Here is a 72,089-nt window from a genome sequence, read left to right on the forward strand (position 1 = left end):
CGAGGTCCCAAGCCCGAGAAATGAATTTTTAAAGAAAATTATTTTCTGAAATTATTTATGAAATTTGTGAAATGAATTGTGATTAAGACTTGATGGTATCGGGCCTGTATTTTGGTTTCGGCACCCGGTACAGGTCTTATATGTGATTTAAGATAAGTCTGTGAAATTTGGTAAGAAATGGACTTGAAATGACGTGAATCGGATCATTTTTGAAAAAATTGGAAATTTGAAGTTCTTAGGAAAATTTCATAATTTTGATGCTAAATTCATAGTTGTTGATGTTATTTTAGTGATTTGAATGCACGACCGAGTCCGTATGATGTTTTTAGGTTGGTGTGCATGTTTGGTTTGGAGCTCTGAGGGCTCGGGTGAGTTTTGGATAGGCCATGGGGTGAATTTTGGACTTAAGGAATTGCAGGCTTCAGCTATTTCTGTGCAGGCCTGCAGGCTTCGCATTTGCGAAGCCTGGCTCGCAAATGTGATATCGCAAATGCGAGGGCTTTATCGCAATTGCGAAAGCAGCCCAGGCCAGCTCCTCCTCGCAAATGCGAGATTCCCTTCGCAAATGCGATCCCTTGTTCGCATTTCCCATCTCTCAAATGCGAGAACTCCCTTCACAAATGCAAACCTAGTAAAGGTCGGGGTTTGCAATTGCGAACCCTATTCGCAATTCCCATATCTGCAACCTGCAATTTTTAAACTTAGCTGAAAACCATTTTTCACTTTTTTCAAAACATAAACTCCCTAGGACGATTTTTCAAGAACAACTCTTCTTCCAAATCGATTGTAAGTCAATTTCAACTCGTTTCCTTCAATCATTAACATCTTTTAACATGATTTCAACTCAAAATCCATGATTTTCATGGGAAAAATTGGGTGTTTTGGGTAGAACCTAGGTTTTTCAAAAATTGGGGATTTGGACCTCGATTTGAGGTCCGATTTTACAATAAATTATATATTTGGATTCGTGGGGGAATGGGTAATCGGATTTTGGTTAGAACCTCGGGTTTTGACCATGTGGGCCCGGGGCAATATTTGACTTTTTGGGGTAAGAATTTTGGGAAACTCATTTTCATGCATTGGAGTTGATTCATTTAGCGTTTATTGATGTAATTAAGTAACTTGTGGATCGATACGAACGAATTGGTGGTGGAATCAAGGGGTAAAGCGATAATTGAGACGTGAATTATGTTCGTGGCATCGAGGTAAGTGTTTGGTCTAATCTTAGCTTGAGGGATTAGGAGTCAAGTCCTATTTGCTATGTGGTAATTGTCGAGTACGACATATAGGCATGGTGACGAGTATCTATATGTTGGTGTCAAGCATGCCCATAAGTCTTATATTGTGATTATTATGGTTTCGTTATATTATTCATGCTTTGATGATGATTTCTGTTGTTGGGCAAAGTTTGTGGAAGTAATTATGACATTTGAACATTGAGGAGCGTTGGCTCAAGTTGTACAATGAAATGTGAAAGTATAAGTGGAAATTGAACCTTTTAGAGCATTGGCTCAAAGTTGTGAAGTGAGTTGTGAAGTAAAAGTGAAAAAGAGAAGAGAATCATTATATTATCTCCCTTGCCGGAAATTTATTGTTTTTGATATTATCTCCCTAGTCGGGATGTTGATGCTTCTTTTGATGTTATTCCCCTACCGGTACTTGATTGTTGAACTATTGTTACCTTGCCGGGATTCTTATTGTAATTTCATTTATTCTCTGCCCTATTATTTTTTATTGTTGTTTGGGTGAGGAAGAGTGTTAAAGCACAAAAGGTGATGCTATGTATTGTTTTGGTGAGAGAGTGTTAAAGCACGAAGGGTGATGCCGGGTATGAATTGTAAGGAAATAGTGTAAGAACGAAAGGTGATGTCGTGCCGCAAGATGTACCATTCCATGCCGATTATATTGATTATATGGTGAGGATGAGAGTAAAAGCACGAAGGGTGATGTTGTGCACATTTTCATTACTTAATTGCTTTGGTGAGGACGAGAGTAAAAACATGAAGGGTGATGCCGTGCACTTATTGATTTCTGGTTCTTTATTGATATCCGAGATATGTTGTTTCTTTCGATTACCTGTTGTCTTTCTATTCTGAATTGATATATCTCCCCCGCAGCATGTTACCCCTCCCATATTTGACTGTTTATTTCTGTTCTACTTTTTCGCTGTATATAGTTTAATTGCACAGGTTGTTTGGTAGTCTGGTCCTAGCCTCGTCACTACTTCGCCGAGGTTAGGCTAGGAACTTACCAACACATGGGATTGGTTGTGCTGATACTATACTCTGCACTATGTGCAGACCCCGAGCAGCTTTTGGATCGTAGAATGGGTGGCTACCTTCAGTCCACACGGAGATCCAAGGTAGACCTGCAAGCGTCCGCAGGCCCTGGCGTCTTCCTCTATCCCTTATTCCCTATTTTATTTCTTAATTCAGAAACAGTATATCGTTTATTTTTCGAACTTTGTATGTAGTAAATCTTAGATCGTTTGTGGTACTGTGATACCAGCTTTGGGTAGTTAAGGCTTAAACGGTTGTATTAGATACATGTTCAGATATTTTATTGCTTTTCTTCCGCTTATTTTAAATTTCTGTTGTTTACACATTATTGCTTTATAATTGTTAAAGAGTATAAAAAGGGTAAAAAGGTTATTCGTTCAATAATTGGCTTGCCTAGCTCACATTAGTAGGCGCCATCACGACTCCCGAGGGTGGGAAATTCGAGTCGTGACAGTGCTCAAAACGACCTATTAGATCATTACATCAACAATTGCGCAAGTGATAAATCCATTTTATTTATATTATATTTCAGGTGAAATTTCTTAAAACTATCTAGCAAAGTCTGCAAGATCATCTCAACAAGTATATCCTTATCAATGTTAGCCCCAAGGACCTTTAGTTCATTCAAAAGACGCATCAGCTTCGGAAATGGTCCCCAAAAGATGAACTTTCAACGATTTTTGTGTTCATAAGAGCTTTCATGACAGTTTTGTTTAGCCGCACGATTTTGATCTCCAAACATTTCTGTGAGATTTTTCAGAATATCATAAGCAGAATCCATGAAATGATGCTGATATTGCAGAATATTCGATATAGATCCTAGAATATAACATAGCGCCATCTCATCAATCTTAACATATTTCTGGCAAGTTTTCTGTTCATCACTTTAGCACCTTCGCTCGTTTTTTCAGGAACACACCCCCTTCACGTACAAATTTGTACTTTTCAACAATTAGAATGATATCCAAGTTTCATTTTTAGTCAACATAATTTGAACCCTCAAATTTTTTTTGAGTAAAAATGACACTTAACAGAGTGAACCGAGTCATAGTTAATTTGAGAGACAATAATATAAATAGATCAAATTAGTCAAGCAACATTGAAAATTAAGGTTCGAAGACACTACATACATCTAATTCATGCACCTTGAATAATAAATTTCAATGAAAAAAGAGCTATTCATGCAATATACATATGTAATGACAGATTATCACTCAATAAATTTAAAATGAGCTAACTCAAATAGAGAGTATACTGTTAATTTAAGTCAAGTGAATATCAAAATTAAGAAATTAGTTCCATTGAACCAACATGCGTACTCAGATGGAGCGCTAATATAAGTAATCAACAACTAATAATAAAACCATAGTAATTACCTATAATAAATTTATCCGATATGAAAAAAATATTAATCATGGAGACCATAAGGAGTAATCCTTACCACCATTCGATTAAAACCTATTAAGAATTTTATAAAACAAATTCTAGAAAATAGAAAAACGCCCAAAATATCATCTAAATAATTCTGAAATGCCAAACATCAATGTTAGTCACAGTTTAGCCATGAGTATGGATCACCGGGCCATTTCTGATAGACCCGCTAAATTTTAGGTCGACAGAAATTCGTCAACCTTTTGACCTCCGGAACCATGACCAAATTCAGTAAAAATCGGGTTTCTGTGTTTCCTATGGTTTGATTTTTTTTCAGATTATTCCGATCAATTATCAACAAGTAAAAACTGAAAGTACATTATTTCAAGAATAAGAATAATTTTCAGCACACATTATTCATCAAATGGAAGCATAATTTTTCAAAAAATCTGTAAATATGTTATTCAAAAACGCACATAAAAGAACCTAGTTATCTAGTTATCCAAGCATCTTTTTTTGGTCTGTTCAATATATGCAAAATATACTAGTACAAAAAGTCGAAATTAAACCATTCATATAATCAAGATAAATTATACTTAACCGAGTGCAACAACCACGGCAATTGTCCAAGTCCATTATTAGATTGTGAACATAAACTTATGACTTATAAGAACCAATGATTTAACCTTCCATATATGAGCTAAAACTCTATACACTAAACCATCTACTATATAAGCGAAGGATACGCAAACGAATATATAATCTATTTAAAATAAAATTTTATTAAATTATATAAAAATAAATAAATAATTATTCCATAAAGAATACTATAACAAATGTGTATTTATAGTATATCCTAACAAAGACAACTTCAAGACGTAAAGTCATAAGTCCGAATTGTCTCTGCTTCAAATGAAAATGTATTGTGGCAGCTTTGGTTCTACTACTGTTACTATAGGAACTTTACATGATGCTATAACTAGAAAATTACAAGACAATTGATGCATTAATGCGTTCCTTCATTTCTATTGAATCTAGATACGATGATCAAGTGAATATGGCTCTTATTTGAATGATTATTTTCTGTGTATGACCAAGTAAAGATAAAATCATGTGTTTTTACATGCCATTCTACTTGCACCATTGTTGGAGACTGCAGTATATACGAGTAACATGATGGTGGACAGTATGGAGTATGGCTAAGAAGGGAAAATATCAGAAAGTTTATTTATTTATTTTTTGTGAAAGAGCAATTTTGGAACGATTAGATCAAATTTCAATAATCACCAACAATAGCGTTTGTAGTCCAACGGTTAGGATAATTGCCTTCCAAGCAATAGACCCGGGTTCACTCCGGCAGACGCATGTCTGTTATCTTTTTTCAGAAATTGCATTCTTTTTTCTGCCTGCATGTTAAAAGAAAACTTTTCATTGGTACTAAAAGTTTCAATGTGCAATATTCACAAGTTTAGTATGCTTAAACTTTTTCCAGTTGAGTGCATGGACAAGTGAGCTTGCTTATTATCAGTGGCGGATACAGGATTTTGAGTTCATGGGTGCTTCACTTTTTTTGACGTAAAATTACTACTAATACATCGTATAAGTATGCAACTATTTAAATATGGAGAAAAAAAAATTAATGAGAAAACTATAGTACCTATATGAACGACGCCCCAAATATGTGATGAGTAATACAATTTACGGTTCTGGAGGAATCCTTGGTTTTTAAAAGCTCATATTCTTTTCTTTCTTTGCTATGGTGAATTAGATAAAGTAACAAAAGAAAGTTAAAAAAAAGGTAAAACAAAGTTAGAACCAAAAGAATAAAAGTAGTAGTGTTTGATAAACAAAAATCGCCAGAGAAAACTTAAAGAGCAAAATAGAGACATGATAATTGGAGCAAAAGAAAGTTAGTGCTTGATAAATGGAGGAAAAAGTCTAGCTAGGAGTGTGAGATTCGATCTCTCGACCATAGGCTTTTATAGCCCTTCAACACCCATCATAACCAAAGCACCCACCAAGTCTTTTGTTATCTGGGTGCTTGCTATTTTATTATATTCCTTTTATTAAATTCTCTATATAATTATACGTGTCCGGGGTCGAGGTCAATTTTTATATGTAGATGCATGTCTCGGCAGACGCATGTCTGTTATCTTTTTTCAGAAATTGCATTCTTTTTTCTGCCTGCATGTTAAAAGAAAACTTTTCATTGGTACTAAAAGTTTCAATGTGCAATATTCACAAGTTTAGTATGCTTAAACTTTTTCCAGTTGAGTGCATGGACAAGTGAGCTTGCTTATTATCAGTGGCGGATACAGGATTTTGAGTTCATGAGTGCTTAACTTTTTTTGACGTAAAATTACTACTAATACATCGTATAAGTATGCAACTATTTAAATATGGAGAAAAAAAAATTAATGAGAAAACTATAGTACCTATATGAACGACGCCCCAAATATGTGATGAGTAATACAATTTACGGTTCTGGAGGAATTCTTTGGTTTTTAAAAGCTCATATTCTTTTCTTTCTTTGCTATGGTGAATTAGATAAAGTAACAAAAGAAAGTTAAAAAAAAAGGTAAAACAAAGTTAGAACCAAAAGAATAAAAGTAGTAGTATTTGATAAACAAAAGTCGCCAGAGAAAACTTAAAGAGCAAAATAGAGACCTGATAATTGGAGCAAAAGAAAGTTAGTGCTTGATAAATGGAGGAAAAAGTCTAGCTAGGAGTGTGAGATTCGATCTCTCGACCATAGGCTTTTATAGCCCTTCAACACTCATCATAACCAAAGCACCCACCAAGTCTTTTGTTATCTGGGTGCTTGCTATTTTATTATATCCCTTTTATTAAATTCTCTATATAATTATACGTGTTCGGGGTCGAGGTTAATGGGTGCTCGAGCACCCAATTTTTATATGTAGATCCGCCCCTGCTTATTATATGTCATGGTAGGTTTAAGACAACAAATTCCAACAATAAAAATACAGAGGCGGCTCAATAGCATCGGAAACCTAAAGCAAAACCTTAATAAGAGGAAGGCCTTATATATATATATATATATATATATATATATATAAACATGATTTTATAAAGTATAAAAAATCGGAATGAATTAAACGTTGCAAACTTTGTTTGTTGCATTACTTGTGTATTTGATTGTATCACAATTGAAATGAGAGAACCCAAAATATATTTAATGTATGAGAGTAAAAGTAAATAATAAGTTGGATTATTAGATATAGTTAAGTGATTAACTAATAAATAGAGAAAAGGAATCTAGCAAAAAGCCAAAATAAGATTGGTAAGAAAATTAATAGTTAGGTTATACTAATTAGTGAGAAGAAGAAATTAAGTTATTCAATATTAATATGAAAATAAAATAAAATAAATTTAAATAATTATAAAAATTATTTATTATATATTAGATAGTAATTTGAGGGCCCTTAAATTCTTGGGGCCTAAAGCACTTGTTTTACACTTGCTTTAGGGTCTGACAGGTACTAATAAAATATATCTTTTTTTAAAATAAAGTAACAAGAAAGTAATGCACGTAAAATGGATCATAAAGAATAGTAAGTTGAGGTATTTTTCTTTCTAAAATCTTCAACACGCTTAAAGCTTATTCCAACTAATGAGACTGGATATAGAATTTATGAAAAAGGGAACAATTTTTGAATTTTTTACTCTAAAACAAGTACTACGGCTATAAATCGTAAAAGGAAACTAAAGTAAAATTGTTTTACTATTCTTCCGTTTTAATTTATATGACATACTTTCCGTATTAAATCCTATTTAAAAGAACGATATATTTTTTAATAAAAAATAATTTAATTTTAAATTTTTTATTTTACTCAATTTAATGAGAAACTTTTATTGTCATGTAAAATTCTTTACCCAGTAAAGCTTTTACTCTTTTAGAGTTTTTTGGACCATAAACGGAGGGAGTAACCCGTTTGGTCATTAAAAAGTTTTACTTTTTTAAAAATCATTGTTTGACCATAAAATTTTTAATTTTCACTTGAAGATGAATTTTGAAATTTTTTGAAAATTTAAAAAACTCTGAAAAGCTTTATTTTTTTCAAAATTTTCACTCAGATTACTCACAAAAATTTAAAAACAACCCAAAATAATATTCATGTCCAAACACAGCTCTAATTTTCAAATGCTATTTTAACTTGAATTTTTTTTTTTACTTTTTTCGGAATTTTACAATTGTTATGTCCAAACGTCCACTTATAAATATGAAGAGAGTGTCACCTAACAGTTTGTTTGGATGGTTGTTACCTGTTGTACTGTATCGTATTGTTACTTTAAATACGATATTTATTTTGGTTGTTACTTAAATTTTATTGTAATGTATCGTTAAATTCGTCGTTACGTAACGATGAAATGTGTCACTTTATGTAACGACCAATTTAGTGTGGTTGCGTCGTTATCTTGTCTTTTTCTCTCATCTCACCCTTTATTATTTATTCAAAATAATTTTATTTTCACTCAGATTACTCATAAAAATTCAAAAACAACCCAAAATAATATTCATGTCCAAACACAGCTCTAATTTTCAAATGCTATTTTAACTTGAATTTTTTTTTTTACTTTTTTCGGAATTTTACAATTGTTATGTCCAAACGTCCACTTATAAATATGAAGAGAGTGTCACCTAACAGTTTGTTTGGATGGTTGTTACCTGTTGTACTGTATCGTATTGTTACTTTAAATACGATATTTATTTTGGTTGTTACTTAAATTTTATTGTAATGTATCGTTAAATTCGTCGTTACGTAACGATGAAATGTGTCACTTTATGTAACGACCAATTTAGTGTGGTTGCGTCGTTATCTTGTCTTTTTCTCTCATCTCACCCTTTATTATTTATTCAAAATAATTTTATTTTATCATTTACCCTACCTTTTTATATAATAAATTTACCACGTATCATAATTTTTTTTTATAATATTGTAAGTTTATTCTTCATATTATTGGTGCATGAACATGAAACAACGGCAAAAGATACAATCTATCCAAATATTGTATTCATCAAACGATATAGTACAATATAATACAATACATTATGAAACGATGTGTAACAACCATCCAAACAAACTGTAAATTGAGGAGTTCGGAACCCAATTGTGGTTCTTTTGGACTCAAAATACAGAAATAGGTGGAAAAAAACTTGGTGACCAAAGTATATAAAACGCAGTTAGAAACCGCGCTTTACCTTAACGTCTATTTGGGACGTTAAGGTAAAGCGCCTTTCAAAACCACATTTTATATAAAACGCAGTTTCAAACCACGCTTTACTTGAAGCTGATAAGACGTTTAGGTAAAACGTGGTTTGATAAAGCACTTTATATAAAACGCTTTAGTAATCCACGTTTTACCTATTCAAATACCCGTCCTCTTCCCTTCCCCCACGCCCAAACCAGAAAGCAACCCCCTATTTTTAAAATAGTTCCAGCGGTCCCCCTTTCCCCCCATTAACGATCCAAAAACCTCGAGTGGACCCCACCCGTCCCACAAAAAGTAAAGAGTGTTGGTCCCACATCCTAGCTAAGGCCTTCTCTCGTTGTGGATTGCTCGTTTCGGACTCAAATCTTCAATTTTTCAACTTTCCAAAAACATAAATCGAGGTATTCCGATTTAGTTTTTATCGAAACTCGTATAAAAATTGCATATTAGTTGTTTTACATGTGTTCTATGTTGTGTTGTTTGTTTTTTGCGATTAAACTGGTATGTTATTTTTATTCGGACTTAGGTTTTATTGTGCTAAATAAATATGTAAAAATTGAGAAATCATTATTATTTGTTAAAAAAATATAAATAAGTTTTTTTTACTGTTGTATATGTATTTCGTGAATGTTTTGTGATAAAATATATTTGTTGTTTTTATCTGGTTTATATTATTTATTTGTTTAAATACTAGTAATATAGTGCCTTTTAGGGTAGTAAAATGTATTGCCTTTTAACGTAATAAAATGTAGTGCCTTTTAGCGTAGTATCCCTATAGTTTAAGTATCTCTTATACTCAAAAATATGTCAAAATAATTGATAGATCAAACACAAACTCTGTCTAATTATAGTCAATGATCATAAGATAATAACATGAGAAAAGAACAACATTTTTCGGATATTTTGGTGCTACTGGGCCGCAAATATCGAGCATGGAACCCATATGTGAATATTTAATAATTAAATATTATATAATTATAAAAATTAATTATTTAATTTACAAACAAACATATAAAATAATAAAACTAACACATACAAGAATTAAGGATATCTTGGTGCTACTGGGCCTCAAATATCGAGCCTGAAACCCATATGTGAATATTTAATAATTATCCGTCCACTTTTACTTGTCCAAAGAGTGGCTTCTCTTGGCGCACGTTAAGCAAGGTCTGCTAACTTGCGCTAGTAGGGATGGCGAGACAGAGGAATAAGAACTCCATAGCTAAAGTAACGAGTGCAGACGAGGAAGATAAGGTAGAAGATGAAGATACAAGGTTAGTTACACCAGAAACGGGGATTCCCCAGGCTTTAGACTCGGTGCAACTATTCCATTGGATGAAAGGCATGGGTAGTGCACCAACTTTTCTGCATGGACAAGAGAAGAAGGAATCGAAGGAGCTGGTGGCAATTCAAGCACAGACAGCTCTGATAACAAAGACTCCTGCAGATCCAGCACTAAATGAGACGGACATGGCGACGACAACAAGTAAATTGACCTTCTCGTCTGGCATAGGGACTTCAAAACCAACTCTAGCTGATGTGGTTCAAGGTAATCGATTTATACAGCAGGTTTGAAATTGAACTATTACCCCCTATTGTTAAGGATGGAAGGAAAATTGTTAGATTGAACCATATAGAAGTGGAAGAGCAGAATAGGAGATGGAGGACTAGCTTAATTGGCTATGTTATAGGTGATCTCGTCAATTCAAAGAGATTTTGAAATTTGTGTATGGAGTTTGGTAGTTTGTTTCAACTCCACAGGTAATACTTCATGATGAAAGATACTTTATTTTAGAGATTTGGTTCTTCAAAATGGACCATGCACTTTCAATAATAGACCAATGATTTTGAAAAAAAGGGAATCGAATTTCCAAATATGTAAGGAATCCACAAAATATGTCCCAGTGTGAGTCAACTTCCCTGGACTACCTATATAGTACTGGACAATGGAGAACTTGGGGAGAATTGCAAGCTCGATTGGGAACCCAATTTGTACTGATAAACTAACAGCATAAGAGGCTAGAATATCCTATGCTCGTATGTTGATTGAGATGGATGTGTCCCAAGCATTACCTGAGACAGTGCTGATAGAAACTGCTAAAGAAAAAATAAGGGAGCAAAAATTGAGCTATGACTGGCATCCTTCCTTCTGTCAAGGCTGTCTCACAATAGGTCATGATACAGGGAAATGTAAAGGCCAAACAGAAATGACGAAGTACCCAGGACCTAATGCCAATTGACAGATAGGTGGACAGAAAAAATGGGAAAAAAGAGTAACCACTAAATGGATTGCTAAGCCAAAGACAATTGGGGAAGCACATACTTAAGAGGTTAGAGTTGAGGCCAGCAAAGAAGAACCAATTGCACCGCTAGTCATCAGTACAGAAATAGAGCAGAAGGACAATGATTTTCATATAGCTAAGTCAAAAGAAAACAGGTGCAAAGTTCCAAGGAGAAAAGCTCAATGAGAAAGGGTATGACTGATGAGACTATTGAAGCTATACTGCATAAAAACAAATTCAATGCCCTGAGAATTCAGTAAAGGGAGGATGCTAGCTTGGCATCAAAATATGGAACAGTACCTTTGGTTCACCCCCCATAATTATTAGTTCATGGAATATTAGAGGGCTTAATAAGCCCTATAAGTAGAAAGAACTCAAAGCTTTTCTGCTTAAGAATAAAATTACAGTATTAGGGTGCCTTGAGACCAAAGTGAAAAAATGGAATGAAAAAAGAGTTAGAAGGAAGATTGGGACTGAATGGGAAGTATTCTCAAACTATTCATATGCTCCCAATGGGAGAATATGGATACTGTATAAGGCTCAACAAGTAGATATTAGTATAATTCAAGCTAGAACTCAATTGGTGCACTGTGAAATCAAGGACAAAAATTCAACTTTTAAGTGTTGGATTACTTTTGTATATGGTTATAATACTCTTATAGAGAGATAGGAAATATGGAGTCAACTTAGACAGATAAATAACACTATGGTGGAGGCCTGGTTAATCCTAGGAGACTTCAATACTATGTTATTTGTTAATGACAGAATTAATGGTAATCCAGTTCACCAGAGTGAAGTGGTTGATTTTCAAACTTGTGTTGAGGATACTGGTTTGGGATTGTTGAATAGAAAAGGATGTTTGTGGTCTTGGTGCAACAAAAGAGATGTTACTGATAGAATATATAGTAATATTGATTGGGCATTGGGAAACTCTTACTGGCAAAACGAATGAATAGAGTTTATAATTCAGTAGACAAAAAGGTTGAAATGCTTAAAGATCAGCTACAGGAAATTCAAAAGAGGATAGATAATGATCTATTCAACAATACTTTGATTTTGGAGGAGAAAGAATTACTGATGCAAGTAGAAAAGTGGCAAGGTATACAAGAGAATGTCTACAGGCAAAAGCCTAGGGCAGTGTGGATTGCAGCAGGAGACTCAAACACAAAGTTTTTTCATGGACATTTGAAGGCAAGGCAAGCCAGAAATAGAATCTCTACTATTTGTAATGAGCTTGGACAAAAACTAACTAATCCTTTATTAGTTGAGCAAGAGTTCACATCTTTCTTTGAAGGTCTTCTAGGAACAGGGGCTTCTTAATTGCCCTTCCTTGATGTAAACATAGCTAGGAATGGTCCTTGCTTGAATAGAGAGCAGCAGCTGAACATGATCAAGAGTGTATCTGATACTGAGATCCTACAAGGACTTAAGGAATTACCAAGTAACAAAGCACCAGGCATTGATGGATTTCCAGTAGAATTCTTCAAGAAATATTGGAATATAGTTGGAGAAAAGGTGATAAAGGCAGTCAAGGAGTTCTTTGAATTAGGAAAGCTATTGAAGAGTGTATGCAGTGCAACTATTACATTAGTACCAAAAGTGGCTAGTCCTTCTTTTGTCAAAGAATTCTGACCTATAGCATGTTGTACCCCTATCTATAAACTCATTTCCAGAATTCTCACTTCAAGACTAAAAATAGTGGTAGACTTCATTGTTGGACCAGCTCAGTCAGCATTCATAGAAGGAAGAAGTATTCTAGATAATGTTATCATTGCTCATGAACTGGTGAAAGGGTATAGAAAAAAAGGGATTTCACCTAGATGTATTATCAAAGTGGATATAAGAAAGGCCTATGATTCTGTTGAATGGTCATTCTTACAAATGGTACTGTTGGAGTATGAGATACCTACTAAGATGGTGCAGTGGATTATGGAATGTGTAACTAATGCAAACTATTCTATACGGATCAATGGTGGCCTCACAAAAAGATTTCAAGCAAATAAGGGATTGAGACAAGGAGATCCTATGTCCCCATATTTACTTGTCCTAGTGATGAAGTATTTGAGCAGAACTTTGAAGACTCAAGGACATTCCTGATTTCAATTTTCATTCAAGATGTGCCAAAATAAATCTCACCCATATCTGTTTTGCAGATGATCTGATCATGTGTTGCAGGGCTAACAGGATCTCTATCCAACTTCTACTAGACAAGTTCAACCATTTCTCAAAGGTGACAAGACTCATGGCTAATTTAGATTAAAGCTCTATCTATATAGCTGGAGTTACTCAGGGGTTCAAAGAAATGATATGCTCTGACTATCAATTTAAGCTGGAATCCTTGCCATTCAAGTATTTGGGAGTCCCTTTATCCTCAAGGAAGCTATCTATTCAGCAATGTATGCCATTAGTGGAGAAGATTACAAATAGAATAAAATGCTGGACATCAAAACTCCTATCATACAGTGGCAGACTACAATTGATAAGAAGTGTTTTATTTAAAATGCAGACCTACTAGGGGCATGTGTTTTTGATACCTAAGAAGATTATACAACTAGTAAACTCTGTCGGTAGAACTTTTCTGTGAACTGGAAGTTATAGCCCGTCAAAAAGAGCTTTGATTTCCTGGGACAAAATATGCATGCATGTATCAGCTGGAGGTTTAAATGTTATAAATTTTGAATGGTGGAACAAAATAGTACTGTGTAAGCTAATATGGGAAGTACATTCAAAAAAGAAGGATGCTCTCTGGATCAAATGGATACACTCAATATATATAAAGAAGAAGGATTTTAATATTATGCAGACTCCTACCCACGCTTGCTGGCTGGTAAGGAAGGTACTTGTTGTTAGAGACTGGTACATAAATATTGAATCCTTTGCAAATATTAACATGTTTTGCAGAAAGGGACAGTTCAGTATACAGAAGATGTACACTCTATCAAGACCTCAGTATCCAAAGGTTGGGTGAAAAGCTTTACTACTGGGTACTTGTATTCCTAGACATAATTTTATACTATGGCTAGCTCTAAATCACAGACTTACTACTATGGATAGACTAGTAGCATGGGACATACAGGTTGATCTTGGATGTGTTTTATGTAAGAATGGAAAGAATGAAACTATGGCTCACTTGTACTTTGAATGTCAATACTCAAAGAGCATATGTAATACTCTGCTTAACTAGATAGGAGAGAAGCATCAGATTGGCTCATGGGAAGAAGAAGTTATATGGTTGAGTACAATAAACAAAAAACAATCGAGCTTATGGTAGTATTCTGGCATTTCTGTTTGCAACAATAATATACCATATTTGGATAGAAAGGAACATGCGCAGATTCCAAGGGAAAGAGATTGGTATGAAAATGAAGAAGAAGAAGATACGAGACATTGTCCTTCAATTACATATCAAAGGGCAACAGAAGGCAAAATGGAAGAAGTACTTATAATGAATGAGTAGTTTTCCTCTATGAAGTCTAGTGTAGTAGAGGAACAATTAAGTTTATAAATGTATTTTTATAGTTATTTTGAGTCTAACTCTTTAGTCCAAAGGAGTTAGAGGTGCTGTAAATTTCATTACTAGTTAAATAAAATTTTTGTATTTGATCCAAAAAAAATATTTAATAATTAATTATTGTATAATTATAAAAATTAATTATTTACTTTACAAACAAACATGTAAAATAATAAAACTAACACATACAAGAATTTAGGATATTTTGGTACTACTAGGCCTCAAATATCGAGCCTGGAACCCATATGTGAATATTTAATATTATATAATTATAAAAATTAATTATTTAATTTACAAACAAACATATAAAATTATAAAACAAACATGTAAAATAATAAAACTAACACATACAAGAATTCAGGATATCTTGGTGCTATTGGGCCTCAAATATCGAGCCTGGAACCCATATGTGAATACTTAATAATAAAATATTTCATAATTATAAAAATTAATTATTTAATTTACAAACAATACTCAAAAATACGTCAAAATAACTGATAGATCAAACACAAACTCTGTCCAATTATAGTCAACATATAGTTGGTGCTACTGGGCCTCAAATATCGAGCTTGGAACCTTATGTGAATACATAATAATTAAATATTATATAATTATAAAAATTAATTATTTAATTTACAAACAAACATATAAAATTATAAAACTAACATGTAATTAATGTTGTTTAATTTACAGTAGACGACATGGAGGTGCCGCCTGTTCATCCCGGATCTTCCAGCGATGAGCTACTATCGTTACATGGCGATCATAGGTTTGCCCATATATGGGAGGGAGAGTTACTGGCCCAGACTCTCCGCGTCAGGAGAGTGGATGACATGTGAGACTTTCTGAATGGCAGAGTACTCCATCCCCGTGTAGTCAGACGCCTGCAGGATACGGGCTTCTACATGATTTTGGAGATCAGGCGGCTGCAGCTCGATTGGTCTTTGGTCATGGCCCTGATAGAGCGGTGGCGATCGGAGACGCACACATTCCACCTGCCCATTAGCGAGGCCACCATCACACTGCAAGACGTGGAGGTTTTATATGGGATGCCCGTTGATGGACACCCCGTTGCTCTGTCGCATGGCATGAGAGAGATGACAGGTGTGCAGTACCTAGACATGCTGCAGTGGCTCACTGCTTTCCGGCCACAGGATGAGAATGTACTGGCTGGGACCAGTTGTTTTTCGTTGACGACTATTCGAGAGTATTTGGAGGCATTGCATCCTGACATCGAAGGCAATACACCAGATTATCATGTTCATCGGTATACGAGGTTGCTGCTACTCCTTATATTTGGAGGGGTCTTGTTCCCGAACACTTCGGGGAACCTAGTCAGCTTGAGATTTCTTCATTATCTTGAGCAGCTAGATGATTTACCCCAGTACAGTTGGGGTGCTGCTGTTCTCGCTTACTTATACAGGTAGATGTGTCGGGCGAGCATGAGCACCCAACATGACATTGCTGGATTTTTGCCGCTACTACAGGTGACAACATATTCAAATACTCTATTCATTTTAACATACCTATTAAAAATATATCTTAAATTTTACGTGAACTTTTTATGTTAGGTTTGGGCGCGAGAGCAGTTCCTGCAGTTACAGCCACCTCTACCACCATTAGATCCGAATGTACCACCTCTGTTGCTCCCTCTAGCTATGAGGTGGGTTCTCCGGTGGGGACATACGCGTGAGTACGAGGCTCGGCATAATCTCTCTTTGTGCAGGGATATCTTGGATTTGCTGGAGGGAGCACAAGTAAATGTATATCTATGTTTACTTGTCATAGCTTCACATATGTTGCGTATACTCACGTTTTATGTTGTTACTTAATAGTTCATCTGGACATCATACAACGACGCATTGATAGCTGGCTTGCCCAATTATTGCTTGGTCGGCCGATTATGTGGGGCTCTTCCGTCCCGTTGATCTGCCTTGATATTGTGGAGCATCACACCATCTAGCGGGTACTTCGCCAGTTTGGCCATCCGAAGCTCGTACCGACACCACCCACCTGGAAGACCACACATTATCAACGGGATGATCGTTCCAGGGTGGACAATGCATATTTGGCATGGCTAGAGAAACAGATCAATACTTGGGACCAGCGATTTGACCTGATTCCCCCCTTCACCGAGTCGGCCAGATACTGAGCATGATTATATGGGCTGGTACTGCGGCGTTACCTGAATTTTCGTCGGGAATCCCATTCATCGAGCTGGCGGTCAGTACGCATACGTCGGGAGGCACGAGGCACTGGTATGTTATTTGGTATTCTTACTTATAACTGTGACCTAGCGTTCCATAATTTATATTTTACATGTTGTGCAGGCTATTGGCCTGTATTTATTCCTTCAGTTAGGACTGCAGATGCAGCAGCATGCCGGCGAGGGATCGGCCATTTTGTACGAGTATGGCTGGCAGGTTATAGAGCTGGCTACCCAGACACTATAACGAGCCTGAGAGGACGAACGCTTAGTGCACGTCCCTGCTTATGTGGCGCTAGGGCACTACATCGAGGTAGGCCTATCCCACGAGGTAGGGTAGCACGAGCAAGGGTGCCCCTTGAGGCAAGGCTGTGCCACGGAGTCGTGGCTGCCGGCAAGTAGGTGGTCCCCAGCAAGGGGGCATTGAGGCACCTATTGAGGATGTTGGAGCTGATCTGCCGGGTGACCTCCATTAGCCAGACGAGCATCACAGCAGCCTGCCGTCATTTAGCCTTCAGCTACCGCTCACTCCAGCGACTTTGCAGGTGACGCCGTCAGATCCATTGTTGATCACGAGCACGAGTATTACCGGAGAGGATTGGGAGCAGTACTTTTCAGGCCCATCGACCGCTGCTGAGGATCGACCGACCCGAGATGTGGATGGTGGCGCCGGCTGAGTTATGGATCATCATCGATGGGTGCTTGGGATCTTTCACAGGCACATGTACATTTGTATTATTATTAAATTTAAATTTATTTTTATCTCATTGATTCGCCATAAATAACTTTATAATTTTCTTATTAAGGCTTCATCCCCGCCCGTTACGGAAGCCATTTTGTGTGATGCTGACCAGGATGCAACGAATGCTTATATTTAGGAGCCCGATGAGACCATGGTGAGACAATTTAATTTTTTTTTGACTTAACACATACATTACTAATATATATTTTCATATACTGAGCTGACTTATTCTTCTGTAGGTTGTTGATGGACCGACGACCCCTTCTACCGATCCTGCCAGCACTACTAACAATCATGCTACAACACATCCTGCGATAAAGAGGATACGTGATGAGAATGATCATGATAGCGTATCCAGGCGAGATGGGATGCGCCTCAGGCCAGCAGCTGCATTGAAGCACACAGGCTGTGGGACACATTGATTTTTTTTTTGTATTTTATGTAAATAATAACAATAATTTTTTATGTTTACATTATATGCACAATATGTTTTTATTTCCCCGTTTCTTCTTTATTTTAATACTACAACACAAATACAAACATAGCAACTTAACATAATTTAAATTCAATACAACTAATAAAAACACATGACACGGGAAACATAAAGATAAAGTACTACACTCAACACATACATGTCATTGTTAGGTCACGACCGCCTATAATTCTCTGCTCCAACCACTTAAATTTCTCTTCCAGCTTATTTTTTTCTTCTTCCTGCCTCTTTTAGTTTCTCCTTCAACTCCACAATTTCTCGTTAATACATAATCTCATCATCCCACTATTTTTTGGTCAAATCATGATAATACTGCAAAGACTCTTTGTAGTATTCCTGCTTATAGAGTTCATCAAATCATACCTCAAAATTGCAAAAATTTCCGTTGTTGCCTCCAAATCTGTTCACACACATTCAGTATCTGCGCTCAACTTGACCATCATCCCAACAGTCCACCAACATATAGCGTTTGCCACATTGGCACATTGGCACATAAATGGGTTCAGACATTTGTTAAAGCGGAAAAAATCCTGCTTTTATGGAAAGTTATGCTATTTGTTATGGTTAAGCGCAGAAAATAACTAGAATGCATCTGTTATTTATAGGCAAGGCAATGCACATAACGTAGTATTTAACCGTGCTATGCTCTCACATACCGTATTATTTAACCGCACTATGCTTTGCGTGTTAAAGATTCTTTCAGATACAAAACAACTTTTTCGCAGGCGGGCATCTTTTCAGATCGACAAGATAACACACAAAACGTAGTATTTAACCATGCTATATATGCTCACACATAACGTAGTATTTAACCGCGCTATGCTTCGTGTGTTAAAGATTCTTTCGGATACTAAATAGCTTTTTCGCATGCGGATAACTTTTCAGATCGACAAGACAATACACATAACATAGTATTTAACCGCGCTATATATATTCACATATTTATCAAACATCTTCCTCCTCTGATAATGTAGTTTTCTAATAATTTTAGAGTGAAATTCGAAAGTGAACGTAAAAATTTTCCGTTTTTTAATCCAATACTATTTTTGATTACATGAACGGAAGGGAGAAATTCATTAATTTACTCAACTGAAAAATGTTAAATATCAATAAGATTTAACAACAATGGAAACATAATTTTATTTGATACATCTTGCAACATAAACAAGTACATACACTCTTTGATAAAACCACATTACGAAAACAAAACACTACGTGTATCCTTGATAGTTGGGCACATTAGATGAACTTCCACCAGGAGCTGGATTACCACCGCCACCCAAACCAGCTGAAGGACATTTACGATGATCGTGTCCTGTTTGCGAGTATATGCCACATTTACGAGCATAAACAGTATCACCAACATCCATTTGATTCCGTATACGCATTCCTTTTTGCACTTGTAGCTTACGCAAATAGTCCTTGTTACACATCATTTTAAATGGTTCCGGTGGCCAATAATGATCAACACCCACTGGCTGCAACTGGCCACTATATGTATTTAAGTATGCAACAACATTGTATCGCCTATCAACATAGTTGGTTGTCCCTAAACCTGTATGTTAAAAGCACTTCATGGCATGTGATCACGACATGTGGTAGATGGACCATTTCCCACAAGAACACAACCTGCTGGCTTTATTTATGGTGTGTATATTATTCTCCCGATGTTGATGGATAGTGGTGCGAACTTCAAAAATATTTGGCTTGTTGCAATATTGTAAAAATGAATGCCAATGTGCTCGCCTCCTGTATTTCTCAAATCTTTTTATTGGTATTGACATAAATTCAACACCGCTCTCCATCAATTCCGATGCACCTCTATGCCTTTCAACAAACCTCTCCACCATCTATTTGAATGACATCCGCACCATGCCATTGACAGGCAATCCACGTGCAGACTTTAATAACCCGTTGAAAGATTCCGACACATTTGTAGTCAGGGTTCCCCATTGTCTACTACCATCCGCATGCAATGTCCACTTGTAAATCTCATGTCGCATCAACCAATGATATGCTCTAACTGCCGGATCGATTCCATGCACCCCCTGAATTTGCACTCCTGGTGATATTTCTTCTGGAAATTGGCCTTCACGTGCCTCACACAGTAACAGTGGTATGCATAGGGTTCTTGCCATTCAGGCAAATGCTCTACAGAACTTAATATACCACCATGCCGATCAGATATTAGACAAATGCCTGAACATTGTTTGACAACGTGCTACTTCAAGTGGTTCAAAAATAGCGTCCACGTCTTTTGGCTTTCATTGGCAAAGATGGCAAAAGCTAGTGGAAATATTTGTCCATTGGCATCTACTGTAATAGCAATCAACAGATTAATATCATACTTTCCATAGACATGAGTACCGTCTATGGAAATTACCGGACGGCAATGCACAAAACCATCAATTGCTGGTTTAAATGCTTAGAACACGTATCTGAATATATATTCCCGTATTCCTGCACTCCGCTCAAACTTCCATTCAACAATAGTCTCGGGGTTAAAGTGTTGCAATGCGGCCATGTACCTGGGTAGCGATGCAAATGAGTTATCCCAGTCACCATAAACAATTTCAAATGCACGTTTGCGCCTGAGATATGCCTTTCTTTTGGTAATAGCACACCCATATTCCTGGTGGATGGATATAATACACTCTTTGATCTTGTACCTAATGGACGCTTCAATGTATGGAGTCAGTTGAAGAGAAATCAAGTCAACATCCAGGTTGAAGTGATTCCCATTGAATGTATCCATTTCACAATTGTGGGTACCAATATATTTACCCACTCTCCACAACCCTATTTTATTCTTGCTCACATGTATCATCCAATGAAAACCCATAAACCATCTACGACAAACAACCTTGTATATATCCGGACTTGACTCTCATACCATCATCTACCGGCACTCTTTTACGCTGTACATTTTCGTCGCCCTGCTTAGGCGCGCTTTATCAGGAAAAAGTATGCCCTTTGCCAGCACCGTTAGTCTAGACTCATCCCACATTGCTGTCCGAATTTCATCAAAATCCCTTGTGAGGGCATCCACATCCGGCATACTTGGAAAATGATCAAGGTAGAGAATATGGCTTGAATGAAATGGCACGTGGGACTCGTACACTCTTGTTCTAATGGGAGGTGGAACATTCTCCCCCGTCAAATCAGGTTCGACATTCTCTTCCTCCTCACCATCACCCTCGTCAGGGAAGGGTGTGTCATCTCCAGACTCATCAACATTGTTGTCATAATCACTATTATCTTCCTCACTCTGCGTGTCTGCCAAATCCCGAGTAAATACGTCGTCGAAGGGCAATTGAGTGAGGATAGGACCATCAAGTTACTCGTTTTCACTACACAAACAACAAAATAATAAGCTACTCAAATTGATAAATACTTTACATATAGCTATATGACTTCACTTACAAGTCATAATGTGTTGACATTCCATGATGGACATTATCCTGTTGGTGATGACTCTCGGATGGACCACCGTAATCCAGCACACCAAAACTACGCATATTCCAACTGGGCGTGGGTTCATAACTTGTAAAATTCATATCTGGACGGTACCCCATGTGGAATATATGAGTGTTAACATAAATTCAATACAACAAAAATAAACATCATAACACAAAGGAAAATTGAAGTTTACTAGTCGTTTTGTGAATTATGTAAAGTAGGAGAGAAATTATTTCCTCGCTCCTCATTCGCCCGTGGAGATAAGTTTAGATCCGGCCAAACTCTTTCAGCCGGAACTTGTTCGGCTAAAATTGCTCCAGAATAACCACCCGATGATTGAGGGTTATCCCTGCTTTGCCAACCTCATTAGTGCGAACGTTTTCAACCTTCACGTACATTTCCAACATTTTTATCAAAATAAGTTCCCAGTATTCATCTGGAGTCCCCCAAAAAATCTCTTGGAGTTTCATCATCCTCGATGTTAAACTCAGCGTAACAAGCAACCCCTTGTGGAGTCACAGAATTCAGATATCTTTCGGTTATTTTAAGATTCACCGAATGTTTGCTCAACCTTATTTTATTACAGAACAACGATACCAGTCTATCATACTCTATTATAAGTGGCAACTTAACATGACTCTATGGAGATAAACTATAACTCACTGAGTTATTCGCCACCACAACCTCCCCCCTCCCCCCAATATAATGAAACCCTTACTTTTCGCTCTTTAGACATTATGAAAAAAAGCTTGAGAATTTAACAAGAAGAAAAATTTATCAGGAGTTGAGATTATTTTTAAATGAATTTTTGCAAAATCCTTAACGCTTTTAAATAAGGCAATGCCCAATCTGGGGGGGGGGGGTCGAATTTTTTTTTTGGTAAAACTCCCTTTTAAAATGCGTTTTACATATTTGAATTATTATTTTGTTAGTTAAACGCAGCATTGGTGCGCCCACAAAATAGGTAAAGCGTGGTTTGGAACTGCAACAACAACAACAACAACATCCCAGTATAATCCCACAAGTGGGGTCTAGGGAGGGTAATATGTACGCAGACCTTACCCCTACCCCGAGGGGCAGAGAGACTGTTTCCAGGAGACCCTCGGCTCAAGAGAGCAACAAGAGACAATATATTAGTACTATCAATAGGCTCATAATAAAACATATAATACATAACATAAAATAAAAATAACAACAATATAAGAAATATAGGAAATACGAAAATGATGGAGAAAAAGATGTAAGGTATACTAATATCCAACAGATATAGCGCTGCATCAGTAGCTGATCAGTAGCATCCTAAGACTAACTCCTAAATGGTTAGTCTCACTCTAGTGCACTGCATTAATATTCACAAACTACCCTCTAACCTACGACTTTAATGCTCGACCTCCACAATTCCCTGTCAAGGGTCATATCCTCGGAAATCCTAAGTCGTGCCATGTCCTGCCTGATCACCTCCCCCCAATACTTCTTAGGCCTCCCTCTACCTCTCCTCGTGCCCACCACCACCAGTCGCTCACACCTCCTCACTGGTGCATCAGTGCTCCTCCTCTGAATGTGCCCGAACCATCTGAGTCTTGCTTCCCGCATCTTGTCCTCCATGGGGGCCACGCCCACCTTCTCTCGAATATGACGTTAAGGTAAAGCGCGGTTTCTAACTGCATTTTATATACTTTGGTTACCAATTTTTTTCCACCTATTTTGATGTTTTGAGTCCACAAGAACCACAATTAGGGTTCCGGAGTCGTAAATTGAGAGTAGCAGACTAGGCAATAAAGGAGTCCGGAACCTAAATATTATTTTTTTGGACTCAAATACCTTAATAGGTGTTTTAATAAAAATACATTTCTATATATAGCGTGCAAAAACAAGACGTTATACATTAACTGTAACGTCTGTCGTTAAGGTATAGCGTCTTTTATTCATACGCTATACATATAACGCCCAAAAAAATGCTATACCCTGAATATGGACCCACCAATAAGTGAACTGACAAACACAATAATTTAAATGTGCATAGTATATTTAAAGAACGCTATACGACAAAAAAATTTCATATCCCGTGCTAGCCATTTCCTATATAAAGTGGTTAGGATTTTAGGAAAATTCATTCACATAAAATTCTAACTCCCGTTCAATTTTTTCTTGTTGTTAAATTCTGAAGCATTTTTTCGTAATGTCTGAAGAGCGTAGAATAAGAGTTTCATTATATTGGGGGGGGGGGGGGTGAGGTTGTGATGGAGAATAACTCTGTGAGGTATAGTTTATCTCCACGGGGTCATGTTAAATTACCACTTACAATAGAGTACGATAAATTGATATCGTTGTTATGCAAAAAAATGGGTATGAGGAAACGTTTAGTGATACTTAAAGTAACCGGAAGATATCTGTATTCCATCACTTCGCAAGGGCTGCTTTTTACTCGGAGTTAAACATCTACGATGATGAAACTTTGAGGGATTTTCTGAGGACTCCGGATGAATACCGGAAATATCTTGTAATAAATATGTTGGATATGTACATCAAGGTCGAAGACGTTCCAAACAATGAGATTGCCGGACATGTTCCGGATAACCCCCAGTCATCGGGTGGCTATTCTGGAGGAGTTTTTGTCGGACAAGTTCCGGATGAAAGAGTTTTCCTTGATTTAAACTTATCCCCGCCTTCTTTACATAGTTCACAAGATGAGTGGTAAGCTTCAATTTTTCTTTGTGTTACGATGTACATTTTTGTTGTATTGAATTTGTATTAACGTTCATATATTTAACAGGGGGTACAGGCCGGATATGAACTTTACAAATTTTGAACCCAAGCATAGTTTTAGTGTGTTGGATCATGGTGGTCCATCCGGGAGCCATCACCTAAATGAAAATGTCCATTATGGAAGTTCATCACATTACGACTTGTAAGTGAAGTGATACGGCTATATGGAAAGTATTTATTACATTCAGCATCTTATTATTTTGTTGATTGTGCAGTGAAAACGAGCAAGTTGAACCAAATGTACTCACTCAATTGCCCGAAGACGACGTATTAAATCGGGATCTGGCAGATGCACAGAGTGAGGAAGAGAACAGTGATTACGACAACAATGCTGATGAATCTAGAGACGAGACACCCTTTCTTCGTGAGGATGGTGATGAGGAGGATGAGAAGGAAGGACCTGATTTGACGAGAGAGTATGCTCCACCCCCCCCCCAGACGAAGAGTGTACGAGTCCCAAGTGCCGTTTCATTCAAGGGAGATTCCTTACCTTGATAACTTGCCAAGTATACCGGATGTGAAAGCTCTCACAAGGGATTTTGATGAAATTCAGATAGCAATGTGGGATGAGTCTAGACCAACGGTGCTGGCAAAGGGCATGCTTTTTCTTGGTAAAGCGCGCCTAAGCAGGGCTTGTAAAATACACAACGTAAAAGAGTGTCGTGAGATGACGGTATGGGAGTCAAGTCTGGTTGTATACAAGGTTGTTTGTCGCAGGTGGTTTTGGCCGTGTCATTGGATGTTGCGTGTGAGCAAGGAGAAGACAGGTCTATGAACTAAATTCCTCCAGCTATGGTTTCGAGCGTACTTAATTCTGAGCTAAATTCCTTTTCTTGCTTTATGAACTAAAACTATATCCCACCACCTTTCTTCTTTTGATGCATAAACATTATTCGTCTGAAATTTGGTTTGTTACTTCCTCTTGTGTATATGATGCATAACTGATTAAATATGATTCAAGTTAATGACATTCATCGGTTTACTAATTTGAGTCTTTGGGTGTGTACTTTGTCAAAGTGCTCTTAACAAATTGATTGTTGTTTCTTAGTTTAAACTATTAACTGGTTCTCTTAACTTGCACCCAAAAGTGTAGTCTGGTGGTCAATGAAGTGGGTGAAAACTATGGGAGCAGAGACAAAACATCTTTATATAAGTTACATCGGATATACTCTGACTTTGCATTTGAATTTTAAAAAAATAAAATAAAAGCTAATAGTAAAACAAAGAATAAATGAAGGGATAACTGAACTCCACTAATTGATCCCTTTTTTATTCCATTATCATTGACTTCTGATCATATCTCTAATACTATCTACTCTGGTAATTTCACTGATCCACTCTAGAACTGCTAGCCGTATGTAATGCAATTGTATTACTTCTGTACCTGTTATACTTGTAGAAGTTTAATTCATTAAATAGGGCATTGAGTAGGTATTCTTTTAGATGCATGCTGTCTTACCTTGTATCTGCGCTGCTTCATAAGGGAAAGTCCTATGTAAAGTAAATTTTCTAGTTAAAAAAGAAAAAATGACTGAGGCTTTTCGATTTGTCAGATCTTAAGGCTAATGTTCTTTTAATAAAATGGGGCATTCCGAGAATCGAACTGGGGACCTCTCGCACCCGAAGCGAGAATCATACGACTAGACCAAATGCCCAGTTGTTGAAGAATGTCATTTTGATTCATCATCAATGTGTTGTTCCCTGTGTCAGCACTAACCTGATTATATATCATATCATTCCTTGCAAATATAAAATCCTTAGACTCCTCATTTCTGGCCTTGATCTGCATTTGCTTATTGGAAGATTTTTTGAGGAACTGTTTACTCTCATTAGGATATTATCATTTATCACTAGATAAACAGAGAAATACGAAACTCTTCTGCTTTTTGCAGCCTTTCCTCGATGTTCACTTTCTCTGATTCGTATAGAGCTATCAGCCTGGTGCATTTTATTAGAAATCATATCTTATCATAATGAGTCCTTCGGATATCTGAATTCCGACATGTCACAGAGGACTGTAATTGGTTGATGAAATAAGATTTCTGACATTAAATGGTTTAACGCGTCATATTGAGTTGAAGTCATTAAAGTGTTAAACACTAACTTTGGGAATGATTAAAAGGAAATCATTGGCTTTGCTTTTGGTTTTCTCTGATTCTAGATTATTTCAAATGCCTTCTTGATTAATCTAGTGCGTTCTTGTTTGTGTTTTATTCCGCAGCTCATTATAAGTAAGTTGGCTCAAAAAACAACATGAACCTTGTGATGTTCGTGCTTCATTGCTTAGGTAAAAATGAAAGGAATGATTCATCAAATGGGGTTATTAATCCGCGCAGGAAACTCAGTGAGCTCTTACGTCAAACAGTCAGCATACTAGAGCAATCCTTGAGTTTTGGTAACACTTTTCTGTCATTGATCAATAATTTCGGCTATCATTGTTGACCTCCATGTTCCTTAAAAATGAACCTTGTTTATGAGTCTTTGCTGAAGGACAGGTATATTTGCTGATTATCACTTACTCAATTTTGCCTACTTTCTCTATTTGGAAACAAAGGCAGAACTGGAATGACATACATTTGCTGTTTTATCACCTCTCTCTTTCTTTTATTTCTTTTTTCTTTCGCTCTCTTTCTTTAAAAGAAAAATGCAAAACTGTTTTCTCTCAAGGCTTTAACTTGTAATAATTGAGATGCATCTTGTGCTAATCAGTTCCTCCGTATCTTAGTGGTCACTTGAGAGTTCTATGTTGGAATTTGAACTTTCAAAAAAAAAAAAATGGCAGGTGAGCACAAATTAACTTTCTTGCCGGAATGATGTTTTGTTGTTAAGTTTTTTTATTCTTTTAGATTGTTGAGTTTATCTTTTGTTAAATTTTGTATCTTTTAGATCCAGGTGAATTTGCGTGGTGTTCTTTGAGATGAGGAAGAATCTCATCTTGCTTGTTGAGATATCATAAATGAAATTTGGCTGAAAGCCTTAGTTGAATTACAAAGAGTGCATTTTGAACAGGAAATTTTAAAAAGTTCTGAAAGTTGAGCATTGTATATATACAAAGAAGTGCTCTAGGTTGTATGTCTTGACAGTTTGAATCTATATCTATAATTGAGGGACTTACACCAGCTACGTGGCGCTCTCATTTAGCGGGAAATGAATTTTCTTGCCTTTAGGTTTTTTTATACTTTAAACCTTAAATTAACCATTGAACCGCTTCACAAACGAAACGGTTCCTTCCCGTAACCCTTCTTCTCTTTTAATAAAGCTTCTTTACTCTCTCTTTCGCATACCTATCTCTCTTCCAAAATTCTATCAATTACTTTGCAATTTTCATCTTCCTTTTTCCTACTGTATTTCTCTCATACCTTTAACTGTGTTAATTTCTATGAACTTAACTCTATCTACCTTCTTTAGGGGTTCTATTCCCCTAATCTAATTTTATAGGTGTGGACAATCAGGGATGCCAAAACGCAATCGAAAAATTGAGGTAACGTCCAAACCTTCTTCACTAAGTATTATGCTTTTTTCCACAATTCATATCTGGTGCTGTAAAAATTCTGGAAAACTATAATCTTTTCCCTTATTAATAACTAAGTATCTAAAGATTCTAAAACACTTGCAGAAATCCAAAAATTCTTCATTACTGCATTTTTTTTTTACAATTGATACTACTTGTGTCTCTAATGTTGAGTACAATCATATTGTATTACTGCTAAAAAAATACCCGAATAAAGTTCGACAACAATGTTTTTAAATGTGGATTATATATATAGATTCTTGCTACATTAGTATTGTTATATTTGTCATGCTCAACTTCTGTGTTCTGGTTGAAGAGTGACGTATGTATTTAATACTGCAATAAAAGCTTACTCTTCTTCTTTATCTTCCTACTAAACTCACGCCTTCGACAATAATATCTATAAATGTTTTGCCTTCCACGATTGCACTTGATAACAACTGAAAGAATTCTGTTATCTATAGACAAAATAAGGATAAAATAGACGTCAAGCCTTCAACAACAATATCTAAAGATGAGGTCACGCCTTAAACAACAATATCTATAAATATTGTTTACATATAGTTTAGTGTTATGGAGTTTAGACTATATTAGATTCTTATTATAACCTTGGATTTTGGTATTGCATAGAAGTTCAACTTCCTGGTACTTTTCTTCCTCTAAAACGAGTATTCGACAACAATATCTATAAAGGTTGTTTATATACAATTTAGTGATATGAAGTTTAAACTATATTAGATCTTCATTGTAGCCTCAGAAATTGATATTGGATATATAGTCGTTCAACTTCCTCCCCTGTTAGCATTTCTTTCTCTACACTTTGTTGTTCTGCTTGAAGCAGCATATGCATTAAATATAGCGGCTACATTGTAATGATCAGGAATATTTTTTCCTAGCAAAATTGTCATGCCTTATTATTTTTGTTTGATTAAATATAGATTGTTACTATATTAGCTTTGTTATATTTTTCCTGCTCTACTCTTTTCTGTTCTGCTTGAAAATGTTAACATACATAATGATCAGGAAAAAATACTTTCTTCCCAGCAATATTATAAAAATCATGAAATCTATTTTCCAACTTTCTCATATCTTGATTTTTTGCCGTATCTAAGTGCTTTTTCTCTTCTTTCAAAAGACACCCCTCTTTTTACTCTTTGAAAAGTCATGCCACTCTCTTCATCTTAATTGTAACCAATCGTTGTTTACTCTTCCTCATATTTTATCCTCGCTACAGCAAATCCCATCTTTCTTTCTCATTTTTTGTTTGCTGCATTATGATCTGTTTCTACCTCATATTTTTCTTATATTTAGCTCTTCTTCCTTCAAAAAGTACAGCTCTTTTTACTCATTCAAAAGTTATGCCTCTTACTCTTCTTCTTTCTCTTCCTACTAAACTCATGCCTTCGACAACAATATCTATAAATATTGTCTTCCCACGCTTGCAGTGGATAACAACTGCATGAATTCGGATATCTATAGACAAAATAAGGAAAAGACAGAGTGACGCCTTCAACAATAATATCTAAAAATAAAGTCACGCCTTAACCAACAATACCTATAAATGTTGTTTATATATAATTTAGTGTTATGGAGTTTAGACTATATTAGTTTCTTTTTTATAGCCTTAGATTTGGTATTGCAAAATAATTCAACTTCCTGTTACTTCTCTTCCTCCAAAACTGACACATTCGACAATAATATCTATAAATGTTGTTTATATAAAATTTAGTATTATGAAGTTTAGAGTATATTAGATTTTCATCGTAAAAGCATCATAAAGGAAGAAGGTTTGGAATAGTGACGTGATGTCCTAATTTTCCTCCCACTCGCCAGACCTAAAAATTTTATTCTTTTTTCTTGGATGAGAAGAAGAACACGAAATTCATTAGCGGAGAAATCTGACTACGATTATCCAGAAAGGTCCTATTATCTCAGGGGTAATGCAATATAGATGGAAACATTGATCATACAAGCTCATCAAAGTGAGTTAGCAAAAATCTTACTCTTTTTTCCTTCCAATTACAACTTTTGTTAGTCAATGTGGAAGATTTTGTTTCCAATGTTAACGTGATGATTTAAATGGGGTTCTGTAATACAAGCAGGAAACGTGATGTGTTTAATGTAAATCGATTCGTTAGTTCTAGATTTCTCTACTAAAGGATGCAGATTATTCTGTGTGCATATTAGTAGACATTGATATTTTTTTTATCAGACATCATGTCTTCATATACTAACGAGGGCCTGGATCAGTCATATGAAGATTAGCTTGAGGATTGTTCTAACGATTCTAGGATGCATTTGAGCCCTAAGGATGTGTACGTCTCTATTAGCTTTTTTTCCATTAGATTGTTCATCTTTTTTAGAAAGAATGTTTATCTTCTTTAGAATGAAGGATCATTCTAACCAACTATTTTGTCGAAAAACAGTAAATTGCCTGAGGCCTAACTAATATTTTGAGCTTCTTTATTACGCCAGGTAGCAAACATATATGCAGACTCCTCTGAAGATTGCCTACTTTGTTGTCTATCCATTTGCTTTTATTAAACCATGCAGTACTCATCGAGTTATGACTCTGAAAGATGTTAAAAAACTGATATGCACCCCGCAATCAAAGTCAAGGCAAAATAGTAGATCATTAAAATTTGCACATCCAAATCAGCATTCTCGGGCAAGCTTGGCATTCGATCGGAAGACCAAAGTACAGACTGAAGGAGGAAAGCATTAATGTTATGAAGACCAAAGGTTAATTCGTTTATTGTTGCCTATTCATTTTTGGAGGCTATGCTGCTCCATTTCTTTTGTGTTTGCGACAGGTTACCAGAAGAGACGCAGACAGAGCATAACAGAGATAGAAATGAAGTCTACTCCATTTGAATAGAGAGCTGATTGTTCCATTTAGATTTGGGGATGTAAAGCGTTGTCCCACTTTTTACTCTAAATGATCGTTTACTTCTTCTTGGACTTGTGATGTTGTGGTGATGAATCTTGCTGATATAATATTCATATATTTTACTTTCATTTTCTTTTTTCCTTTTCCAACTTTTTGCAGGCCTCCAAGTATATATAAATTCATATAAGCTTGTGATATTAATTAGTAGGAAAGTGCAGAAAGATTCTTCTATGTTCATATTCTATTTTCTTTTCTCTTTTTTGAGACATGGAATATCTTTTTCTACATTGTATTGTCTTTATAAATGTTCATAGAAGTTTATTTCATTTATTGTTCGTAGAACATTTTACTATGTAGAGCAACAGTACCTTCTGTAGAGGATTTAACCAAATCTCACAACGGTTCTCTTCTCTTGTATCGATGGAATTATATGCTTTGAGCTCATCTAAAGGTTCGTCATATAATAAAGCCGACAATGAATTATAAGAGAGAGAGAAAGAGAAATTAATATTTTCTTGAAAAGTTCTAAGGGAAGAGGGCTATAGAATGTGAAAGCAACAATTTAGTTTTAGAAGGGATGTATTACTACTTTCATACCTTTATGAGCATAAAGCTCTCATGTTTAAGAAATTGACGTAATAATTTTTCTGCTTTAAGGATTTTTGGGAATTAGTTTTGCTTCTTTTTTTTTTTAAAAAGTTTATTTTGTTAAGCGTTTTTCAATTTTGAATGATCTATTTAGAGTTATGAGGTGCGTGAATAAACTTTGAACTGTGATATTGTGAGTTTTGAAGCTCGAAAAATTATTTATATTTGTATATAATGCATGAAAATTATATCTCTTCTATCTTTAACTTTATTTTTTTAAAAATCTCTTCTATCTCAATTAAGTTTATAACAACATTTTATGGTATATTTACTATCTTCTTTTATAACCAACTTAACTAGTTATAAATACTTGATGAGCTTACTGCAGTTTCCAGAACATGAATTTAAAGTTGATTGTCTAGCAAAAAATTTATAAAGGACCCTACCTTCTCCTTGGAATAACTACTGTCAGAATTTCAGGTATAAGGAGTTACAAAAATATTAGGGGGCATTCCGAGAATCGAACTCGGGACCTCTCGCACCCAAAGCGAGAATCATACCACTAGACCAAATGCCCAGCTGTTGATGGTACCACATTGACACTCTTAATGTTAGCTGGAAGTTCCACGTTTTTGTATCTTCTATTATTGAGAGCTGAGGATAGAAATTACAGTAGTTACGAAAGACAAATATAAATCTGAGCTACACACTGCTAAGTATAAATCTGCTACTTATTTGGTTGTCTATATACATGATCGAATGATTTTCATGCTTTTTTGTTTGGGTTTAACCGAATATAGGGTGACTCCTCAGCAACTGGAACCATTTTACTCCTGATTAGAGTGAAAAATTGGAGAGCTCTTGCCCCGAATACACAACCATGTCACCACATAAATGCTCCCTCTTTTGTTCTGGTGTGAACCTTTCTGCCACTAATAAATGATATATCAGTTATCATTGTCGACTTCCTTGACCCCTATATGAACCTTGTAAGAGAACAATGATTTATCTCATCGAATGAAAAACATTTTTACTACTTAATTAGTCAAAATAATGGAAGGCAATACTCCAGCAAGCCTATATTTCTGCTTATGATAGTGGGGATGCTTGCGTTAAATTTGGTTTACTTTCATATCTAGGTCCTCCTGAAACTTCTACATGAATAATCGGATAATCTGGTTAGTGGTAAATATGAGAGCTTGAGCAGAATTTGCAAATTATCTTTGGCACCTCCTTCCAGTTGTCTAAACCTTAGTTGAAAGCATTAGCCCACTATTCGTGCTAGTGGAGGAGATACCTGTTTCCGTTGAAATAGTCGAAATATGCTAAAACTGACTCGGATACCACTATTAATCTTTTAAAAAAAAAAAAAAAAAGAAGAGGCCAAGGTCAGTTAACCAGCTTCATGGGATCCTGCCATTTGGTTTTCTTACTTTGAACAGGAAGAATCTTGGCCTGCAATATGTTGTAGTATTAATAAAGAAGGTATTTGACTGAGTGCTCATTTGATTAAAGATCAGAATGCCTAATTGCATGGGAATGCTAAAGAACTCTAAAAGTAAAGCATTAAGCAAAGGCGAAGCCACACTTAAGTTATTGACCACCCTTTGTCGGAAAATTACACTACGTATATAAGTAAAATATTCGGTTTTAGAGGTACGTAACACATATTGAACACCCTTTGTTGGAATTTTTTTTTTTATTTCAAGTTTGAACACCCTTCAGAAAATTCCTGGCTTCGCCACTGGCATTAAATATGGTATATTACAGTACTTGACAGAGCAAAGTTAAGTCTAAACTATGCTAGATGTTGTCTGCGTAAAATATTCAATGAAGGAAATAAATTAAATTGTCTGCACATGACTCTTTGAGCCCCCAAGATGTACTGTATTACTGTTTGAATGTCAATACCACAAATACAATACTGCAATTTTCAGAACATCAATCTCAGAATGGATTCTCTAGCAAAATAATAAACAAGAATCCTGGCAAAACAAATTATGTTCAGTTTATGTATTTTTTGACAACCTTTTATGCAAATATATTGAATTTCTAACCATATAATTTAAAGTACTTTTTATGTAGTATCTAAATACGTAAATTTTATTTTAAATTCTTTATTTTTATTTTTTTGATTTTAGCTCCAGATGAGTTTACCTAGTGTTCTTTGAGAGTTGGAGGAATCTCATCTTACATGGTAAGATATTAAAAATGACATTTGGCTGAAAAAGTTGGTTAACTTACAATGAGAACACATTCTCAACAGGAAATTACAAAAGCTCTGAAAGTTGAGCAATATGTATATTCAAAGAAGAATTAACTCTAGGTTGTCTGCGTTGATAGTTTGGATTAAAAATATATATTGCAGTTTGCATGTAAAAGTTGACTATTTTTTGGTTATTTCATGAGCCGAAGAAATTTTGTCTCAGTTTCACTGAGTTGTATATACATGACTTTAAGGTGTAATATCCTAATAGCATAAATGCCTGATGAGCTTTCTGCAGTTAACAAAAGATCAATCTCAAAATGGGGATAGCTTTTGATAACCTATTAAATAGAAATCCTACCTTATCCTTTGAATACTTACGCTGTCAGAATTTAAGGATAAGAAAGAGTTATTCAAAACAATAGGGGGCATTCCGAGAATCGAACTCGGCACCTCTCGCACCCAAAGCTAGAATCATACCACTAGACCAAATACCCAGCTTTTCATTGTACGTTATAGACAATTGTAATGTTTGTCGAAGTACGTGTTTTTGTATCTGGTAGAAACAACCATTTTCTTTTGAGGAATTATCACATGCTATTAGTGAGAGCTGAGGATAGAAATTACAGTAGTTACAAAGACATAAACATAAAAATCTGAGCTACACAATGCTAAAAAATTGAAAGAGAACCTATAAAAGTTAATTAAACTGCGCCAGTTCTAGTTGTTTAGATGTTGTGGTTCATCACCACTTCCTTTGACTTGGCAAAAGAGTGAATTGATAAGACTTTTTTCTTTCTAAATGAAGCTTGTATGATAATTCTAACAAGTGGTTTTTCCTTTTAAAATGACCTTCCTAGGATACCTCCTCTTTTATAAGGGCGAGTAGCAGGAAATAAATGTATTGTTAAATGTGTTTTCATTTTTAGTCAATATGGCACAAAATTAGTGGTACATTTCCCATCTTTTCTGAACTATTGTAAACCAGTCAGATATGAAGATGCACTTCAACAACAATAACAACATATCCAGTATTATCCTACGTAATAGGGTTTGGAGAGGGTAGTGTGTATACAGACCTTACCCCTATCTTGTGAGGATAGAAAGACTGTTTCCAATAAACCATCGACTCAGAAAAGCATAAGCACCACATAATGAAAATATCGACAAGAAGGGATAATACCAAAAAACCATATAAAAGCAGAATAAAAACAACAAGATAGCAAGGATCTCTATGTTTCTTTGCAATTCTTTTCTATCATTTTTCGGACAGAGAAACACGCTCCGTTACAGTTTAGAAATTCGGGATGATACTTGGTTTAAGTATCATACTTGGTTTAAGAGGTAGATTTCTGACGCGTGACATGCGCCTACCACACTCCCCCCTCCCCAAGTGTACCCTGCCTTTGTTGTTGAACTAAAGCGTTGAGGTATCTTTGTCATGATCCAACTCCCGTCGGAGCCGCGACAGCGCCTAACACTACTTATTAGCCAACAGTCACATGAAAACAACAAATTTGGTAAAATAAGTTTTAATAACTCAACATCGAAAATGTGATGATTCGATATTGTGCTTTGAAGCCATAAATGACTTATCTTATCCCTCCTCGATTTGCATGCGTAGTCCGGGAGTTTTTTCGGAAAGCTTTTATGCTAAAAAACTGAGAAAATATGAAAATTTTGCCTTAAAATCCATTTGAGTTGAATTCGGTCAACATTTTGAGAAAACGGACCCGGATCCGTATTTTGACGGTCTTGGTGGGTCCGTATCGTGATTTAGAACTTGGGCATATGCCCGAAATCGAATTCAGAGGTCCCTAGCTCGAGTTATCGCATTTTGTTGAAATTTGAAAGTGTAAAAGCTTAATGACTTTGAAAGTTTGACCAATGTTTGACTTTATTGATATTTGGTTCGTATTTTTGTTCCGTAATTCGGTATAGGTCCACTACTATATTTATGACTTGTCTGTCAAATTTGATGAGAAACGAAGTTGGTTTGAAGCGATTCGGACGTCCGGCTGTCAAAATAGAAGTTCATGAGTTTTCTTGAAAATTCCATTTTATTTGGTGTTCAATTCGTAGTTCTAAGTATTATTTTGACGTCGATCGCGTGAGCAAGTTCGTATGATATTTTTTGACTTGTGTGCATATTTGGTTTGGATCCCCGAGGGCTCGGGTGAGCTTCGGATAGGCTATGGAGTTTGGACTTAGGAAAAATATTGGTTTGTTTCAGCTCTAGTGCATACCTTAGACCTCGCAATTGCAAGGTCAGGCTTCACATTTGCGACCTCTGTTAGGTTCACATTTGCGAGCAACTCCTCGCATTTGCGAAGAATAGCTGGGGCACCTCAGGTTCGCATTTGCGAACAATACTTTGCTTTTGCAAAGTGGGGCTAGGGCAGGCTTGGTCATTGGTCGCAAATGCGGAATATCAATGTTCGCATTTGCGAACAAATCATCGCAAATGCGATGACAACATAAATTAGAGGACTTAGCAATTGCGACTATTTCTTCGCATTTGAGGGGTTTGCATTTGCGAACCCAGGTCGCAAATGCGACATCTACGACTAATCAAATAGATAAAAAATGGGATTTCATTCTTCAAATTTTCTAAACAAGAAAACCCTATAGGCGATTTTCCCAAGCACCCTTCTTCCCAAAATCATTGGTAAGTGATTCTAATCTATTTTCTTTCAATCTTTCATTACATTTCCTAAAATTTCAACCTAAAATCTAGTGTTTTCATGGTGGAAATTAGGGGTTTGGGTAGAATTAGGGATTTTTGTAAAATTGGGATTTAGACCTCAAATTGAGGTCAGATTCCAAAACAAATTGCATAACCGGACTCGAGGGTGAACGGTAATCGGATTGTAATCCGAATTTAGGGTTTGGACCAAGTGAGCCCGGGAGTTAACTTTTGTTGACTTTTTCAATAATGACCTAAATTGAATCCTTTGCAATCGTGGGTAGTTTCTAAGGTCTCATTTGAATCGTTTGGTTGATAACTTGCTAGATTCTATTGATTTACAAGGTTGTTTGAAAGGCAAAGATGTGGTTGGGCTTTGAATTGACACTTGGAGCGAGGTAAGTATCGTGGTTAACCTTAACTTGAGGGATTATAATTTGTTTGTCTATTTGCAACATGTTTAGATGTTAGGTATAATGTATATGTGAGGTGATGAGTAAAAATTATTATTGTCGAGTTAAAAAATGCGGGTGAGACTTGTTCCTTGTAATTTCTTTCTTACTTTGATCATGTTATCCATGCTTAGAATAATTAAATTCTAAGGGTTCAAGGTGCACCCTCAGTATGGAATCCAGGTCTTGTGGATCAATGAAGAATTGTGGATCCTCCCGACCATAAAAAAGGAGTTGATAGAGGAAGGAAATCTGCTCTTGAGTCGCAAAACACAATTCCGTATTGAGGAAGTCCCGCACCATGACCTCGTACTCCCTGGGTGAGAGTCCCTGGGTTTGTAGGCGTTATCGTACGAATTCCACCCATTCTGGATCCTTACCGGTTTATTCATATAGTGGGATAGTAGCTGCAGCTCAGATGGGAGAATACCAAATAGGGAATGAAGTAAAATAGCATCAAACAAGTTAGCATAGATCCTATATCCAAAAGTTACCAAGCAATAAAGACATATGAACCATTTCAGAATAGAAAGAGCCCGCTGTAACTTGGGCCTTGTTATATAGTAGAAAAATAGTTTCACTTCTAAATCCAAAGGGAGATAGAACCTAATAAGAATGAGGAAAAGGCATAACCAGAAGAAAAAAGTGAATTGATCCAGTTGAGGCATTCTTGATTGATTGAGACAAAACGATTCCCTCAATACAGCTTAACTCCGCCAAGCCTGTACGAGTAGTGAAGAAGTATAGAGCACTTTGGTTGGTTGTTGACCAACAGACAGCATGGGAGAAAAAAAGAGAGAACTCTTTCTTTTTTATTATGATTGGGCCCTGCGGTGGTAGAACCTCGTGAACCAGGCGTACTACTGAACTTGCTTTTCTTCTCTTATGATATTTCGAGTGCTGCTTTCATTTCAGATACATTCAAATCCATTATTCTTTGTAGCCTGAAGAAGAAATATAGATTTTTAGTAGAGGAAGGACGTAGCTGGCACAATGAGGGAAATGAAGGCACTAGCAGATGTAGTTTTTGGAATAGATCGCTTAGCTCTACTTCTCAGTCAATCCCCTTTGTTCATGGCTTTGAATTTATTGTAATGCTTATATTTTATGTAAAGATCTCGATGACCGCTTAATTCATCTTTCCTTTCCCGCTCCTGAATGAGAAGTGGTCTTTTTTATTCCTGCGGTCTTGGCCTGAGAAAAGTGATCTCTGAAACTGAAATTCGACTGAAAAGTTACCAATAGAATAGGCTTTAGAGTAGCTCTTTCCAAATAGGTCGAGTAGCCATTTATAGAAATTGAATTAATTAAAAGGAGAAAAATTGTTGGGATTCACACGCACAGCCTTATCCTATGAGTCCGCCTATGTCACGCGCCTGCCTTTGAGAGCCTTTCCGCTGGTTCCCTTCGTCGGCGTCATTGAACCTCGTTAGCATTTCGAAAAGAATTGGAGGCTCAAAACGAATGGTCAAAGGAATTGATGATTCGTGTTTTGTCTCCGATCTTCGCCTAGTCTTAGAACCTGCACTGTAGAGAGGGGAACAAGCACCTCTTTCTGCCGCTCTCCTCCCAGATGTAGGTATTCCTGGAAGTGAGAACACTGCTGCCCAACTTATAACCCGGTCACTCCCCGTCTTCATCCTAGACGCCACTGGTACTATTCATCTATACTATATATGGATGACCCCTTCTTTCTCCCCAATGGAATGATCTGGACCCTTGCGAAAGGACCTCAAAATCCGACGACCTTGACTGAAAAGCTCCCAATTAGGTCAGTAGCTGGCCGAGTCGCTGATAGACCAAATAAGCACAGTAGCTGTTTAGAGCCGAAGGAGTGAAAGCCACTTGACTGTAAGGAGAGGAGCTTTATTTGGGATTCTATAGCCTACGCACTTGCCTTTAGGGGATCGAAGTTGGATGAATCTCCAGTGGTTCCTTCCATCGGGGTCATCGAACCACGTTAGCAATCCAGAATAACTGGAAGCTCGAAACGAGCGGTCAAAGGAATTGATCCGTTTAGTTCTGTTCTTCTCCTAGTTTTATAGCACACCCATGTTGAGGGATCTTTCCGACGCTAAGCGCGCTGCATCTCCTGTCCAACCAAGTGAAGAATATCTTGTCCAAGCTTGCATCCTTCTTCTGCCATTGGGAATGGAACATCTCTCCACTTGTAAGTGGTAGAAATTAAGGACTCTGTTGCAGGTTTTGGTTGATTAAAGAATCCTCTCAGAAGCCCATGTTTATTGTCAAAAACGAGACCTTTACGGGTCTGATTCTGATGGCTTGGCTCCTTGTACCGCCGTGCCCTCCAAATGCGTTATATTGGGCTTTTGACCTGATTTGTCAACAACGGGTCTTGACGCCTTGGCTGCTGCTTAAACAGGACATCCTCTCAGAAGCCCGTGTATATTAGTCAAAGATGTGACTTTCACAGGTCCGATGGCTCTTTGACTGGTGTGCCTGAAAATGTGATTGATAAATGGGCTTTTGAAACTCGATTTGTCGCAACAATCTGTCTCCGCCTTTTCAAGTAGGGATCATCTCGGCGGTACAGGCAGTTATGATCCTACATTGCTGCTCGGTAGTGACCTAAGGTTCAATGATTTATCTTCTGTGCTAAGGCTAGCATCTCATCCCATCTTTCATCTTATTGCTTTGAGCTCTCTTCGGGAAAGTGTCAAAGTCTAACCTGCTGCTCCTTGATTTCACATAAAAAACGAAGTGCCTTATGCTCCTTTTGCTCTTCTCTTTCTGTGTCTATTGATTTCCCGCCCACTCACACTTTCTTTATCGAATCTTTCTAGGCAGATAGGACAACTCCTGCTTGCTCTTGGCCTTGGCTGCTTAGAGACATTCCTTTAGTTCGTCTTAGAGAATGGAATTCCTAATTCCATTTTCGTCTTTGTTATTGTAGGTTGGTCATCTGTTTCATTTTGAATTCCATCTCTTGCTTGCTTTCTGGTACCGGTTTCAGTTCCTTTGTTCAAATCAATATCTACTATGTCAGCTTCCCTTCCCGGTTGTCCTGTTCAATCCGTTGTTCTTCTGTTTGAGGCAAAGGCGAATCCCTTTTACTGTATACGGTCGAGCTGGCTTGGCTGGTACATCAAACATATCGGCATATTGCTTGTTCGGTGTGGTACACATATCTTTCAATGTAAATCAAGTAAGAGAATTCATTCCTATTGGCTGAGGAAAACGTGAAGAATTGCCATTTTATGAGCTTGTAAGGCCCGTTGCGTTGAAGTCCCCGAATAAAGAGGCTATACTAAGTCGGTGGGGCATTGGGCAGCCCCTATTGCCCAAGGGCAAGGCCACGCTAGGCCATTCTAGAACCTTCTATAGAATGCTAGCTTCTTGTAGCTTGTATGGCAGCCCCTTTGGCCGACCTAGGCAGCTTCCTAGGACTCTCTAGAGTCCTCTAAGATGCCACCACTCCTTTGTGCTTCCATGGAGCTTCCACCAACTCCTAGATCACTCCGGAACCTTCTAGAACCTTCCATAGCGCAAGATTGTGCTTCCATGGCCTGACGTGTTCTTGGCATTGTCTTGGCCACTCTTCCACATGCACCCTCGTGCTCCCACGATACTCCTAGGCCTTCCATCATGCCAAGATCCTTGTGAACATGTTCCATGCCCGCCCCCGCCGGCTATCTTTGATTGTCTTATAGTAAGGGAGAGTGTTAATGCACGAAGGGTGATGTCGTGCCGTATGTAAGTGTTAATGCATGAAGGGTGATATCGTGCCATATTGTGAGAGTTAATGCACGAAGGGTTATGCCGTGCCATATCTATTGATTTGTGATAAAAGTGAGTGTAAAAGCACGACGGGTGATATCGTGTCGTTATTATTGTTTCACTATGAGGTTGAGAGTAAAAGCACAAAGGGTGATGTCGTGCAATTTTATACATTATATTTACTCATTTTACTGGTTAAAGGCGTATTGACTGTTCTGGTTATCATTTTTGCTGTAATTATCATACTTTGTACCCCTTTCGCATGTCCCTCCCAATAGTACATGTTTAGCTTTTATTTGTTGTTATCTTGTACGTATACTATTATCTGCACAGGTTTATTACATGGATGTCTTGTCATAGTCTCGTCACTACTTCATCGAGGTTAGGCACGACACTTACGGAGTACATAGGGTCGGTTGTACTCATACTACACTCAGCATTTCTTGTGTAGACTTTGGTACTGGCCCCAGCTGTTTGTGAGGCGTAGCAGCTTGGATTTTCTCATTAGAGACTAGAGGTATATCTGCTGATGTCCGTAGACCTTAAAATCCGCTCCTACTTTCCCTATTTTACTATTTCTTTTCGTTCAGAACAATTATATTTATTTCAGACCCTGTTTGTAGAAATTCTAGAAGCTCGTGCGTTGTGACTCCAGATCCGGATTGTATTAGATATTATGGGATTTTATGTTATTCCGCACTCAAATTTAGCTTCTGTTGGGCTTAATTGATCCTGTTATTAAATTTGACTAAAATTGGCTTAAGGAATCCTCTAACGTTGGCTTGCCTAGCAAGAGAAAAGTTATGCGTCATCACGATATCGAAGGTGAGAATTCCAGTTCATGACAGAAAATATCATGAAATAGTTGAGAAAGTAACAACAATACTGCTACAAGCATCCCAAAAATCTGGTGTCATCGAGTACATGAGCATTAATGAGTATCAAAATACAAGGCCAAATTCTCAATACAACTGTCTGAATAGTAGAACAGTAATAATAGAATAATGAAAGAGGATTTCAAGGTTTGCGGACAGTATATCAGCTACCTTGTAGTCTCCAAAAGCTAGTAGCGACAGAACTCTAGAGATCACCTCATCTTGAAGTACTTGGATCTGCACACGAAGTGCAGAGTATAGTATGAGTACAACCGACCCCATGTGCTCAATAAGTAACAAAACTAACCTTGGGTTGAAAGTAATGACGAGCTTAGAACTAACAGCCAGAGACCAATATCAATAACCAGTAACAATACAAAACATAAAAGAAACAGTAGAAGCAGGTAACTCGATGATGTTATATTCACCTTGTTCACATTTCAAGAATTAAGGCATGCTTTCCAAGTATAACAATTTAAGCCCAACACGGATAAGACACTTCATTTACCAGCTAACATAAGGAATGTACATCTCTATGCCTACATGTCAGGTATACATGTCAAATCAATAATATTACAATGAAACCACTAAGAATAACCACACATCAACACTTAGCACTGCTCGGGTGCCTGGCATAATTGCCCATCATCAAGCAAGTATATAAAATATTATGCTTACGCCCACTGCTGGTATGTCAGACTCCGGAGGGGCGGATCCTGGCCAAACGCTAATCATAATCATATAGTCCCATAGTGATGCCTGGTGCACGCGTCGTCTAAATCAATAATACTTAGCTCGATATGCGCCTGGCGTATGTGTCACCTCAAAATCAACACCAAATCGACTCCATGGCCCAAGCTCAATCATTAATTGATCAAGTTTCAGTTAACCACATCTCACAATATTCAATTCAACAATGTTACACATATGAGGCATCAATCAACATGTGAGGAATCTAATAAGAACGTACTGAGACAGATATATCAAACTCGAATGTAGCATCATAACTGTGAACATGCTTACAAATAAGGCAAATATCTTTGAAACAACAAAAATAGCCCTATCGAGTCTCAAACAAATAGCACATAGCGTAGACATGATTTTTAACATAAACCAGAACTTAAATGAACATATAGGTTAAGAAACACGGATATAAAAGGCATTATAATCAATCAATCCCATAATAGTCTAAAAGCCACCTCAAATCATGAACATACTGGTCTACACACACATGCCCGTCACCTGGCGCGTACATCATCTAGATACCTTTCATTAAATGTAGTTCCCAGGGTTAATTTCCCTCAAATACATGTTTAGAAATATTACCTCAAAATGCGAAAATCAATACTCAAAAAATTCCTTGCCACGCGAATCGGCCTCCGAGCGACTCGAATCTAGCCAAAGAAACTTAGTACCATCAATAATAGCCATACAAAATAATTTCAAATAATAAAGTTAAAGTCTTGAATAAAATTTGCAAAGTCAACCTCGGTCCAGTACTCTGGAACCCACAAAATTCAAAATTTTCGAACACCCATTCAATTACAAGTCCAACCATACTAATTTAATCTAATTTCATCCACAAATTGACCCTCAAATCACCAAATCTCACTCTCCAATAACATGGCCTAAAATCCCAAAATTTTACTTCAAATTCACATAAACTAGATGTAATAATAAATGGATAATCAACATCTATCATTGAAAGTGATCAAACTCTACTTAGCTCTTCAATTGTAGCAAAAGTCTACCAAAAATCGCCCTTAGCCGAGCTCCACAAATCCAAAATGAGAAAAATGACCAAACCCTCGTTTTATGTTTTACCCAGCGATTCTACATGTGCGGCTCACTTAATCGCATCTGCGGTTCCTCTTCTGCGGAATGGTGGTCGTATCTGCGACTTCCTCCATAAGTCGACCCTCCACTTTTGTTGAACTTCCACTGTGTCTGCGAGTCTGCTTCTGCGGACTCCTTCCACATCTGCGGTCCCTGACCTTCTAGCAACCTTCCGCTTCTTCGGTCTCCTTTGCGTATTTGCGCATGTGCACCTTTGCCCCAATGTCCACATCTGCAGAATCCCATGCCTCCGTCCAACTTACTTCACGCTCACTTGCCCGCATCTGCGGGCTCGCAGATGTGAAAAATCCCTCGCACCTACGCTCCTCCCCAGCTCCAGCCAATCCCGCTTCTGCGATCACCACGCCGCTTATGCGGCCTTGCACCTGCGGCCAAATCCTTGCAGGTGCGATTGCACTATAACCTACAACCTTCAGAATTTCCCCCAAGTCCAAACATGATCTGCCAACTATCAGAATCACACCCAAGGCCCCCGTGACCCCTGATAACTAGGGATTATAGTTCATTTTACACTCCTTCCTACTTGAGTTTTGATTAAAAATATGTACAAAATACTCCCAAAGGCTTACATGTTGTACTTGTTTGCATGGTTGGGTCAAAAAGGTGACAATCAGTCACAACCAGCTCAAAAAGGAGTGAAACATGCACAAGTACCAAGAACAAGTCCAAGCACAGTGCAACAGATCCACTGCGGCCGCACTCTATTTGGTGCGGTCCGCAATGAGGAGATTCAGAGAGTGCATATTTTGGAAACTCAAGCATTGCGGCCGTAAAGCATTTTGTGTGGACCGCAATGACCTCACCGCGGCCGTAATCAAAATTGTGTGGTCCGCAAAGAAGGAGTTCAGAAAGTTGGGACTTTGAAGAATTAATGCCAATGCAGACTGCGGTCCTTTTGTGCGGACCGCAATTGAAGCGACCGCGGCCGTGGTGCATTTTATGCGGCCCGCGGTGGCCAAGTTCAGAGAGCAGAGATTGAAGCCAAACAGCCTCACCGCGGCCGCACTCCATTTCTTGCGGTCCCCCGTACCCCCGTAGAGGTATTTTTTCCAGAAAATTCGCCCTAGTATAAATACTTTCTTTTCCCATTTTTAGGTCATCAGTTGTAATCTAACTTTGAGTTGCGCTCGTGAACGGTGGTTTTTGACCATTTTGAGTAATTTGTAGCTACTTTAACACTGAAGTTTCGTTATCTTAGTTTGTAATTAAATCTTATGGGTTGTTCTTTATCTATTTCTTTATTTTTTTCCATTATTATGAGTAGCTAGACCCATTAGCTAGGATTGTGGCTCGACCCTAGTGTGGGTATTTGATGGGTCTTGAGTTTTAAGGCTTGAATATCTATCAGTGTTTGATATTTGGAGTAATTTATGTTTTCCATGTTGAATTAGTGGTTGCAAACACTAATTTGTGCCTTTTTGACTTGGGCTCTTCTTGAGAAAGAGAGTTTGAGTCTAGGAAAATTAGTCCAACAAGGAATTGGGGCGTATTCAAGAGATTGATAGCCCCAATTAAAGGGTTAAACCTAGATATAGTAATACCCGACTTGAACCTAAATTGCTTGCATAAATTATCATACCCAATTGGTCTTGAGAAAGTTAATTAGGGAAAAATCACTCAAACTACCGAGAGGTATAGAGTGAGAAGTTCAGTGCATTGGTTATATCGTAATCCCCAACATGACAACCTTGCCTTAGATTCAATTACCCGTCAAGTATTCACCTAGGAGAAAGTCACTTCCCTAGTGCCTCTTTAACCATTTAGACAACCTTTCAAGTATCTTACTCTTAGCTTAATTTAGCATCTTATTAGCATAATATTAGAAGTAATCAAAATACCAACTATGATTGGAAGTGCAATTAAGAGCAATTACGCATCTCTAGTTTAGATAGGAATCCAATTCCCACTTCTAGCTCCCTGTGGATTCGATCTCGACCATCTCGGGTAAAAGCTGCTTCGACTACTCTCACTACTTTGTAGTGGTGCAGGGTTGGCTCCGATCACTTTTTGGTGTTGTTGCTGGGGAGCTAACGGTTTTGGCTATCTATCTAAATAGTTTTGTGTATTGTTCTCCTTTCCTTCTTCGTTACTAAATTGTGTGTGTCGTAACTTCATGTACAACATGGCAGAAAACAACGCACCTCTTGGAGATCTTCCGCCGGGGGAGGAGGTAGATGACAATATTGATAATGAGGTTCCTATAGTACCTCAAGCTCAAAGGAAAGGCCGCCAGACCAATGATAATATTCCAGACCCTCCCCCGCCACCTCCAAGAGTGGCTCCTCAAGTGCTTCCCAACCAAGGATATGCAAGTGCAATTGTCCCACTCCGAATCCGGGCGGGCAATTTTCAAATTACAAATGTGATGCTGACATTGTTGGAGCAGCGAGGGTATTTCACGGGCACTGCCAATCAGAATGCTTACAAACATCTCAAGGGTTTCGTGGATACCTATTAGGGGAGCAAGCAAACTAATGTGTCAGAGGATGCACTTCGGTTGAGACTATTCCCTTTCTCACTTAGAGGGAAGGCATTGGATTGTCTTGAACGACCTCCCAATCATTCCATCACTACTTGGGATAAGTTGGAGGATAAATTCATTGCTAAGTTTTTCTCGTCGGGGCACATGGCAGCATTAAGATATGAGATCTTAACTTTCAAGTAGGAGCCCACTGAACCATTACATGAGATATGGGAGCGATATAGAACCATAGTAAAGGAATGTACCAACAATGATATGACTGAGGCAATGATACAACAGACTTTCTACCGGGGCATTAACACAACAAATCAGTGCATAGTGAACCAATTTTCTAGGGGTAATTTCATGAAGCTGTCTTATGATGAAGCTTGTGACATTCTTGACGAGATGGCTGACACGTCCTCCGCTTGGCAAAGTAGAGCCAATGTGCCACAGGGTGACCCCAAGGTCACTCACTTGCACAGAGAGCTACATGACCATGGGCAGGCTATATCAGAGCTGATAACAACAATGAACCAGCTAGCAAAGGCACAGTTACAACAAGTTCAAAATCCACGCCAAGTAAATGCTATGGAGGGTGTCAACATGCTAGTGAACAAAAGAAGACAAAGAGGTCAACAGAACCAAGGGAGTTGGACCAATATGACAATGATTGTGGTGGATTCCAAGATGATGGTTATGATGGGCAGAATGAAGAAGTGCAATATATGAACAATTATCAGGTCCAAAGGGGAAATTCTTCTAACCAACAACAATGGAGACCCTAAGGCAATTGGGGCAATCAACAACAACAAGGGAATAGTAATTGGGGGAACAACAACCAAAATTTCAATTGGGGTAATCAGAACAATAATCAGAACAATCAAGGTAATTGATATGGTAACAACAATCAGGGTGGTTGGAATAATGACAATCAAGAAAATCGGGGACAAGGCTTTTAAATGACCCCAATGTATCAACAACCGAACAACTCACCCCCATTTCCATCCCAAGGTCCTAGTTCTTCCAACAGTGAAATGGGGAGAATTAAAATGATGTTTGAACAGATGATAAAAAAGAATGCGGATTCTCAGTTGGCTTCCTACAATACTTCAATCAGAAACTTGGAGGTTCAATTAGGCCAAATCTCACAATCCTTGAATGCTCACCCTAAGGGGGATCTACCAAGTGATACGGTAGTTAACCCGAATGGTGGGAATAATCATGTTATGGCGGTAACTACAAGAAGTGGACGAGGCGGTAATGTGAATGCCTCCAAACAAAAAGAAATTTTGAGTGATAAAGTTGAGTTGCAAGAAGATGAGATTCCTTTGGTGGTTGAAAATGTGATTGATGAGAATGTAAATAAGGAAGTGAGGATTGATATTCAAGATGCCGAGGTGGAGACTCAGAATGGCGTGAACCCATCTAGGGAACACGTAATAGACATGCCGAAAACGGTTGTGCCTAAAGCCAAGGTTACCTCCACCTTATCCTCAAAGGCTAGCAAAGCAAAAAAATGAGAATCAATTTAAAAAGTTTATTAACATGATGAAGAGCTTATCCATTAATGTGCCTTTGGTGGAGGCTCTAGAATAAATACCGGGCTATGCCAAATTCATGAAGGACTTGGTGACAAAGAAAATATCCATGAATTGTGAAACCATCAAGATAACCCACCAAGTTAGTGCAATAGTGCACTCAATGGCCCCGAAGCTAGAAGATCCTGGCGCTTTCACCATTCCTTGCACTATTGGGAGTGCGGACTTTGAAAAAGCTCTATGTGATTTGAGGGCAAGTATCAACTTGATGCCCTACTCAATTTTCAAGACTTTGTGTATTGGAAAACTGAGGCTGACTTCCATGAGATTACAAATGGCGGATAGAACTATGAAGAGACCATTGTGTATTATTGATGATGTTCTTGTCCGGGTGGACAAATTTATCTTGCTAGCTAATTTTGTGATCTTGGACTATGAGGTTCCAATCATATTGGAAAGACCTTTTCTTTCTACTGGAAAGGCCTTAATTGATGTGGAAGCAGGGGAACTCACCTTCCGGGTGGGTGATGAGAAAGTCGTCTTTCATGTGTGCAAGTCAATGAAGCAGCCCAACAGTTCTGAGGTGTGCTCCTTTGTGGACCTTGTCACGGCAGGGATAGTTGATGATACTAGTGCAATGATCAATGTGGAGGGCCCTCTAGAGGCAGTATTGTTGATTCTTGATGTAAATGAGGATGAAGGCCGAGTGGAGTGCGTGAATGCTTTACATGGAATGGGCTCTTACTCTTATGAGCCTAGGAAACTCTATTTGGATCTTGAGAATAGGAAGACTCCACCAACAAAACCTTCAATCGAGGAACCTCCGGTATTGGAGTTGAAGCCATTGCCTCCACACCTCAGGTATGAGTTCTTAGGCCCTAGTTCAACTTCGCCAGTTATTCTTTCTTCTTGTCTTACTAACATGTAGGTTGATGCCATATTGGCGGTGCTTCAAAAGCGGAAGAAGGCAATTGGATAGACCTTAGCTGTTATTCGGGGGATAAGCCCCTCCTTATGTATGCACAATATTATTCTAGAAAATGATGCAAAGCCCTCCTTGGAACATCAAAGGAGGTTGAACGAGGCAATACAAGAAGTTGTGAAAAATGAGGTGATCAAGTGGTTGGATGCCAAGGTTGTGTACCCCATCTCTGATAGCTCTTGGACTTCGCCGGTGCAATGTGTGCCGAAGAAGGGTGGCATGACCGTGGTTGCAAATTTGCAAAATGAGTTGATTCCCACCAGGACCGTCACCGGGTGGAGGGTGTGTATGGACTATCGCAAGTTGAATAAAGTGACCCGCACGGTCATTTTCCATTGCCTTTTCTTGATCAGATGTTAGATCGACTTGCTGGGCGTGCCTTCTACTGTTTCTTGGATGGGTATTCTGGGTACAACCAAATCTTGATTGCTCTGGAAGATCAGAAAAGACGACCTTCACTTATCCATATGGTACTTTTGCCTTTTCTAGGATGCCTTTTGGGTTGTGTAATGCACCGGCTACATTTCAGCGGTGTATGATGGCTATTTTCACCGATATGGTGGAAGATATTTTGGAGGTGTTCATCGACGACTTTAGTGTTGTGGGTGATTCATTTGATGAATGTTTGAAAAATCTTGATAGAGTGTTGGCCCGTTGTGAAGAAACCAATCTTGTTCTTAATTGAGAGAAATGCCACTTCATGGTGGAAGGGGGCATAGTTCTTGGGCATAAAATTTCAAAGCATGGTATAGAGGTGGACAAAGCAAAAATTGGTGTGATTTCAAGGCTCCCTCCCCCTACTTCTGTCAAGGGAGTTAGAAGTTTTCTTGGGCATGCGGGGTTCTACCGGAGATTTATCAAAGATTTTTTAAAGGTAGTGAATCCTTTATGCAAGTTATTAGAAAAAGAGGCCAAGTTCGTGTTCGATGAGAGATGTATGCAAGCCTTTGAACTTCTCATGCACAAGTTGACCACCACTCCTATTATTACCGTACCTAATTGGAGCTTGCCTTTTGAGCTCATGTGTGACGCGAGCGATGTTGCGGTTGGGGTGGTCTTGGGTCAAAGAGTGAACAAAATGTTTCATCTGGTGTACTATGCGAGCAAGACCATGAATGATGCTCAAGTGAACTACACGGTGATTGAGAAAGAGCTTTTGGCTATTGTGTTTGCAATGGAGAAATTTTGGCCATATCTCATGGGTGCCAAGGTCATAGTTCATACCGATCATGCCGCACTCCGGTACTTGATGACGAAGAAGAATTCCAAAGCTAGACTGATGCAATGGGTCCTGTTACTTCAAGAGTTTGATTTAGAGATTGTGGACCGGAAGGATAGTGAAAACCAAGTGGCGAACCACTTGTCTCCCTTGGAGGAGGAGGGGAGGCCTCGTGATGGCCTAGAGATCAATAATTTATTTCCCTATGAACAACTCCTTTCTGTGTCGGTGAATGGTATGCCATGGTTTGCGGATGTTGCTAATTTTCTTGTGACTGGTATAATCCCGTGTAAGCTCTCTTCTAACCAAAAGAAGAAGCTCAAACGGGATAGTTTGGATTTCTATTGGGATGAGCCGTACTTGTTTAAGATTTGCACAGATGGTGTGATCTGAAGGTGTGTCCCGGAGGAGGAGCAATTGAGTATCTTAGAGGCTTGTCATTCCTCTCCCTATGATGGACATCATGGCAGGGCGAGGACGACTTCAAAAGTTCTTAGTTGTGGGTTTAATTAGCCAACTTTATACAAAGATGCAAGTGAACTTGTGAAGAGATGCGATGAATGTCAAAGAGTGGGTGGAATTTCGAAGAAAGATGAGATGCCTCTCAATATCATTCTTGACGTTGATATTTTTGATGTATGTGGCATTGATTTTATGGTCCCGTTTGTTAGCTCGTGTGGGAACACATACATTCTTGTGGCTGTTGACTATATTTCAAAGTGGGTTGAAGCCGTGGCTTTACCCAACAATGAGTCCCGCAGTGTTGTTGGGTTTCTCAATAAGAGCATTTTTACAAGGCTTGGCACTCCTCGTGCAATCATAAGTGATGGGGGGTCTCATTTTTGTAATAGAGTTTTTGACACTTTGCTTGCAAAGTATGGTGTCAATCACAAAGTTTCTACTCCTTATCATCCTCAAGCGAGTGGCCAAGTTGAAGTCTCAAACAGGGAAATCAAGAGTATATTGTCAAAGATGGTCAATGCAAATAGGACCGATTGGTCAAAGAAGTTGGATGATGCTCTATGGGCTTATAGAACAGCTTACAAGACTCCGATTGGTATGTCTTTGTATCGGTTGGTGTTTGGGAAAGCTTGCCATCTACCGGTTGAGTTAGAGCACAAGGCCATGTGGGCTTTGAGGAAGCTGAATCTTGAATGGGATGTGGCAGCAAATCTTCGTGTGGAGCAGCTTTGTGAATTTGATGAATTCTGATTCCATGCCTACTCCAGTTCGTCCTTGTACAAGGACAAAATGAAGTACATTCATGATAAATATGCTCGTGGCAAGGAGTTCAAAGTGGGTGATTTGGTTCTCTTGTTCAATCTCGGTTACGTCTATTTCTGGGAAAGCTTAAGTCGAAATGGAGTGGATCTTTTGAAGTGGTGTTTGTGATTCCGTTTGGTGCACTTGACTTGAAGAACAAAAATGGGGAGATTTTCAGAGTTAATGGACACAGGGTCAAGCACTACCTGGGCAAGATTGATGACAACCACGTGGTGACATTGCTCCATCTAAAGTGATTTGATGGTAACCTGCGTCATGCCGCGGCGTTAAATCAGGCACTTCTTGGGAGGCAACCCATGTGTCTTTCTTTTTGTTTTTATTTGATTTTCTTTGTAGTATAGGATTTGCTTTTGTACTAACTGGTTGTGAGATGTTGTAGGATTGTTTTGATGTAGTGCAAGACCAAGTTGGGAAAAATGCACACTCTCTGAAGTTTGCACTGCGGCCGCATTGCATTTTGTGCAGCCGCAAAGGCCTTAGTGTGGGGGCAACAATTCAATGCAGACCGCAGAGTTAATTGGTCAAAAATGAGGAGTCTTTGAAGTTTGCCACCGCGGCCGCAATGAATTTTGTGCGGTCCGCGGTGGACCACTGCGGCCACATTCCATTTCTTGTAGACCGCAGTGGACATCTCCAAGTGCCTCTTGATTCTGAGTACCGCGGACCGCAGTGCCATTTTGTGCTGTCCGCGGTGGGTAGGTGAAGCGGGCCCCAGGTCCTTTTTCTATAAATAGGACTTGAGGCCCTCATTTCAAACTTTTTGATCCTTTGCTCTCAAATAGTAAAAAATTACTGTTCATCACTCTTACCTACTCGAATTCAACTGCTCAGTCTCATTAATCTACATTGCATCTCATTTCTGGTAATTTTAATTTTTTCTTTGTTTTTAACTTTGTTATTTTCTTTTAATTAGCTAGTTTTTCTTCTTTTTCTTCCATGTTCTTTAAATTGTTGCGTAGGTTTTGCTTAATAATGTTTAAATTAGGACTAATTAGTTAAAAACACTTATTGAACACCTAGGGGATCAATGATAGGTGAAAATTAGACTAAAAATGTGAAAAAATTGAAACCCTAGGTTGGTATTACTGTTCCTGCCTTACTGCGGTCCGTGATGGTATTTTGTATGGTCTGCGGTGCTTCTCCGTGGTCCACAATACCATTTTGTGCGGACCGCAATAGTATAACTTCAGAAAGTGGAGAGTTGAGGACCGCAGTGCATTTTGTGCAGTCCGCGGTAGCTTCTTTGCGTCCGCACTTCATTTTGTGCGGTCCACGATCTGCAATTCTGCTTTTCATTTTCAACTGCCTGCAATCTTATTCTGCACTGCCTCATCTAATACTGGGATACTAACAAGAACAAAATGCATTCTACTTGCAGATAATGGTGAAATCACAAGGAAGAGGCGATAAACAGACAGGGAAAGGAGAGTCCTCCCGGGGTAGGGGACGAGGCATGATTAGATTGACCCCACAAGCCACCAAGCTATCAAGGACACCAGGAGAATCATAAGGGTTGCTGATAGAGTTGCTTCCTAGTTGGGAAGTGAGTATATGCCCTCCCTGGAGGCATCCGACTCCAACTCCATGCCAGAATATGTTCCTGATTAGCCGGAGAGGCCCAAATTGAGGGATACATCTTCGGGCACCCCTACTGCCCAAGCATCAGTGCACATTTCTTCTGAGTTGTTTGAGGGCTTAGCTGCGGGCAGTGACAATGCATATTCTACCTCACCTACAACTTCACTATCTGGTGAGGATCCCGTAGAAGAAGAAGGAGGGGGTGACCCCCAAGTAGGAGGGGTGGAGAGAACCAGGAACCCAGAAGCATAGCAAGACAAGTTTGTAAGTGAAGTGGCCTACCACAAGTTTAGAGAATGGTGGCCCGAGAGGAAGTTAATACCTGAGTGGAAATTCATCACAAAGGACCTTTTGCCTTATAACCCCAATATGCTGAGGCAGTTCAGAGAAAGAGCAGGATACGACTATTTCATAGGCCATGTGGAGGATGCAAATGATCACTTGGTGAAGGAGTTTTACATGAATGTTGCCCACATCAAAAAGGCACCACAGTGACCAAGGTGCGAAATTTGATGGAAAAACGATCAATGACTACCTGGGCTTCCCGGAGGAGGATGAGGCATTGTACTTAAAAAAGGTGGCATTGGGTGAGGCTACTCATACTTGGTTAGCAAAGTACTTGGCAATCCTAGGTACCATCCCAGCTTGGTTGACCGCGGGAGTGAAAATTCTGAGGAGGACCCTGAACTTCGAAGCAAAAGGGTGGGAGACATTTGTTTGTAGCAGGATAGACCCCACCACCACGACAACTCTCTTCCTATCTCCCGGTCCATATTGGTGGCATCTATCATGGCTGGGTACCCGATCAACATCGGGAATGTGATGTCTAGTGTCATTACGCGGTTGGTGAACGAAGGTGATAGATCCTACCCCTTCCAAAATTTCCTGACCATGTATTTTGAGGATCTAGATGTGGACAAGAGAAGATTTGATGTGAAAGTGAAAGCCAAGGCACCTTTCTCCTAGTACAGCACCAAGGGTCCTGACAACTCTAAGGACCCTAAAGGCAAAGCCACTACTTCAACTGGTTAGTCTGAAGAGCCAGTAGTAGTAGTGGCTCCTACTCAGCCTTCTTCAGCCACACCAGACATAGCCCCAGGACAATCAACTTCTACAGTTCCAGATATCCCCTCATCCATAGCATATCCTTTGATTGCCCACCGCCTGAGCCAGATCCTTGCCAGTATCAACAACTGGATGTAGACAACCACTTCTAAGCTGTCTGTACTTTCTACTTCGGTGGCAGCCCAATCTGTACCTCCTCAGCCACAGGTCCCACAGTACGTGGAGGTCACTCTCAAGGAGCTTCTAGAGAACCAAAATAAGCTCCTGGAGAACCAGCAATTAATATTGGACGTTGTGGGTTCACACGGAAAAGCATTGAAGGATTTGGCCAAAGAAGCAAAGAAACTAAGGAAGACTCGGGCATCAAAGGAGTCGGTGAAAGAGTTGAGAGTGGAGATGGAGAGGTTGAAGGCAGATCACTTGACTTTAGACCTTCTATTGCATGACCCGGCTCCAGCAGCCCGTCCTGAGCCGGAGCAGGAGATAGAGAGGCCACCCAAGAGGAAGAGGGTGATTCCCCGTACGGATGATGCTGTTATAGAGTTGGAGGACCCGCATGGAGGCTCCTCTAGCCACCCCCAGATTCTAGTACAGGCCCAGGACTCAGTATAGGCCCAGGTCCCAGTGGAGACACAGGTTTCAGGGAGCCAGTCACAGGTTCCTGAGCAGTCTGAGGACCCAGGGACCCAGACTCAGGATCCTATGTAGACGGAGGGCCAATAGGGAGTTTTTTTTCCTCTCTATCTTTTCTTGTGCTTATTTTGGTTAGTTAGCATTGAGGACAATGCTAGCTTTCATTTGAGGGGGTAGCCCTATTTGGATGACTATATATATGACATTATCCTTTTTTTATGCTTTCCTTTTACTTTAGGTATGTACATAATTTTATTATTTTATTGCACTTTTCTTACTTTTTACTTTTGGTTTGTATATAAAGTTAAGTACTAATGTATATATTTATTCTCCCGTATGTATATTCGACTAAATTCCCTCTTGTATATATTCATTTTACATTATGCATTTTTCCTTTCATAGCTTCTTATTTTATTTTTTTAGCTTCTTGTTTTGAATTTTTGCGTGCAATAAGCCTTTGGTTTTCTTAATGCCACGGTTCTTTCCAAAGGTGGAATTTGTGTGAACCGGGTGGCTCTTCCCGATGATGGATGGCATGAAAACCTTCTTAAGGGTTTGAGTCTGTTTTCTTTTTGCTTTTTATGTAAATAGTAGCTAGTGAGTAATGGTGCCTCAAGCAAAGCTTCACTTGGGCCTAACACATTTGCCTTTGATCCTATGGTCAAAAACAAATTGTTGTGTATAGGATGGTGAAAGTTGTGACCTTGAGACTCTTGTGTTGGCCGATAATCATCAAGTGGTTTTTCGGGACCATTGTGTTGCTCAAATCTTAGCTAAGGTTGTTGTGGGCCCCTGACTCTGTCTCTTTAGCAATCTCATAGCTTGTGTGGTGAGAATTTGAATTGCAAGTCCAAGTCCCGAGCCATTAGTCTAGAACTTGCCCTGAATGTTTGTCTAGGCGAAATTCCAAGTGTAATTTGACTTGAGATGTGATTATAGGCTCTCCTTGATCCGAATGATATCTTGAACACTTCCATAGCCTACCAATGATAATATCCCTAGTCAACCCTTTTGAGCCATGGACCTTTTTCTTTAAAAAAACCATGATACAAGCTTTTTCCTGTTTTAAAAAGACCCTCTCTTGGCACCCTATCTTTCCTTAGCACAAGGCAAAAACATAAGTTTGGGGGAGAGACGAGGAATGCAACAAAGTGGTAAAAGGTATAAAATGAAGAAAACGAAAGGCAACGAAAAAGAAAGAAAATCAAAAAGTCAAAAAGAATGAACAATCTAGAAGAAATGAAGGGACTCAATAAAAGAAAAGATATGAAAGGTGTGGAAAGTTGAAAAAGGAGAAAAAGGTTTGAAATGAACAAGAAATAGTGACTGTGTGTCTCTCTAACCCCTAATAAAGAAGTTAATGACTCAAAAAGTCAAGAAAATGTGCGCCAAAATGAAGCAAATGAAGTGCTAAAGGGAAGATGGTACCTACTTAGACCAAATATTTTCTACCCTGAACCAAAAGCCTTCACTATATCTCCACAAAAGCCCTATATGATATTGAGTTGAATGAAGCTTACATTAGTGGTGACTCATATAAGGGCAAGTGTACTTAGAGCCGAACTTGTGACCTTTCTTTGAGAGATATGAGTGTGTTTCCACTATCCTCGTTCTGAGTTCTACAATCTAAAAGTGAGGTTTGCTTAGGGAGAGTTGCGGATGTGTGAGTTTGGGTTCCACAATGACCAAAGTAGTGGAAAGAGTTTCTTTGATGGGTCGAGTCTTGATGCTCTTGTGTCACACTAAATCCATGGTGTTTAGAAGGTCGAATGTTGTTAATGATTCATTTGAATTGAGGGCAATTGTTAGTCCCAATTGATGCTAGATGAGGTCACTTTAGGTCAGCTGAATTTTCTTGGATTTACTTTTAAGGAGGTGGGGCTTATTTTATTTGCTTGAGGACAAGCAAAAGCTTAAGTTTGGGGGAGTTGATAACTAGGGATTATGGTTTATTTTACACTCCTTCCTACTTGAGTTTTTGATTAAAAATGTGTACAAAATAGTCCCAAAGGCTTACATGTTGTACTTGTTTGTAGGGTTGGGTCAAAAAGGTGACAATCAGTCAAAACTAGCTCAAAAAAGAGTGAAACATGCACAAGTACCAAGAACAAGTCCAAGCACAATGCAACAGATCCACTGCGGCCGCACTCCATTTGGTGCGGTCCGCACTGAGGAAATTCAGAGAGTGCATATTTTGGAAACTCAAGCATTGCAGCCGCAAAGCATTTTGAGCGGACCGCAATGGCCTCACCGCGGCCACAATCGAAATTGTGCGGTCCGCAAAGAAGGAGTTCAGAGAGTTGGGACTTTGAAGAATTAATGTCAATGCAGTCCGCAGTCTTTTTTGTGCGGACCACAATAGAAGCCACCGCAGCTGCGGTGCATTTTGTGCGGCCCGCGGTGGCCATGTTCAGAGAGCAAAAGTTTAAAGCCAAGAGCCTCAGTGCGGCCGCACTCGATTTTGTGCGGTCCACACTACCCCCGCCAGGGTATTTTTGTTCAGAAAATTCAGCCTAGTATAAATACTTTCTTTTTTCCATTTTTAGGTCATCAGTTGTAATCTAACTTTGAGCTGCGCTCGTGAACGGTGGTTTTTGACCATTTTGAGTAATTTGTAGCTACTTTAACACTGATGTTTCTTTATCTAAGTTTGCAATTAAATATTATGGGTTGTTCTTCATCTATTTATTTGATTTCTTCCATTATTATGAGTAGCTAGACCCATTAGCTAGGGTTGTGGCTCAACCCTAGTGTGGGTATTTGATGGGTCTTGGGTTTTAAGGCTTGAATGTCTAAGGGTGTTTGATATTTGGACCAATTTATGTTTTCCATATTGAATTAGTGGTTGCAAATACTAATTTCTGCCTTTTTGACTTGGGCTCTTCTTGAGAAATAGAGTTTGAGTCTATGAAAATTAGTCCAACAAGGAATTGTGGAGTATTCAAGAGATTGATAGCCCCAATTAAAGGGTTAAACCTAGAGATAGTAATACCCGACTTGAACCTAAATTGCTTGCACAAATTATCATACCCAATTGGTCTTGAGAAAGTCAACTAGGGCAAAATCACTCAAACTACCGAGAGGTATAGAGTGAGAAGTTTAGTGCATTGGTTATATCGTAATCCCCAACATGTCGCGCCCCTTTTTTCTTGCGAAATCAGGTTTGTGATGTTTGGGAGGACAACTCGTTCCCTTTCGGGAAATGTGTTTGAATTGAAGAGTCGCCACCTAATGATTAAAGTGCATTAGAACACTAAGAGGGTTTTTTTTTGAGTAACCAGAGATTAGGTAAGGGCTTGAAATTATCCCAAGGGGAAGGTGTTAGGCACCCCTCAGGATCCACTAGTGTGGTTCCCGGCCAAACTATTGTTGTGACTTAAGTGCAAATAACACAAAGGCAAATAAAGGCTTCAAAAGAGGGGATTTTCACGTAATGGTTACAAAGGAACTAAAAGAGTTGATTTTCTTAAAAGAAATAGTTTTAAAAAAAGATTTAAAAGAAACAAAGAAAAACAAAGGGAAGGAGGGTCCTAGGTTTATTAATAATATGGATCACCCCACACAACATCCGGTAATCACTCCTCAGTTAGGGGCTACACGTGATGTTATCACGTGGTCATCATATCCTTGTCTACCCTTTCCCACCTTGTTAAGGTATTAAAGCGCGGAATGGTCTCGTTTACTAATTGCATGCTATTACCCGCCCCAATCCTATCAGCCTCGGAGGCACTTGGGACTACTAATCCTAGAGGGAGGAGGTATTGGGCTTATTTGTGGTTTCAAAAGGTAAAATACTAAGGCGACAAACAAAATACATATAACAAGTTTGGGGAAGCATATAAACAAATAAAAGGGCTCAAACAAACCTCTTTTAAACCAAAGAAAGCACATAATGTAGCATGACTTGCACGTACTGAATAGGGTCTGATTAAACTTAAAAGTTGGGGCAGACTGATTTATTGCATATTTCAGATAAGAAGCCCGAATCAGGCCTGCTTGCTAGTTGTAGTTAATAAAATCTGATTCAGTTTATAAACTGTCATATGGCTTGCCTAAGTGTTAGACGAAAACCTATAGGCATGATATCTACTGATTTCAGAAAAGATGAAGTATACTGATTTTAGAAAAGGTTGTCAATTATTTAGGAAAGATGATTTTTGACAAAAGATCATAAATTCTGCAGACATTAGACATTGTTGTTACTGGTTTTAGACTTATAAGCGAGAGAAACGTTTCAGACTTGGTTGATAGTTCTTATAGGCATGCTTTCTATGCGTTGTTGATTTAAAAATTACCTTTTGGACATAATAAGAATGCAGAAACCCTATAGGCATTATAGTTGATTTTCAGAACCTATAGACATATTCTCTACATGCATATGCAAAAGTCAAGATATCTACATAAAAGTGCAAGGTTCCTATAATCATGGTATCTAAATGAGAATACTGAAGTTCCTATAGACGTGGTAACTAAATGAATGCAGAAAATCTTATAGACATGGCGACTAAATGAGAATGCAGAAATCTTATAGGCATGGTATCTATATGAAAAATGCAGAAATCTTATAGGCATGGTAGCTATATGAAAAATTCAAAAATCTTATAGGCATGGTAGCTATATAAAAAATGCATGAATTTTATAGGCAAGTTATCTACCCTTTTTTACATGCATGGTTACCCTTCCCTTTTCACTAACCATCCCCAAAAGTTATTACAGTCCAAATAAAATAAAGAAAAATACATCAGAAATTGAAAATTTCAACCAAGGAGAGCCTGATCCAGACTTCCTATCTGAAGTATGAAGTAAACCAACTCCAAAGATCATGTTTCAAAGCCTTTCTGCCACTTGGGTGTGTCAGAGTTCCCTAAGAGTTTCATAAGAACTCCGGGCAGTGCTTACACCCAAATGTATCACCATATTAAGCCATAGTGCAGTGTGGAAGGCCCAACCCTCAGGTGTCCAAGTTCAGAGGGAACTCAAGGTCCCAAGGCAAGGCTCACAAGAGGGGGGTAGAACTTAGGAACTAAGAGAGAGTGTAAGTGCAGAATTCTTAAAGGGGGAAAGGGAAAAGGAAATAGCACACATTGGGATATAGGGAATGAGGAGTTGCAAGAGGTAAAAAAAAAGGCTAGTGGGTATAACCCAACAATGAGAGATGCTGGCACACCCATAAGCCTACTGGAACACATTGTTTAGAGGTTAGGATCCCATAAGGGATCAAGTTCAATCCATAGACAATAACTTGTATATTGCCATGTTTTAAACTGTAACTCAAAGTACATAAAGGGAAATAGAGAATAGGGCTTCATAGCAGAAACAAGCAAAAGGGAATCAACATGCTAGTTTAAGTATTTAACTCTGCAGAAGTAGTAAAGACATAGATGTAGAAAGCTGTAAGTAAACACATTGTGGGGATGCTGAAATTTGAAATTAAGACATACTAATTTCAAAGAAACAAGTAGAGAAAAATGCAGTAGTCTGGTAAAAACTTCAGTGCAGACAAGAAGAGAGAGTTCTATGATGTGAGTAAGAGTTCAGAAGAGATTGTGAATTGTGTAAAGTGTAGAAAAGTCGTGCCCTTTTATGTGTAAAAACCAAGTAGAGATAAGGTAAGAAATAATTGAAGAGCTGATTGTCAATCAATTACACAAGACTCCCTTTAGTTAAATGATTCAGATTCAAACGGGTATAAACCAATTAAGGAAAGAAATTAATCAAACACTTTGTGCAAAGTAGGCAATTAGGGGTGAATACATGAAAGTTATTTAAGGACAGGGTTTTTGAAATACACGGTTTGTGCGAATAAGGTAAGAAGATCAATTAACAACCAGTAAATCAAAAGGGTCTGAGATTTTGTATGAATGAACCGAGTGAAAATATGGGAAAGGTTTTTAACTTAAGGGAAATCAGCAAACAATGGAAAGGGAATCAATTAGACCCATATTCAGAGGGAAGTAGGAACTAATCACAAATTCAAAAGCTACTTTAAAGGGAAGTCTATCATATATAAGGAGCATACAAACATGTTAAGCATAAAGGAAGACTGTAGTGTCATTGTAAAGTCAGTATAAAATCCAGTATAGAAAAGTTTAGCAAAAGGTCAGAGTCATATGAAAGCAAGGAATGGGTCTGAAAGAGTTAGGGGTTTTGAAATAAACCCTAAGTTCAATCAAATCACATAATCAAGCTTGGCAGAACCCCCAAATTCTAGGGTTTCCACATTAAATCAAGTACAGAGATGAGAAGGCAAGTAGTTGAAACAGGCTCAGAGGTTTCAGAGTTGAAACCTCTTGCATGCTTCTTTCATCAACAAAGACTCATGAGAAAAACATGATAGCAAAGTAACATGTGGAACACAGTACAAACACTCAAAAGAAAAACACTGATAGGAACAGTAAAAGAAATATGTTTAAGAGATTTTTCAAAAGAAACTTAAACAGGGCTTAATAGAAGGAAAATAAGGAAACTTAAGAACTTAGCAGGAAAATACAGTAGGAGAAACATGCTGGAACATAGTAGAAGACAAAAAATATAAGAACACAGTAGAAAAGCATATGAGAGCATAGTATGGAAAACATGGTAGAAGAACATACAAGCATGGAGTATATAAAACTCAGTAAAAGAACATACAAGAACGGAGTGTAAAAACTTAGTAGAAGAACATACAAAACGGAGTGTAAAAACTCAGTAGAAGAACATACAAGGTAGAAGAAAACATAAAAACACAGTAGAGGCAAATAAACACAAAAGACAAAGAAGAGAAAGCCAGAGAAGCACTTAAACATTTTCAGAAAACCCTAGATCGGAAACGAAGCTGTTTTGAAAGTAATTTTTGAAAGAAAAGTTAGTGAAATCATTTGAAAACTCAAGGAGAGCACAGATACACAACGAATCTAAGGAAATCGGAGAAAACCTCGAAGGGTTAGGGTTTCAAAAGAACCCTATAAGTGAGATAGGCTTTGAAAGGTCACCGATCTGAGTCGGAGGGGTCAGAATCAGGCTCAAACCACCATGGTATGCCAGAGTAAAGCCGGAGATGGCCGTGGAACCTTGAATCGACAGAGGTCTGGGTGCAAACCTTCAAGGTCAGCCCTCGAATCTTCAGGTATCAGGCGCGTGGGAGCAAAAAGAGGTGAGTATAAGACTCCCATAGCCTGAGAAGCCATGGATTCCGGTGGGTTTCAAGGTGGAGGTGGTGGCAAGAGGCGGTTAGGGTTTGGGAATGTTCGAGAGAGCTTGAGAGTTCAGAGGCGGCTGGTTAGGGAACTAATTTAGGGTTAAGGGGTGTTGGTAAATTAAAAAAGGAGAGGAGGGTTTGTGGCCGGTCCATTTGAAATTGAAATTGGGGTTAATTGGGGGGTCGATTTGGGCTAAAATTTAAATAGGTTGGGCTAGTATTTAAATATCCACTTTTTCCCTTTTTATTTTATAAAAAATAGTAAAATGATTTCTGGAAACAAATTAAACGTACTAAATCGATTAATAATATGTAAATATTAAATTAAAAATACTGGAATCAAATTTGTAATTATAAACACAATTAAATCTTAAAATAAGCTAAAATTGCAATTATATGCAATTTAACTTTAAAATGCTAAATAAATTTGTAAAAAAATGTGCAAAAATTACCTTAGCTATATTTTGGTATAAATATGAGAATTCAATAAAGGAGTTACCAAAAATGATAATTTGGGAAAAAATTATTGGTTTTTTCTGATAAAATAAGGCGATAAATTGATTTAAAAATCTTTTAAAAATTGGATAAATAATAAAACACTTAGACATGCTTATATATGCATACATATGTTATTTTGAAAGTAATTTGCATATGAAAAATATATAGGGAAAAAATTGGGTATCAACAGCTGCCCCTCTTTACCCAGGAAGGATGAAAGAGTTATCGGGTAAAGATATGATGACCAATTTTGACCGAACGGAATGGTTTGAAGAATTTGACCGAGCTCTGGCTCCTGAGATGCTTACATATCCCTGGTCTTATAGGAATCAGGCCATTTGTAGTTTCGGATCCGTCGGCGGAGTATGCCGATGGAGACTTTTCAGGAACAAACGCAATATTCAGATTGGGATGAATGGTTAAGGTTTAGTAGGGCTGCGAGAACTGGAGCGGGATTGCTCATGCTGAGATGGTCGTTTCTTGCCGGTTTACCTGCAAATAAGCTGCACAAGTGTATATTGTGCGGAAATTTAAACATGATGCAAGTTCCCGCCGGACCATGAAATGCTGTCTTTGGACGGTTAGGATGACGTCCTCAGACCATGATGTCCTGGGCCATGAAGCGTATGATAAGGGATTCGCAGGCCATGAAATGATGCTCTCGGGCTATGAGAATGATGCCTCTGAATTATGATGCCTTTGAATAATGATATGCAAAAGATAAAAAAGGGTCCTCAAGCCATGGCATGGCGTTCTCGGGCTATGAAAATGGTGCCTCCGAACAATGACGACTTTGGATAGATTGTCGATCTTTTAGCCCATAAGATGCAGTGTTTGGCGGTATTTTAGCCCATGCAATGCATAAAGTGGTGATCTTTCAGCTGATGCAAGATGTAAATAAAGTGGTGATATTTCAGCCATGCAAGATGTAAATGAAGTGGCGATCTTTCAGCCGATGCAAGATGTAAATAAAGTGGCGATATTTTAGCCATGAAGGATGTAAATAAAGTGGCGATATTTCAGCCATGCAAGATATAAATGAAGTGGCGATCTTTCAGCCGATGCAAAATGTAAATAAAGTGGCGATATTTCAGCCATGCAAGATGTAAATGAAGTGGCGATCTTTCAGCCGATGCAAGATGTAAATAAAGTGGCGATCTTTCAGCCGTTGCAAGATGTAAATAAAGTGGCGATCTTTTAGCCGATGCAAGATGTAAATGAAGTGGCGATCTTTCAGCCATGCAAGATGTAAATGAAGTGTCGATATTTCAGCCATGCAAATGGAGGTAGAGCTTAACCTCGGAAGGCAGAATGGTAGCCTTATGCAATGCAGAGAATGCAGATGGAGGTAGAGCTTAACCTCGGAAGGTAGAATGGTAGCCTTATGCAATGTAGGAAATGTAGATGCAGACAGAGCTTGACCTCGGAAGGCAGAATGGTAGCCTTATGCAATGTAGAGAATGCAGATGGAGGTAGAGCTTAACCTCAGAAGGCAGAATGGTAGCCTTATGCAATGCAGAGAATGCAGATGGAGGTAGAACTTAACCTCGGAAGGCAGAATGGTAGCCTTATGCAGGAAGTAAAAATGGCAAATGGCAATAGAGTTTTCTTAGCTGATCTTGGATTGCGGTATTGTGATTGCTGGGGATATTGTGCCTAGTGGGGACACTGTTGTGCGGATAGCAGTTGCGAGCAAGTGCAACGGTTCAGAGAGTTGTATTCCTGAACTTTGTGAGTGAGCGTATAGTATATTTGATGATTTTACAACTCAAGTGCCTGCATCCAAAGAAAAATCGTGAGTTTGTAAAGGGGGAAAGGTTAGTTCGTATCCCCGTTGCCTTTGCTTGACCTGCTCGGCTTTGATCCAGCGATACCGTATATATCACTAGGGTAGCATTGCTAAACAGAGCGATTTCAGAAATAAACATGTATGAATTTAGTAAATAAAATGTAACATAAATACATAACTAAGAATAGTTTTCTTTAGATGAACCGACAACTGCGACGTGGTTCAAGACATTGCAACTTCTCTTGCTCCGGAATTTTGAGGGTCCTCCTCAAAATTCTTCCCCAATTTACTGGGCTGCTGCTTCTGACGGCTGCTTACGGCGAATGGCTAAAATCACTTCAGAATTTTGAGGGTCCTCCTCAAAATTCTGCCCCAGTTTCCAATTGCGGGGAGAAATGAAAATTTTATTGACTTGTGACCGAACCCATAGGGCTGCCTACGTATCCCCTCTTAAACGGGAATCAGGTCAGGCGTAGTTCAAATAACATCATGAAAGAAAGCATAAAGGTTACACATAGTATCGCTTGACTGCATCTGAATTGATCGGCTTTGGCCAAACTTCCCCGTCCATTTCTGCAAGTATGAGGGCTTCTCCTGTTAGAATCCGGTGAACCATGTACGGACCCTGCCAGTTGGGAGAGAATGTCCCTTTGGCTTCATCTTGATGCGGGAAAATCTTCTTTAATACTAGCTGCCCTGGTGTGAATTGTCTTGGCTTGACTCTTTTGTTGAAGGCTCTGGACATTCTGTTCTGATAAAGCTGACCATGGCAAACTGCATTCATTCTCTTGCCATCTATAAGAGCCAGCTGCTCGTAATGACTCTTCACCCACTCTGCATCATCGAGTTCTGCTTCCTATATGTTCCTCAAGGAGGGATTTCTACTTCGGTGGGAATGACCGCTTCTGTACCATTTACCAACATGTAGGGGGTTGCCCCAATTGATGTACGGACTATGGTGTGGTACCCCAATAAAGCAAATAATAGTTTCTTGTGCCAGTGTTTATGTTTCTCTATCATTTTCCTCAATATCTTCTTGATATTCTTGTTGGCGGCTTCTACGGCTCCGTTCATCTGAGGTTTGTAGGCTGTACAATTCTTGTGTTTGATCTTGAAGGTTTCACACATGGCTTTCATCAGGTCATTGTTGAGATTGGAACCATTATCAGTGATGATTGATTCTGGGATCCCGAATCGACAAACGATACGATCGCGGGCGAAGTCTGTCACGACTTTCTTAGTCACTGCTCTGTAAGATGCTGCTTCAACCCATTTGGTGAAATAATCAATTGCTACTAGGATGAACCTGTGCCCGTTTGATGCGGAGGGTTTGATTGGTCCAATAACATCCATTCTCCATGCGGCAAACGGCCGCAACGAGCTTGTCGCATTAAGCTCATTTGGAGGCACTTTTATCATGTCTGCATGTATCTGACAACGGTGGCACTTTCAGACATACTGGATGCAGTCCATTTCCATAGTCATCCAAAAATAACCAGCCCGGAGTATCTTCTTGGCTAAGACAAAACCGTTCATATGAGGACTGCAGGTCCCAACATGGATTTCTTCTAGCAGTTTAGATGCTTCATTTGCGTCGACACATCTTAGCAATCCTAAATCAGGAGTCCTCCTATACAGGATTCCTCCGCTATGGAAGAAATTGTTGGACAACCTCCGAAGTGTGCGTTTCTTAGTAGGATTTGCAAGTTCTGGGTATTCTCCCTTCGTCAAATATTCCTTGATATCATGAAACCAAGGATTTCCGTCTGTTTCTTCCTCAACATGAGCACAATAGGTTGGCTGATCATGGACCTTTACTAGAATGGGATCAATAAAGTTCTTGTCTAGATGTTGCATCATGGATGATAGGGTAGCCAATGCATCGACGAACTCATTATGGACTCTGGGAACATGCTGGAACTCCATCTTTGTGAACCACTTTCTCAACTCCTGTACATGATGCAGATAAGGGAGTATCTTAGAGTTCTTGGTTGCCCATTCTTCTCGGACCTGATGTATAAGCAAATCTGAATCCCCAATCATTAGCAACTCTTGAATGTTCATGTCAATAGCCATCTTGAGCCCTAAGATGCAGGCTTCGTACTCGGCCATGTTATTGGTGCACGGGAACCTGAGCTTGGCAGATACTGGATAATGCTGACCAGTTTCTGATACTAGGACTGCTCCTATGCCAACTCCTCTGAAATTTGTTGCTCCATCGAAAAACATTCTCCAACCATCATAGGATCCTGCAATGTCTTTTCCTATGAATGATACTTCTTCATCAGGAAAATATGTTTTCAAGGGTTCGTATTCTTCGTCCACGGGATTTTCAGCAAAGTGATCTGCTGGTGCCTATCCTTTGATTGCTTTCTAAGTCACGTAGACAATGTCAAATTCACTCAACAGGATTTGCCACTTGGCCAGCTTGCTAGTGGGCATGGGCTTCTGAAAGATGTACTTCAAGGGATCCATTCTTGATATGAGATATGTAGTATAGGCATAGAAGTAGTGCCTCAACTTCTAAGCTACCCAAGTCAAAGCACAACAGGTTCACTCTAACAGAGAATACTGAGCCTCGTACGAGGTAAACTTCTTACTGAGGTAATAGATGGCCTACTCCTTCCTCCCTATTTCATCATGCTTCCCCAGAACACAACCGAACGCTCCATCCAATACTGCAAGGTAGAGTAATAAAGGTCTACCCGGATCAGGCAGAACTAAGACTGGTGGTGTTGATAGGTACTCCTTGATTCTATCAAAAGCTTTTTGGCAGTCATCAGTCCATGTGGTAGCGGCGTCCTTCTTTAACATCTTAAAGATCGACTCGCAGATGACCGTAGATTGTGCTATGAACCGACTGATGTAGTTAAGTCTTCCCAAGAAGCTTATTATGTCCTTCTTGTTCTTTGGCGGTGGTAGTTCTTGAATATCTTTGACCTTAGATGGATCCAGTTCTATCCCTCGGCGACTCACAATGAACCCAAGTAGTTTTCCGGCAGGAACCCCAAATGCACATTTCGCAGGATTCAGTTTCAGGTTGTATCTTCTTAGTTTGTTGAAGAACTTCCTCAAATCTTCCATGTGGTCAGTGGCTTTCTTGGACTTTATGATGACATCATCTACATACACCTCAATCTCTTTATGTATCATATCATGGAAGATAGTAGTCATGGCCCTCATGTAGGTGGCCCCTGCATTCTTTAACCCGAATGGCATCATCTTGTAGTAGTACATCCCCCACAGCGTAATGAAAGCCGTGTTCCCAGCATTTTCTTTGTCCATCCAGATCTGATGATATCCAGCGAAGCAATCTACAAATGATTGCAACTCATGCTTGGCACAATTGTCGATCAGGATGTGTATGTTCAGCAAGGGGAAGTCGTCCTTTGGACTAGCTCGATTGAGATCGCGGTAGTCGACATAAACTCTGACCTTCCCATCCTTCTTCGGCACCGACACAATATTGGCTAACCATGTTGGATATTGTACTACCCTGAGGACCTTAGATTTGACCTGCTTAGTGACTTCTTCCTTGATTTTCAAACTCATGTTGGGTTTAAACTTTCTGAGCTTTTGTTTTATCGGTGGACATGTCGGAATAGTTGGCAGTTTGTGGGCCACAATAGATGTGCTCAAACTAGTCATGTCATCATATGACCAGGTGAATATGTCCTCATAGTTCTTCAGAAATTTTGTGTATTCTTCCTTTTCTGACGGTGACAAATGAACGCTGATCCGAGTTTCTTTGATATTTTCTACATCTCCCAGGTTAACAATCTCGGTCTCATCCAGGTTGGACTTAGGTCTGTTCTCAAAATTATCAACCTCTTTAACAATCTCTTCCGGTATATCATCTTCCTCTGAATCTATGTCCGTTTGTTGCGTTGTCTCGTTGGTATGTCACAGCCAATTGGTTCATCAAGATAGGTAATAGTAATGTTGTATAAGTAAAGTAATAAGAGAAAATAATAAGAGTAATATTTGTAAGGAAACCGAAATGCTTTGATAAATTTCATAATTGTTTTGTATATTGGAAAATCTTATTGCGAAAATTCAAAAATGCGAAAGGAAAATCAACTAGTAAAATAAAAGATAGTGCATGATGCTTTGTTCAGCCTTGCTACCCCGAGGATTTTCGAGCTCTAGTGGTTCTGATGGTCCAATTGTTGAGGCATGCTCCTCGGCTTACGGCCTGTATGGAAGGGCCTTCCTCCCCCTCCTCCTTGAAGATGACACAGCAATCCATGTTATCATCTTCTAGGAACAAATTCCTCACTGCTGCCAGTGCTTCCTCTTCTATTGACCCATAGATAACATCGGCCGGTTGGAAAGTCTGCTCCAAATATGGTATTGGTTGCTCCAGCGAGTAGTATGGACCGCGCCATGGTGGTGACCAGTTGTTGAATTCCTCCCAAGTATACTCATATCCCAGACCAAAAGTGGTGCCATGTTTCTTCAGTTTGATCAGCTTGGCGATTCCTTGGAGGTTCCTGCCAAGTCCCTTGCCAGGCTCATATCCGCTCCAGTTCAATATGCTTTCGATTTTGTTATCCCACCGTTTGTCTTTGTCAATGACGTTGACTCGCTCGATGTGGTGATAGGTTTCTCTGCCTATCTTTCTCCTTCCTCCAATCACTGGGATGGTTTGGCGACTGTATATGGGATTGCTACCGTCGCTGTGAATGATCACCTCTTGGTGGTTCCACTCAAATTTCACCGCCTGATGCAGTATTGACTCTACGGCCCCAACGGCATGAATCCACGGCCATCCCAATAGCAAGTTGTAAGATGCCGGCACGTCTATAACCTAAAAATCAACGTCGAACCAAGTAGGCCCCATTTGCAAACACAGGCTTATTTCCCCAATGGTGGATCTTTGGGAACCGTCGAAAGCTTTGACGTTGATGGCCCAGTCCTTGATCTCATGCAGACCCTTTCCCAATGTTCTGAGTGTTACCAACGGACAAATATTGAGGTTGGACCCTCCATCAATCGGACCCTAATGATAAATTAATCTTCGCATTGCATGGTTATATGCAACGCTTTGTTGTGACTCAACCCTTCTGGTGGCAGCTCATCTTCATGAAAAGTGATCTTGTGACTTTCCAATACCTGCCCTACCATGTTTGCCATTTCTCCTCTAGTGATGTTGCTTGGTACATATGCCTCACTCAGCACCTTCAACAAGGCATTCTTATGTACGTCAGAACTTTGCAGCAAAGCTAGGATAGAAATCTGTGCCGGTGTTTTGTTTAGCTGATCAATGATTGAGTATTCCTTGGCTTGTATCTTTCTCTAGAGATCATCAAGCCCAGTTCCAGTGATGGTCGACCAACCAAAGGCCTGCTTACCCGACTTAGCTAAATGCTCCGGAGTATAAACCCTATAGTATCTTGTTATACCCTGTGCCGCAACTGTTTTCCCGAATTTAGCTTTCCCTTTCCTTCTCGCCTCGGCTGTGTAATCCTAAGGTATGGCATTTGTATGGAATGGTGTCACGGCCAACATTGCTACTGGGATGGGCACCTTTACTCCGAACGGATCATGTATTTTGGAGGGTAAAACTGTAACTTCAAACGGTACGGGTGCATTTGTTGGAGACCCAAACTCGACTTCAATTGGTGTTGGCATCTTTGTAGGGGGTGGTGCTTCAAATTCAAGTGGTATAGACATGTTTACCTCGTCATCCCCTGAAGGCTGAGTCTGGACTACGATCAGATTGAGGGTGACTATCGGCTTCTTTGGTTCGTCACCTTCTGTGATTAAACCGATCGATCCTTTGGGATCCCAATCATACTCTATTTCAATCATGTAAACACCTCCACCCTTATGGTCCGGTATAGGGTTGTTGCGGACATTCGGAGTAGGCTCCTTTGCTATAATGATCTTGTTATCGATCAGAGTTTGGATCTTATCTTTAAGAGAACAACATTCGTCAATGGTATGTCCCTTCATTCCGGAATGTTATGCACAGGATTTATTTGGATTGACCCACTGAGAAGGGCTTTCAGGGGGTTATAGCAGGGATAAGGGTGACATAACCAACAACTTTAAGCCTTTCGTACAGTTGGTCAATCGGTTCAGCAATGGCGGTATACTGTTTGGGGAGTCTTCGGTCGAAATTTGGTCGAGGTCTAGGAAAGGTTTTATATGTGGGAGGTAATTGATAGTGAGATGGCTGAGCATTGTGTGCTTGGTAGACATGTGCGGGTTGGGAATATCTAGGAAAAGTAGGTTGATATGTAGGAGGTAGGGTGATTGGTAAGTAGGTGATGGAGCTTGGTAAGACGGTGAGGGTGCTTGATAATTCGGGGTAGGTTGATATGTGAGTGGAGGTATCGGATAGGCTTGGTATTTGATAGGGGATTTGGCTCTTTGTGCAACCATTACGGCACCTACGTCCATTTTCTTGGACGTACCACCAGACTGTAAAGCCTTATTGGTAGCTTACAAAGCTTTAAAGTTTGTAACCATACCACTTTTGATGCCTTCCTCGATCCTTTCCCTAGCTTGATGATGTCGGAAAATTTCTGGCTCTCAATAAACATCAGCCTTTCATAGTATTGCGGGTCTTGATCCCGGACGAAAAACTTGTTCATTTGTTCTTCTTCTAAAGTAGGTCTGACCTTAGCAGCTTCTGATCTCCAGCAAGTGGCATACTCGCGGAATGTTTTCGTAGGCTTCTTCTTTAAGTTCTGGATGTAGAACACATGTGGTGCATTTTTTGTGTTGAACCTGAACCTGTCCATAAAGTTGGATGCCATACTCACCCAGTTCAACCATTTCTTCGGGTCTTGGCTAATGTACCAAGATAGAGCATCTCCCTTCAGACTCCTCATGAAAAGCTTCTTGCGAATCCTTTCGTCTTTCCCTACTCCGACCAGCTTGTCGCAGTATGTTCTCAAGTGGACTCTCGGATCCCCTGTACCATCAAACATCTCGAACTTTGGAGGTTTTTACTCCTCGGGCAGTTCGACATCCGGTTGTATGCAAAGATCTTCGTAGTTCAACCCTTCAATCCCCTTACTTCCTTCGACACCTTGAATTCGACTAGTCAATTTTTTGAGTTCCGCAGCCAGGTTCCTGATGAGTGAGTCTTTATCATCAGAATCGGGCATGCTTGAGATGGGTTGGGTGGAGTATGGCATGGTCTCTACATAGATGGGGAGTGTAATGGTGGGCGTGAAAATGGTCATTTGTGGAATTTAAAGGTTCAGGGATAAGTAGTGGAGTATTGTTGGATGTGTAGCAAGTATTGCAGTGGTGGTGAGGAGCGGGATAGTTTTGTGACTTTGGGATATTTTGTGGAGGCGTGGGGTTCTGAGCATTCGGGAAATTAATGTCGGGAGTGGTGAGGGAAAATGACAGATTCGCCAGATTCCGAACCTGATCAAGTTCTTCTTGAAATTTTAACAGTTTCTGCTCGAGTTGGGACGCACTTTCTTTGGAGACCTAAGCACCATGAGTGACCTCTACCCATTCAATTGAGTTTTCCTTTCTGTTCGAATCTTCCATCTTCCCTTTGTTCTTGTTTCTGATAGGACTAAGAGGAGGAGTGGGTGGAGGGCCCCTGGATCTCATTGAATAAGATGATGTTGTCAGAGTGCACGCACTAACCTTTGGGGAGGGGAGTAAATACACAAAAAGTAAAAACAAAAGGTAACAAGTCAGTGGGGATTGTAGGAAAGTGTTGCGATATTTAAACACATAGCGTAAGAATGTAAATCGCGTCCTAATTTGGAGCCTCGTTGTGCCCGAGGTGGGCCTAGCGACAAATTGATTTGGAGAACTTAGAATGCTAAATTCCTTATTTTATTGATAAAAAGTAGACGAATCCCAAAACGACACTAAATAACAAGGAATAAAATGTCACTAGTGGCCATTGGCCTTATTACATTTCATAAAGTAAAAGAAAACTCCTATCTATTTGGTCCCAGAAGGACCTTCCCCAGACTCAGCATCTTTGGCTCCATCGAACAGCTTCACCAGCTCGCGAAGTCCCAGCAACAGGTAGGCTCTGGCCAGGTGTCCACCCTCATTTCCTTCAGCATTCTGGCAGTCCTCGATCCTCTTGAGAAACTTCCTTTCCAGCTCCACTGAACCTCGTTCCAGGTATCCTAATCAGTTGTTGGCACTGACAGCCATGTCTTTCCACTCTTCAATTAGTTTTTGGTGGGATTCTTGAATCTCACGGTGCTCGCTTTCACATTCCCGAATCCTCTTGCGCAGTTGGTTGTATTTGGCCTGTGCTTCAGCCCTTTCATCGATGATTTTGTGACCTCGAACAAACCCAGGTTGGCCCAGATCATTGTGATTATCCTCTAGCCAGCCTGAATAGTATGGGGTGCAGCCAGCATGGTATTTGTCTGGTTCGATAGTATCTCTTCCCATGATGATCTTGCAATACCACATATGCTAAGCTTGGCACTTATAAGGACTATCATCAGCTTAGAAGTCAGCCCAGAAGTGACTCATCTTGTCGACCCTTGGTATAACCCGCTTCCTACCAACCTATCTTATAACTCGGAGAGGGACATAAGGGTAGGTTCCTCTCAAACCGATCAGTATCAGAAATGGTGCGTCCCTGGATCGGGTGATGAACTCTTCAGTAGGGAACCACTCGAACATCCATTGTATTTGATCTTCAGTTAGATTTTCAAATAGCTCCACCCACCCCTTGGCATCTTCTGGCTGAGCAAACATGTTGGGCATGTA

At 39.0% G+C, this 72,089-nt stretch overlaps 1 long non-coding RNA gene and 1 other non-coding gene across 6 annotated transcripts; one reads left to right on the plus strand and one right to left on the minus strand.

Annotated features, from left to right (window-relative positions):
* The first annotated feature begins 27,443 nt into the window (after nucleotides 1-27,443).
* Nucleotides 27,444-30,870, plus strand: LOC107828350 (uncharacterized). 5 transcript variants are annotated; one of them, XR_012702149.1, is made up of 4 exons: nucleotides 27,444-27,822; nucleotides 29,722-29,834; nucleotides 30,065-30,167; nucleotides 30,328-30,870. It is a non-coding gene; the product is annotated as an uncharacterized LOC107828350 (long non-coding RNA). The 5 variants fall into 5 exon arrangements; XR_001657714.2 differs by having other exon boundaries at nucleotides 29,722-30,167; XR_012702147.1 differs by lacking the exon at nucleotides 29,722-29,834 and having other exon boundaries at nucleotides 27,446-27,822.
* Nucleotides 30,871-31,835: 965 nt separating this feature from the next.
* Nucleotides 31,836-31,907, minus strand: TRNAP-UGG (transfer RNA proline (anticodon UGG)). Its single transcript has one exon. It is a non-coding gene; the product is annotated as a tRNA-Pro (tRNA).
* Between the last annotated feature and the right edge of the window lie 40,182 nt (nucleotides 31,908-72,089).

The sequence above is a fragment of the Nicotiana tabacum genome, chromosome 18 (assembly GCF_000715075.1).
Source record: "Nicotiana tabacum cultivar K326 chromosome 18, ASM71507v2, whole genome shotgun sequence".
NCBI lineage: Eukaryota > Viridiplantae > Streptophyta > Magnoliopsida > Solanales > Solanaceae > Nicotiana > Nicotiana tabacum.